At 48.7% G+C, this 67,174-nt stretch overlaps 3 protein-coding genes across 4 annotated transcripts in view; 1 reads left to right on the top strand and 2 right to left on the bottom strand.

The window, feature by feature from the left end:
• Positions 1-6,456: 6,456 nt before the first annotated feature.
• Positions 6,457-48,569, bottom strand: USP48 (ubiquitin specific peptidase 48). 2 transcript variants are annotated; one of them, XM_019541393.1, is made up of 27 exons: positions 48,399-48,569; positions 46,025-46,145; positions 45,038-45,194; positions 43,416-43,543; positions 41,751-41,875; positions 40,649-40,757; positions 39,254-39,387; positions 38,848-38,930; positions 37,893-38,072; positions 35,146-35,271; positions 32,163-32,312; positions 28,988-29,188; positions 27,310-27,424; positions 27,043-27,173; positions 25,207-25,278; positions 21,332-21,456; positions 21,035-21,157; positions 16,688-16,749; positions 16,034-16,144; positions 15,137-15,267; positions 14,724-14,830; positions 11,453-11,557; positions 10,648-10,803; positions 10,068-10,193; positions 9,206-9,254; positions 8,866-8,892; positions 6,457-8,772 (listed from the first exon to the last, which is right to left on the bottom strand). In XM_019541393.1, the coding sequence occupies exons 1-27, from the start codon at positions 48,530-48,532 to the stop codon at positions 8,750-8,752; spliced, it is 3,111 nt and encodes a 1,036-aa protein (XP_019396938.1). In that variant the 5' UTR covers positions 48,533-48,569; the 3' UTR covers positions 6,457-8,749. The 2 variants fall into 2 exon arrangements, with proteins under 2 accessions (XP_019396938.1, XP_019396939.1); XM_019541394.1 differs by having other exon boundaries at positions 35,146-35,268.
• Positions 48,570-52,246: 3,677 nt separating this feature from the next.
• Positions 52,247-56,127, top strand: LDLRAD2 (low density lipoprotein receptor class A domain containing 2). The gene is made up of 5 exons (XM_019541392.1): positions 52,247-52,735; positions 53,332-53,823; positions 54,217-54,366; positions 54,574-54,705; positions 55,454-56,127. The coding sequence occupies exons 1-5, from the start codon at positions 52,639-52,641 to the stop codon at positions 55,669-55,671; spliced, it is 1,089 nt and encodes a 362-aa protein (XP_019396937.1). The 5' UTR covers positions 52,247-52,638; the 3' UTR covers positions 55,672-56,127.
• Positions 56,128-56,565: 438 nt separating this feature from the next.
• HSPG2 (heparan sulfate proteoglycan 2) overlaps positions 56,566-67,174 on the bottom strand; it is an 85,774-nt gene continuing 75,165 nt past the window's right edge. The window contains 22 exon segments of the mRNA XM_019541720.1: positions 56,566-57,790; positions 58,201-58,304; positions 58,468-58,551; positions 58,730-58,800; positions 59,128-59,169; positions 59,799-59,877; positions 60,163-60,238; positions 60,467-60,523; positions 60,888-61,010; positions 61,692-61,863; positions 62,181-62,425; positions 63,017-63,238; positions 63,316-63,414; positions 63,611-63,719; positions 63,799-63,908; positions 64,135-64,234; positions 64,395-64,539; positions 64,747-64,831; positions 65,713-65,829; positions 66,314-66,461; positions 66,676-66,788; positions 66,876-67,142. Coding sequence (XP_019397265.1) covers positions 57,618-57,790; positions 58,201-58,304; positions 58,468-58,551; positions 58,730-58,800; positions 59,128-59,169; positions 59,799-59,877; positions 60,163-60,238; positions 60,467-60,523; positions 60,888-61,010; positions 61,692-61,863; positions 62,181-62,425; positions 63,017-63,238; positions 63,316-63,414; positions 63,611-63,719; positions 63,799-63,908; positions 64,135-64,234; positions 64,395-64,539; positions 64,747-64,831; positions 65,713-65,829; positions 66,314-66,461; positions 66,676-66,788; positions 66,876-67,142 — 2,741 coding nt within the window. The 3' untranslated portion in view covers positions 56,566-57,617.

The following is a 67,174-nucleotide window of genomic DNA, read 5'->3' as shown; positions in this document are numbered from 1 at the left end:
CGGGCCTCGGGCCTCGGTGCCGCGCCAGGGCCGCCAGCCCCGGGGGCGCCGGTGGCGCAGGACCGGAAAACGGAGGCAACCGAGCGAAGCCGGCGGCGCAGAGAAACGCGTGCATATTCATGGCGCGCCCCGAGCCAGCGCTGCGGCTCAGCCCGCGGGCTGGCTCTGGGTGCGCAAACCAGGGCCCGCGCTGGGCACCCTGCTGCGCGGGCTAGGCCCTTGGCACAGCCGCTGCCTTCCCTGCAGGGGAGACCAGGCCTGGCCCAGCGCAGGCCCCCCCGCCTGCCCCTCGCCCCCGGGCTCAGCACAGCTTCGAGGACACCCCCGTCCCGCGGAGCACCGGCTTCCCTCCGCTGGTGCCCACCCGCGCCGGCCGCTTCTGCTCCTGCCCCTGCCCTCGCCAGCTTCTGGCAGCCGCTCCGGGGCACCGGGTTTGGCTGGACAGGAATCGGCTGGGTTGTTTTTTTCTCCTGAGCGAGGTGTCTCTTTTCAGCTCAGGATCTTGTAAAATGGTGTCCTAAAAAGGCCGGAGCGTGGAGTCAAACGGGCACGGACCAGTTCCCTCCCAGGGTACCACCGAGGCACGTGGGCGTTAGCTTCTCCACCCTGTGACACGGGGACGTTGGTACAGGCAGCAACACGGAGCCCATCCCAAAGGCAGGCCGTGGTCCAGGGATGGTGCCCTCCCCAGAGCTGCCTTCTCGGGCCTGCCGCGGGCTCCAGGGCCCCCAGGCATCTGGCAGCAAATGCAGACAGTGCGGGGGGCTGTGCAGAGTGTGCAGGGAGCATCTGGCTCTGGGGGCACAAAGCCCCTCACCTCTGCCCAGCTGCAAGTTGGCACAGGGCCTATGTGGGCTTTCTCCATGTGGCACCCAGGGACCAGCTTCCCTGCCCCTCTCCCACCCACGCTCCCTGCAGGAGGGCAGGGCCCAGGCCCCGGCCGGGGCCCGAGGGGCAAGGCCTAAAGTACCAGGCCAGACCTGGCCTGGGCTACGAGGCTCTGGAAGGGTTAAGGGGACCTGCATGCCCCCCCCACGACAAGGCTCCCTGCGTCCAGCCCCCGAGGCGCCGCACGCGCGTGCTGCACCCGCCTGTCACATCGCATGGAGGAGCCGCGATGCCAGGGCCAGCGGTGGCGGACGTGGCTGCCTGTGCGGCCGTGGGAGCCGAGCCGAGCTGTCAGGGCAGCTGACGCGTGACAGGCAGCGGCGAGCGCTGGAGAGGCCAGGAGCCACCGCGGCAGCCCCCCCGCCCCCCACACCTGCCCTGCACTGCATGGGTCAGTGCCTCGGGGTCAAGCTGGCGCAGCCGGTGCCTCCCGCGGTGCAAGGGGCAGGCATCGGCTGGGGACGAGCTGCTGCCAGCAATACCAAGCAGGGTGGCGGGGGAGGACGTCAGGCACGGGGCAGAGGGAGTGAGCAGACAGGCCCCACACGGCAATGCTTCCCGGACCCCTGCGATGGGTCCCAGCACAAAAGGAGCTGGAGGATGAAGGATGCTGTCTGCAAACATGGGTCCATGCCCAGTGCAAAGGCAGGGTTTCCTCCCAGCCCCTCCATCCATCAGCCGTTTAGGAAACGGTGGCCGGCGGGCACAGGTGAGGGGCTTTGTGGGGGAGCTCGGGGGATGGGGGGGGCTCTGAGCTGCAGGGGTGGGGAGGGGGTCCAAAGGCAGAGCCCAGACTGCAGAGGCTGCTCAGGAAAGGCCTGGTTGGGCAGGAAGCCTGACTTCCCTTGCGGCCCCCCCAGGCCCTGGAGGCTGGCACGGAAGCTCAAGCTGGGCGACCTGGGTGCTAGCCTGGTTTCAGACCCCAGCCACGGCCTGAATACACCAGAAGACTGGCTCGCCCCGACCAGTCGGTCTCCCCAGGCTTCCGCCTGGAGACAAGGACGGCATGCAACGCGCTCAATCACCTTAATGCAGCAACACGGCTGCGGGTTCCTCTCGAGAGAAAAACATCAGTTTGTCACCATCTGTTTCTGGGCATTGACCCAACTTTGGGCGGGAGACTGGAGAGAAGCCGCTGGGAAAGGGGAGGAGGAAATACCTCGCTGCCTTGCGCCGCGGGTCTCCTCCATCGCGGTGGGTGGGGAGCAGGGAGCCACGCAGGAAGCCTGTGGAGGGAAGGGAGACAAGTTGTAATTATTGTGCTGCAAGGTGTTGGACAAGCGCAGTGCTACAACCTCGCCAGGAACCACTGGAGGACCTTCCCTTGAACAGCAAGGCGCTGTTTTTGGGGGCAGATTGGCGAACCCCACCGGCAGGAGGTAATGCCTGGCAGCCAGTCTAGTCTGTTGTTAATTCTCACCTTGGATGTGGTCTGATCCCTTGAGCTGCCCCTTGTGCTACTCAAGGGCGGGGGGTGTCAGACAGCTGCATGGGAGGGCAAGGAGCCCCTTCCTCTGGCAGAGCGAGGGGTCCTGAAGCCGACTCCCAGCACGTGACTGCAGGAGAGAGGGTTGCACTGCAGTGAGGGACCTGCCCAGACACTCAGCCGGGACCCAGAGGGACACCGAGCTGGGGGCAGGGCAAGGCAAGAGCCTCCGGGGATACGAAAAGTCCCAGGCAATGCTCCTAAGAGGAGAGGTGAAGGGGCAAGGAGCACTTCCTACACAGCTCATCAGTACTAACTGCAACCCCTTTGCAGCAAGAGCGCTGCTGTGGTTTTGCAAGGAGGAATCTCCCATGCTTTCCCCCAGGCCTAAGCCCATCGCGGGGGGACAGGGGATGCTTTCAGGAGACTTCTCCTGGGCCTGTTGCAGGACTTGCTCCCGGAGCTGGTTGGTAATGGTCTCCTTTCAACTCCCTTCCCTCCCACCCACGGCTTCCCAAGCTCAGTCCGGCATTCCTGCACCAGCTAAGCGACCCGACGTGCTGCATCACGAGCCGTGGGTCCTGGCAACGGGAAGATCAGCAACGCACAACACGCTCCCCGCAGAGCCGTATACGGTGTTTCTCAGGGCGAACGCCACTTTGAGCTAGCGGGGTGTTTGAAGGGCAGTTCGGCCCAGCCTGGGCAAGGTCAGAGGAGTTGGGGCTTATCAAGGTGGCTGATACAGCTGCACGGCTGAAGAGCCATCCAGGCCAGTGCAGGAAGTAGCAGGGAAAGAATACAAGACGGCTGCTGCTCAAAACTGCACTGAAATGAAGCATTAAAAACAAGGTCGCTGGGAGAAACCGGATCGCCAACCTGTTTCGCTGTCCAAATGTGTAGGTGGCCTGAGCCAAAGGGTGGGTTTGGTCAGGGAGCATGAGGAATGGCACCAGGTGGGAGTAACACACCCGCACATGATGAAGGATGAAGAGGAGCCCAGCCGCAGTCCCAGGGCGAGGACGGGGATGGCCAGGGCTGGCGCTGGAGTTAGATGGAGCACTGCAGTGTTTCTGGAAGCACAGAGAAATCCCGCCAGCAGGCCAAAGTTATGCGGCTGGAAGAGCCTACACTTTGGGGCGTCTTTGCTGTCTTTCCCAGCACACACCATCCCTCTGCCTGCTAAAGGAAAAGGCCAAATCCCTACTCTGAGATGAGACACTCTGAAGAGTTGCTTGGGGCGTAGCTAGAAAACAGCAGCCACCTCCGTTAGGCTCCAGGATCTGGGCTCTGTCTCAGCTACCCCGCAGCGCCGCTCCTGCGAAATGCGCCTCTCCTCCTCCAAGAGCAAGAGACCGCAGCACAAGCTGCAGGAAAGCAGGGACCAAGAACCTCTAGGAAACGCTGGCATCCTACTCGTGGCACTGCTGCCAGAACAGCTAGTGCCAAGCGGGCGGGAGCAAAGTGCGTCACGGCCCTGGCAGCAGTCTGTGTCTGTGCAAAGCGGCATCAAAGGTGGCTGCCAACAACGTGCAGGGCCTGGCGCCAACAGAGCACAGACCACGGCTCGTCCGCAAACACGAGCCTGGGCCCTGGGGAACGGGTGCGGGTAGACGGCTCCCCTAAGCGAACGCTCTACCTTCCAGCCTGGGTTTTCATATTGCCACCCAGGTCCCACAAATTGAACTCAGCCTGCCTCCAAGCATCTGTGTGGACTCCAGCCTGGCAGAGGAGCTGCTACACATGGCGGTTCTCTCTCCAACGGTGAGAGCCAGCGGAACGACGGAAGTAATGCAGGCTCCCTCCCATGCTAACCTGACCCACAGGACTAGGCTTGTGATGTGGGCACCCGGCCGCCGGGAAATGAATGGAAGCGACCAATACATGTCAGGCAGGCATCCTGGCAGCCAGATCTCATGACCGCCGTTCTCCCCATCAAAGCCATCCTTTTGCTTGTGGCCTCATTTAAGACCCGACTGGGATGCCGATGCAGGGCAGCATCCAGCCGCTTCTCCAGACAATCGTTCCAGACCCTCAGCGCTCATCTGGTTCTGAAGGCTCGTGGTCTGCTCGAGAGCGCTCATCTCTGCTGCTCTCAAACCAGGGGTAACAGCTGGGTAGGAAGCCGTGGGTGTGCAAAGGAAGAGGCATGAGGATGCCAGGTGCCACAGCTGGAAGAAGCATTTGTGTCTGCTATCTCCTTCCTCAGGGATCCCGTAATGGTGCACGGCGGCTTCAGGACCTGGCTGCATGGAAGAGGGAGATCCAGCCAGCAGGAGGGTAGTGACCAAGATACCCAGGGAGGGAGATGAGATGCCATGCTATGCTATGCTATAAAAATCACAAGGGTGGAGTGGGTAGAGGGCGCAGAAGAACAAGCTAGCTCAGGACACGCTGAGCTCCCCCACAGAGAAAAAATGGTGAGGACTCCAGCTCCTTTTACAGCAGGGCACTCGAGAGCAGGGAGAGTGCTACAAGACAGGACTAGCAAGGATTTGAATAGGAAAGAAGAGATGTGAACTGCCCCTTCTGAAAGGCCAGGACTGGCATGGCATACTCTATTTGTTTAAAAGGGATGTATAGGTTTACCCCAGATAAGAACTTAAGCCCTCCCTCCTTATGACCAGAGCCTCAGTAAAATAAATGGTCTGTTGGTCGATGCTGCATTCACTGCTTGTATGTTAAAAACAGGCAGGTGAGGGCCTGAGCTACAGCTGGCTGGGAGGTGGGATCTGCCTTTAAAAGGTCTTCCTAGGTCCCACAGGAGAGCCCCAGCTCTACCTTTCACTCTACAGAGCCTTCACCCATTAACAGGAGCAATCCCTCCAGTGTCTTGCAGCTACAGGACACAAGTCCAGCTGCTGCTTCCACACCAAGTCTGTTGCTGTGGAGGGCTCAGCTCCTCACTGCACACCAGGAGCAGGAAGTGGTGTCTTTGGAGATTTAGATATAGCCTGTGAAGCACTGTCATGGGATAAGACTAGGAGGAGAAACACAGTCCTGAGCTGCAGGGCTGAGAGATGAGGCAGGAGATCCTTACCGGAGGCACAAGAGATCTGAGGACGAGAAATGGTCCCTCTACCTCCACAGCTATCTCGTCTTACCCGGAGCGCCAGACCGATCTGGAAGGTCACGTAGGCCACATGCTCTAAGCTACAGCTGTCTCGACTGAAGTGGGCTTTGTTACGGTCATGTGTTAAGTGCTGCCTGCACTTGATATAGAAACACCTCTGTCTTGAAGGACAATTACTGCAGCAGAGTTATTTTTGCTTCTGCAGGGGAATAGTTGCCAAATTGTACGCCACACAAAGGAGTCTTCTTGAACCATGAAGGCCCAGTTCTCTACATACTGAAGAAGAGATCACCCAGTCTAAGGCTGCTGGTTTGTTGAATGTTTATTCCGTCTAGGACTTCAATTTCTGTCCAAACACCTACGTATTCTGCTATAGTCTAATTTGCTGAACTGGGTATTCCCGCCCCCCTTCAATTGCTGAGAATGGCTCTTCTTCCTCTGCTTCACAGGTAAAGCTTGTCATTCCCACATCACATTTTCAGGACATTAGTCTGATCTGTCTGTCTGAGGCCCCTGATGGGAGGCAGTCATGCAGCACAGGCGAACCCTGACTCAACTGTGAGCATTATTTCAGACTCCTTCAGCCTCGCTCCTTGCACCACGGTGAAGTATATTACTAAGCACTACAGGAATGCTTCTGCAGCTGAGGGAGTAACAGACCTTACTCCCCCCATCTATCCCTGTACGATGCCATTAGGCAAAAGAATTGCGTCCACCTGTATTTATCTGAACAAGGTCTTTCAATTTAAATTGCCATCCTGGCTGTTAGCTCGAGAACAAGAAGACACGTCAATAAGAAAAATCAATTAGGATTACACGTACAGGTTTACAGGTAGAGTGTTTTTCTACCAGCAGATGTTGTTCTGTGACCCCGTAAGTACTCCACTGCCCGTAGGAACCCTGAGTTTTTACTTGACTACAAAATTAAAACCATTTATTCTTCTGCCACCCGACCACTGGCTCTGTTTCGGGGCATGCTCAACCCGAGGACAGTTAAAGGGTCAGAATGACGTAATTCTCAAGAGCGTTAGGAAAACAAGACATAAAATGTCACACAAGATATCCAAACCAATCAAAGTAAAAAAAATGCTTTATGCAGTGTGTTAAGAGCAGATAGACCATGTGTATGCACTTTAATAAGGCTTCCACAGCTCAAATGACAATTTCAGTCCAATGTTTGCAAATACAGACAAAACAGTAAATGTGCCTTTGATCACATCTTGTACCTGCTTCCTCTGCACAGTTGTAAAATACAGCAATGCCAAGGCCATAAGGTACATCTACACGTTACCTCTGTATAACCGCATCTACGTGTACATCATGGTTTGCAATTCTTCCCTGTGAAGTTTAGAGATTTAGTTTTGCAATGTTTTAATCTCAAGGAAGAGCCCTAGTAACAAATCATAAAATAACAGCAAATTGAAAAAAATATCAAGTTTCCAGGGGCTATGTACATGAGTGCGTGCTTCAGTCTAGAAAGTAGAATAAAATCTCTGGCAGGCAAACAAATTTGTTTGCAAGGGAAGGAGAGTTGCTTAATCAAGCACTAACAACAGCATACTGAAGTTTTACTGAAGTCTTTACCTTGGGAAAGAATAAACTGCTCAGCTGCACTGCTATACCTCTCGAAGATCCAGCCCTCTTACTGGATTCAAACCCATACCTTGAGGTCCAAAGTCAAGCCAGAGGCAAATCTTAGCTTGAAGCTGCCCTTTTCAAATCATTTCAAAGCCATTATCAGTGGCTTTCCAGCTGCTCCACGTAGCACACTTTATGTCAATTGTTTTGCAACTCACTGGTCCACACTTGCTGCCGGAACTCCCCGGCACCCTTCCCCAAAATGATTCAGGAAGAGCAGGAGGGGAGACCAATATAATATAGACAGATGAAAACAACAGAGAGAAAGGACAAAGACTCATAGTTTTATGACAGGCAGCCAAAATTACTGTGATAAAAGGTACATTTTAAAAAGACCGCCATCAAGATTACCAGGTCCATATTTTCATATCCCTCCCCCCAACCCCTCCACTCCTGTCCCCCTTGCCTGCAAAGCTTCTGCTTTTTTAATATGCTACTTTTGCTCAAACAGTCCTTAAAAAAAAAAAAAAAAAATTCCGATAACAGCCCAAACCTCAGAATCGTTGTCAAGAGCCAGTTCACAACCTCAGTTAAGACTCTCTTGCTAAGGGAAGACATTTAAGTCTATGCAGGTACCAGGAAATCTCTAACTTGATTATGAAAAAGGCCTTCACAGTGCCCTTTTCAGTGTCTGAGTGGTACGCTACTTCCTGCTAATAATATTTAACAGGACCAGGAAGAGAGCCTCTCTGAGAATTACAGAAGATGTATCAAAAGTGTTAGCGCTTTCCTGAAAAGGGAATGACAACAGAAAGAAAGTCTTGTTACATTAAAAAAACCCCCAAAAAACAAACAAAAAAAACCACGTTACCCAAACATGACCCCCCAACCACTTTGGTAGCTCTGATTCAGATATTCTAGCAAAGATCAGTTCAAGGTTCCCAAACTGATCTGTCGAGTGTAAAGGATTTCTGGCTCTTGGCAGTAGCATACTGGAGAAAGATGTTATCAAAAGTTGTTAAAATAGTCAACATTTCTAAAAACACATTTCACAGAGAAAGACCATGTGATTATTAAAGTTAGGATCGTACTGTTTGGAAGTGAAACTGCAAAAGGATGAGTGCGTGATAACAAAGTCTCCAGAGACAGTGGAAGGGGGAAATCTCCCAGCCCCTTGATCTCTGCGTCTAAGAATCACTGATGGAAGGCTTTCATCGGCGGGCCACAGCTTACATCTTGGGGTACATATGAAGTTTGAAAAAGCTAGACATTCCTCACAATTAACAATTTCTTTACTTCCATGCTGTACTGAAAGAGTAATAGTGGATCAAAGACAGGATATCTGTAAGCAGGTTTTTGTCTAAAGACTTACTTTAGGACAGATCAAGATGTTTCTGATCTACTATATTACAATTCCATTATGGAAAGATGACTGTGGTATGAAATCTGAGCAAGGAAATACAATAAAATGCCACTCCCTTCCTCAGCTAGAAAGTTCTGTCTGTAAACACAATATACTGTTACTGCTACTAAACTTTGCAACCTTACTTTGCTTTATTAAATATAAAATTTGAGACGCTCTCTTGAAGTCAGGATGTCCTTCAGTGCAATCTGCTTTGACATAAGGCATTTTGGGGCAGTCATTTCAGAATTGGTTTCTGCCTTCTGGAAGAGTCAAGCAACTGTTGAGTCCTATATATCCACCTTTGCTTTTAATGCCCTACCATGTCAAAATCCTCTTCTCTTCTTGTCATTTCTCTGCTGCCAGCGGGTATAAAAAAAAACCTTTAGTGTCCGAGAAGACCAGTCCCTGGAAGCAAACAAAAAAAATACACACTTTTAAGATGAAATAAATGTAGGCTCATAGGTTTAAACAAAGGGGTGAAAAGAATAAATGCCTTACCTTTAAATCCTTCTTCAGGCATACAAACTGAAAGGAAAAAGGAAAATGTATTAGACGCCTCCAGTGACATGCCTTCCAGAAGAATCAGGTGTCTGATTTACAGCATATTTCAAGCTGTCAACTGAACATTCAGCTGACGGCTATGGGAAGATCTTCAACACTGCCATCTCTAGTCCGTCTCTCCCACCTTTCTTGTATGACTTGAACTCTACAAATCAGCCTCTCTCTCTTTCAACATTTCCCGTTCCAAGCTCAGCTCGGCTCCGTATGGCCATAATTTGTGTTTAAACCACTGAGCAGAAACACTGTTTCTAGAACATAGTTATGAGTTCCTCTTTACCTTGCATAACATCATCCATTGCTGCATAATCTGCGATGGGTTCATCAGCCTATAAAACAAACCGAACACTGAACCAAAAAAAATAAAATAAAATTGGCATGATCATGAAAAGCTATAAGGTCCTAGTAGCTGAGGGAAGGAATCTAGCTGCTGTGCATCTGAACAGATCGGAGAGGAACGCAAACAAGATCTGCTTCCAGAGCAGGGTTGTTTTAGGGCAGTGAGTGATAAGAAAAGAAAGCTGGAAAAATTTGTTGTGGTTTAGAACCATATGCTTCCATCTTGCTGACATCGTTTAAGCATCTCTCAAAATCCCTTCCTGAACTGGCACCTCCAAATTACTTAAGTGGCACATTTATAAGGGGGCATCAGAGCAGAGGGATGAAGATACTTAATCTGGAATGCTAATATATTGGTTGTTTTTTTGGCCATCTGCTGCCTGTTAAACTGACAAGCACACAGCTTCACAGCAACACTTGCTAGGGCATTAATTAGGCTTGACCAGACATAAGTGATCTTTAAAGAAACAACATTTTTCCCCTCAAGATCAAGAAGTTAAGTAGGAGAATCTATTAATGAGGTTACATGGTTTAGTGCTCATAAGAAAAAGCGTGAAGACTGAACTGCAAAACCTGGATTTTGACAGCTCTGCTCACGAATCTGGTGCAGGAGATTCTAAATGCACCAAACACATGCATCATCAGTGTAAAACTCAGTTAGGCTTTGCGAAGTTACAGCACTTAAAAGACAACATGAGCATAGGAATTACGACTGCACATTTCCAGACTCAAGCGCCCTTACATCGTTTCTGTTTCCAGACAGCATTTCCTCCCAGCAGCCCCCACCCCACTTCGCAATTTACCTTCAATAAGATGACTGACTCTGGAATGACTCCAAGGTTGCCAAGCGTTGCAGTGTCATCACTGAGTATCTTTCCATTGATTGATAAATTCTGGTCAAATGGAGCAACTGAAAATGCGTGCATGATCTGTGCCAACACAATAAAACTTACCAGTTTTGGGCAAACGAAAAATATACAACAGACCTACACAAATACCAAATGTAAGAGAGAAAACCATGTTCCTTCCCCTGCCACACTGAACTGAAAGCTGCTACCGTGTCATGGCAGGATCCAGCCCTTCCAGGCTGTCAACAAGTGAGCAATGCTTTTCAAGAATCAACTTGTACACTGCCTCCGATGCCAAAACTGTGGCAGCTCTGCTGTGTTTAGGACTTTTCCGTCCATGGTAGGAGGCGGCAAGATCTGGTTGTGAATTGGTCCTGTAGCTTAGCTCTTTCTTAATCTTAACATGATTTTAGATCTTCCTACATTACAGACACAAGAGCAAGTCATTTTTGCTTGACTATTTAACTCCTTGCCATTAGCATAGCCACGATAACAAAGGACCGTGTCTTTAGGAACCAAAGGAAGTTTACCTCACCTGTATTTTCAGCTCCTTCAGCGTCTGATTTGCAGAAACAAGCAGGGCCTTTTCCCCTCTGACTTTCCTGTGTCGTGTACTCCGTCTGATGCCTTGCTTCTGGTAAGTGACATAATTCTGGTGGGATACTTTCTGCCGCTTGGTACCACCATTAGTCTAGAGACAAAGTTGAGATACAGGAAATTTTGTCTTGAATTCGTTAAGGCAGCTTCTCCCGTTCTTTCGTACAGACAGCAGTGAACAAAGTAATTTCCTCAAGGGATGCTGAAAGCACTGCGGTGGATGTTGGATGAACTGACACACGCGGGCATCACAGAGAGGTTGCAAGGACTGTAAGACATCCACTTGTAAAGCGAGCAGCGTATGGAATATTTAGTGTTCTTTTACAGGAACATTATATTGCTGGCTTACTCGTGATGTTGGTGTAAACTGCCGCCACCTGACATTAAGTATATAAACTTTACATTTCCTACTGTACATTTTCTATTTCTGAACCTTATTAAAATATATATGTGAAACAGAAATACTTAAGTGTTGGCTGCAGGTTTGTTAAAAACACTGGGCAAGAAAAATTAGTTTCTAAAATAGGAAGGCATGAAAACCAGTTACAAAATCTTTGCTGTTAAGAGTGCGACAAGAATGTGCTTAGAAGTAAGCGAGGTGATATTTCTTGTTCCAACTAGTAACGGTAAATGGAAAGGACTCCCATATGGCTTCAAAGATTGTGTAAGTTCAGATGCGGGTTCCTCAGCACCAATGGGCAAAGTCTAAACATTACAAACTCCACAGCTTTTCAGATCTCTACCTGGTTAAAATCTGGGTCCTGTTCCCCTTCTGGTTTGTTTTCTTCCCTTTCCTCTTCAGCTTCCGAACTGCTCACATTCAGCTCTGGGGCAGCCTCCTTCATTACCTGAAGTTACAAAACCACATGCTACAGAGCAGTCCCAACAGTTAGAAAACCTCAAGTTGACTACGACAAGCTGCCTCCACAGTGTTTTTAAGGGTGCTGCTTTAATAACATGCAACAGCACATAAGGACAGGAGGGATCAACCCCACAGGCAGTGTAAAGGTCGATTCCCGGCAGGTGTTTGGGCTACTTCGGTCTTGGACACAGCGGACTGTACGAGAGAGAGGCCAGTGTTACATGTCTTCAGTTGGGGTTTGGGTGCTGGCTAAAGTACAAGATCTACGGCAGGGCGCTGGTGCTTCCTGTGCCTCAGGACCCATTTCCCTCTACAGACAAATGGTGGTCACCGGGAGCCACAGCTGAATTCTTTCCCCTTCAACCAAGAGCTCCTCCGCCTAAATCTAAGTGTGCCATGAAAGCCATAATAAAGAGACACTAATATGCTCTGAATCACACACTTGGGTCATGCCTTTAGCAGATTGGCAAAGGTGCTCCTTAGGGTTATTTTATTGATCTGGCGTTCATTTGTAAGTATACTGTGAATAAATAATTTAAATAATTCTCCTCATTCTGATCTATAATTGCTAAGTTACTTTATAGTGAACACTTGCATTAGGCTAACATATATATATATGTCTGTACTACCCCTGTGCTCCGCACCATCTGAGGCTGGAATTTTTCTAGCGTTACATAGTATATCTCCAGCCTCAATACCCGATTCTCAGTTTTGAAAGCTTTTTAAAAGTAGGTTCAATTAAAAAGACACCACTATAGTCACTGCACTGCAGCACCTGAAACCTATTAAGGCTCCCTCTCCTTTACAGGATATAAATCAATGGCTAGAAAATGAAAAGATAAGCTGTTCATCATCTCCCCTAATTTCATTAATAACTGATAAATGATTATAATGTTAGCCAAAGTTGTGAATTACAGAGAGGCAGGTACTTATGGCCACCTTGAACTGCAGGTACTTGGGTGAACAAGGGAGAAAACACTAATTGACTTGCCAAGCAAATAAATCTGTTAAAAAAAGTCATTAGTTCAAATAGCCACCATTCAGCAAACAGTTTAGAGGAGGGAAGACTAAGAGGGGATTTGATAGCAGCCTTCAATGCCCTGCAGGGCGGCTGCAAAGAGGATGGAGCTGGGCTGTTCTCAGTGGTGACAGATGACAGAGTAAGGAGCAATGGGCTCAAGCTGCAGCAAGGAAAGGTTAGATATTGGAGAAACTCTCACTAGGAAGACAGTAAAACACTGGAACAGACTACCCAGAGAAGTTGTGGACTCTCCACCCTTGGAGTTTTTTAGACCTGGCTAGACAAAGCCCTGGCTGGGATGACGTAGTTGGGGCTGGTCCTGCTTTGATAAGGGGTTGGACTAGATGTGACCTCCTGAGGACTTTCCAACCCTCATTTTCTGCGAGTCTATGAAATTCTCTCTGCCAGGAAGCATGTAATGCTTGGTGCTATACCACCAATGAATAAGCATTCACGGAGAGTAACAATATATTGGTACCAATGATATTTTGACTGATGACGTGCAGGGTCGTTTAAATGTTTCCTTATCCCGGCTGACTTCAAAGAGCCCGGTCAGGAACAATCAGCAATATGCTTTGCATACATGCCGACTCCAGTCTCGTACTCCAATTCTGCTCATCTCAGCACCAGAGACAGAGATAGAATTCCATGCCCCAAAACCCCGGCCTCGAGATTGGTGCCAACAACTTTTGAACGCTCACAACCCTATTAACTCTTGTACTTATTTGAAACTAGATTCTACAAGGAGCAGCTTGCTCCACTTTTCAACAGAAGTCAAAGGCGTTCACCATGCTTTAGGAGCTAGTCCAGCAACCAGGATCTGGCTCTCCCCAATAAGAAAGCAATTCTTATGGCTCTATTTACACCTCCCTAGAATGGATAGCAGACTTGTTAAAAACTATGCTTCTCATAGCATTAAATATTTCAACCACCTTCTCCAGAGACCCAGCTTGCGTCCCACATAAACTAATTAGGAAGGGTCAATAAAATTTGCCTGCTTTAGGGGCTATAAAAAAAAAAATCCAACAGCTCCTACAACTCACTGCCTGAACATATTACACTGTGCAGTCACAGTACAAGATGTCTGAGCTCCCCACCCTCCTGGTAGCCAGCTGTTTACCCTTCAAAGCACTTATGCATCTTCTGAATCCTGAAACATCAGCACTCCAGACCTGAACATTACAATGGAGCAGGGTTACAGTTAGCCACAACTGGCATGCTGATGAGCATCAGTGAATTGTGTTTTTCTATTCATTACGCCCTTCAGAAATCCTGTGACCTTCCCACATTCACATGTCATCTTACTGTAATCAGCTGTTTCTTTTTTTTTTTTAACATCTTATCTGAGCTTTCTTCTCCGTCTTGGTTAATCGCCAACAATTATTATGAAAATTAAGACTGGAACCTTTTCAGTATGTGAAAAGCAAAATTTGGGATAATTATTTACCTTTGAAAATGTACTTCACTTGTATCAAAATTTAGAAAAGCATCTTAGCTCATATTGTGCTGCATGACGTTTGTTTTTATTTCAGTGCAGGAAACAAGGGTAAATTTACAGATGGTAAGTAGCCAATGTAAAAGGAACATCTAAGTAAAGTATGGGAGTCTGATGATTACACATAATTATAAAAAAAAAAGACACAAAAATGTGTTCAATAAACAAACAGAGCAGGAAGCTCCTAACTTAACATCTGGCGATGTAAAGGAAAAACCAAAAGAATTGACTTTTGCAAAAGAAAGCTTTCAAAAGGAGACATGCTTTCAAAATTGTCACAATGAACGTTTTACAATTTGTCATTTTTGGTGAATGTGAACCAGGAACGTAAAGAGTTATAATAGCTTCCAAAAGGCAGGCAAGGGGATTCTTTCACTCCTATGTAATATTAAAAGTTACTGGCACCAGAGAGAAATCATTAGCACTTGCTACTGAGAGCTTCATTCACAAAACAGAGACCCCAAAACAAAGTTAAATCATTTCTCAGAACAGCCTTGGACAACGCCCTGCCACCACACATTCTTATTCGATAGATTTCTATTTAGCTGTATAGACTACTAAATATACGAAATCAATACAGTCTCCTTTTAATGAAATTCAGTAAAGGCTGGCAGTGGCCACAAAAAGGATCAGTACCTTTTTATTATCCACCACTTTATGTATATAAATGGTGGCTTGGGTGTACTCACGCAGATCCCTCTGCTGTTGGCATAACAACCCTTCTCTGCATTCTGGACACAATTCTGCAAGGATAAAAAAGGAAAAAGAGTGTGGTTAAATACCTACAGTTCTTTTGATGACATGGAAAAAAATACAGCTATATTCAGTATCTTTCATGATAATTTAAATCTAGAGTGACTCAAACTGGGGGCACATTCTGGAAAGTGCATTTACGCTGCAGCTGTGTTACTGGAAAATGGAAGTTACCTTTTCTTCATTCCCTTAAAGCTTGACTATTAATGCCAAAGTGACAATTCCTTCCCTCACCCCACAGGAATCAGTGCCACCTGGGGAAAGAACCATTAGCAAAGATGACAAGACTCACTTACTAGGCTCAGAATCATAAAGTGCGCTCTCAGGGTTTGTGTCATCAGCAAGTGTCCTGATGATTTTGATTACATGATCCACAACAAATAGCTTTTGTATCATCTCCCACTCGCTGGGCCATATTAGAGCTATACTGTGCAAAGAAACACAACATGCTTCATGACATAGAAAAGCCAAGCCACACCTTCAATCTTGTAGTTTAATTGTCAATAAGAGATGGTGCAAACTGGGCTAGGCTCTAGATTTCAGAACCTTTAAACAGTTAACTGTTTTCTTTTAAAGAGCAAAAAATACAAATCAACACTAGGCCTCGCTAAGAGGATAAAGAAGCCTTACTAGGTTACTATTTCATGTAAGAGTCCCTATAGAACCTAAAGCAAAGCTATGGAGGAAGGAAGGGTTGAGACAGAAAGAAAGACTAAGCACAGAGGTGGAAGCTTTGTGCAGCTGAAAATAGCAACGTCACAGAGCATGGGATTTGTTGACTATATCCAGTATTCTGAAGATGGAAAGTAAATTCGAGGAAAGCTCAAGCCCATTCTACTCTGAAGATGACAAAGTGAATTCTCAAGCATCAAATAACAGGTCTTGCTTACTAAAGGAAAGCTTACTTTCTAACAGCGAGATCTACTATGCCAGCCTGATTTCTTTTTACAGCATGCATCTTGCCTCATTCTGGCACTTAATACTGGATGCCATCTTGAAGAGTAACATAGCTCTTATTCGGTTTCCATATCAATTTGATTTTAAAAAGCGATGTTCTCCCAGGCAAACATATTGTGATCACAGAGATTGATTGACGATGCTAGCTGTACGAGGTACTTGATCAGTACATTTCTTAGGATGTAGGAGGGAAGAAAACACTGGACAAGTCAGACGAGTGAACAGAAGAAACTCACAGTTTAGAATCTTCTTTGGTCATGGAAGCGTATGTGAACATAAGGCCCCCATGTGGACAGAGGAGAGCACTGTTTCCCACGGACGATACAGGACTGCATCTTGTAGGCCTCCTGCTCCAAACACGAGACGGGGGAAAAAATGTAAGCAGTTTGCAAAGTCAGAGAGAAAGTTTCATTCATAAGAAAGGATAAGAGAGAAGGTGTGAGATCAAGTATTTGCCTGTTTACAGAAAAATATACACAAAGATTAAACCGTTGTATCAGTATTGTGCATTGTTAAGTTACTCAATCTTCAGAATATTTCCAATCTCAGACCACTGAAAGTCCATGGAAACAGGAACGTTATGCCCTCTGACCAGGATATTGTTTTATTTATAAGAAACAAACCTTACCAGTTTACCATACGCTAACCATCTGGTTAAGACAAAATAATGTGGTTTTCTTTCAAGTGATCACAACGGATAGAAGCTCAAGGATTTGGTGAAAAAAAAGGTTTCCTTATTTTCACAAGTGCAGAGTGTATATACCCATATGCCAGCTATTTTAGCACAATTCTACATTGCACCATATAAAAGTTACCACCCAAAGGTCAAAAAACTGGCATGCATCTCTATGAAAGAATAAAGAGAAGATTTTAAATAGGAACTGATTTACCTAACAAATTTCCTCCATTCTTCTACAAAAAACTGTGAAACAATGTAAAGTTCATCTGTCTCCTGGGAAAAAAAAAGAAAAAAGACCCAATTTAAACTACTGTGACAGTAGAGAAGTGACATCTATTCAGTTCTGCCTCTGTTTTATCTTTGCCTTTTAAAGATCTTAACATTCTTTACAATGACAACTTCATTCAAGCGTGACTTTGAAAGCTTAGTTAAATCAGCTGAGATCATGTACCAAGCACTTACGTTGCTGTTCTTACATTCATTACAAAAGTAAATTAAGTTTGGAATGCAAGTACCTTCAATTCCCCGCATGGAACACTTACTTGCCCAATTGCCCAAAATGCATTTATTTACACACACACACATGCATGCATGCTCCACGCTGCGTACTTGAAAAAGATTCTGTTGGTCAGCAGTACTCATTGGTTGTTGCTCTGTGCCTTAAGTGCCCTTCAACCACCAGTGGACACACAGTACACACGTTGCCCCTTAACAGAGTCCTGACACTGTGAGGCACCATAGCAGTGGGGCTGGGAGGAGAATCATGATACATATCTATAATGGACAATGCAACTTGAAATGCAATTACTCTGGGGTAACTGGTCATTTCTTTTTCAAGTGACTGGCTGTTATACAGAGCCCAGCATTGGTGGTGACTCACAGTGATCCAAGTCCTACAAGGCACGTGTAAATAATGACCATACAGCAGCTCTGCCAAAGTTTCCCAGATCTGGACACCTCCAAAACCACAGAAGTATTAAGCAAACTCATGCATCGGTGACCTTGAAGTTATCCTATCAGTGCTCAGGATGGGAACATTTCTCAGGCAGGCAACAGAAAGTTGACAGTGTTTTAACGGAGCGAGCTTTAAATCTTAATCATGGTTTTACCTTAACTGACCTATTTGCACAATGTTTGATGCTGGCTAGCATCCAGTTAAAGTCTCTCAAACACATCAGCCTTCAGAGGTAAGTGGCCACTTCTGCAAGGCACTTTGTGAACACCCGCAATGCTGTCAATGGGCCAAATGGTAACGCCTTGATAATGACAGCTTCCCACGAGAAGCCTCAGCTATCTTCCATGGGTGAGTGAACTGCAAGGGGGAGGAGGTCAAGGGCCACATAGCAATTGTTCAGATCTAGAGAGATTACAGAAGCTACCATCAGCATCCAGCACTCAAGCTTCCACAGTTGCTGTTTAACCATCTTGGGTCCAGAACAGGTTTCTCAGCTTCTTTTTGGGAGTCAGAGAAGATTAAAAACACCCTCTCTCTGAATTCCTGAGGAACTTCTTTCACTGCTTTGGGGGTGGGGAGGTATAAAGGAACGGAGCCTCCTGATTTCACGTGCTTGGGTAAGAAGGGTCTGAAGCTTAATGGAATGATCTCCACTCCACTATTTCCTGCTGGTCAGCAGTCCTGGTGTGCCAGAACTCATGGCGATGATTCCCAAATAGGACTGGCATGACTGGAAGATAGATACAGGCATCTGAAAGCTGCCCTGAACAAGTCAGTCAAATATTCTGTTGAAGGGTGCTGATGGGAACCATGGCGAGGGATCCACATGAGCACCTTGTAGATTTCTGCATTTTCTTAGGCAGTTCAAGTTCCCTACAATGCGGGCAGAGCTGCCTGAAAAGGTGTCCAGGCAATGAGCTCACTCCTGGACTTACAGGCGTTTGTTGCCCAGTGGAAGTCTGTTCACAAATTTCCTCATAATCCCAATTACTGCAATCATATTTTAAAATCAACAAGACCGGTTAACTGACCACTCATTGGAAGGCTCAATAAGAAAGATTTTTTTTCATGCAAATAAGCACAATTCTTTTAGGTTCTACAGAATGAAGGTGCCAAGTGAATGTATCCTTTGCCACATCCATTAGTCTGCTGCTACAACTACCAGAAAGCTAGGCATGCAAGGAGTATAAATTGTTCAAATCCCTGAAGCCAGGCTTGACAGTATCGGTCTGCCATAGTACTGGATGTTGGAATGAGAGAGGCAGATGTCTGCCAAAGCAGCTTGGCAAGATTTAAGAGTCGGTCATTAATCAGCACTGCAAGATGTCGAGGAACCAAAGTGCAGAGGGTGCCCAGAAGTTTGCACAATTTTTCTTGAATGTCTCAACTGGAATCTCAAATGCCAATTCTTTTTAAGTGGTCTGGTAATCATCTATGGGTAATTAGGATGCGAGCTAGAACTGACTGATCTTTTGTTTCTTCACTGATCTTTTGTGATTCTTCACTTGAGAAGTCAAGTCAGATGGGAAAAGCACATCCAGGGCATGTGGTAAATTCCCCTTTGGGGGTTTTAAAGAAAGGGATCCACACTGGGATACTAATGTGGGGTTGGCAGTAGGCATAAAGGACAGGCACAAAGAAAGGTTCGGGGTGACCGCTACCCCTACCAGAGCTGATGTTTATGATGGTAAGAATCAGTACTAAGATCACTTCCAGGAGGTAACTGGGCCTAAATGACTTAACTCAAGGTCTTCACTGGCAAAACCTCCCTGTGGAGGGAACTGAACGCTCATAAAGCAGGGAAGCTGTACCAGTTGGTGTGGTGGGAACACCCACAAAAATGTGTCCTGACCAGCTTGTTAACCAGTTATAGGACAGTTGCCAGCAGACCTAGCTTCATCACTGCAAATCTTGTGAGGTCCCTTCCAGCCTCTAACTTCTATGGTTCTATGAAAAGTGGAGACCATCATGTCTTTCAATATCAAGTATGTCTACATTGACAGTAAGCAAGGAGCTCTTACTGGCACCAGTACAGACAGATGCTTGCAATACCAGCACCCAGAGGTCAGGACAGCATGATTTCAGTGGTGCCAAAAATAATGGTCCTGAGACAAAGGTGAGCAGTGCTCAAATGGATGCCAAAGGAGCCTTATACTACTTTTCACGTCAGAAATACAGGAGCATTTATAGCTGCAGGAAGGACCCGTGGGGAGAAACTTTTGATGGTGGCTCTATAACCATGATGCTCACTCTAGCTCAGTGCCTAATGTCTGACTACACAAGGAGGGCGAGTCTTTCACCAAACGGCCTTCAATGATATGGAAAGAGAAGATGCAGGAGGTGCCATTTGCCCATAGGTGCTCACAGACGCCTGTCCTTGTCTTCCCATAATCAAACAGAGGAATGCATCGATTTCTTTAAAAGAAACATTTTGTAGAGAGATTTCTCAGGGTGCCGGACTCCTTCTGTAAAATGGTTTATAGATGGCACACCCCTCAGTAATATGCCCTTCTCAGACAAAACCACCAACTGGAACTCCCATCATTACATGCAAAGCAGGTTTTGAAGTGTGGAGACTAGTTATTTTTATGGTAGAAAGCTTTCCTGGCATAACCATACTAGAAAAGCACGTATTGTGAAGGAAACTACTAGGCTACTCCAGCTCCCCTGAGCAACATAAGCTGAAAGAGTTGCTGGGCAGTTTTGATGCATGTACAATATTCTGTCAACAAAAGCCTCTATGTCAGTAGAAATTACACTTCAACAGCCTACTAACTGACAGAGTTATATCAGCAAAAGCTTTCTAAAAAAGTAAGCACAGTCTCATGTGCAGATGTAGCAAAAAAGTACCATATCAAGAGTGCCATATCAGGCAAAATAAAATGGATTTTCTGACAAAAGGCTGAGATATTAAAAAGCCAATAGTAACCTACTCTCTGGCAATTAAAGTTGCATACGTGAGGAAAAAGCCAGACAGTGCATGGACTTGGACACTGCAAGAAGGAAGCGATGGGCAGTTGGGGGTGGCTCCGTGCTTTGTGCCCTTTGTTGGAGAGACAAAGACATTCAGGGAGCAGATGCTGTCCCAAAAGACATTGCTGACCAGTATCATCCATCTCATGTGTGCTGGGCAGAGGCACACTAGCAGCAGGAGATGCAAGGACAAATAACCCAAAGCAAACATCTCTAGCAAACCACAGCAAGACTTACGCCAGCCAGTGCTTTACAAGAAGATCAAGAGGTAGTAACTACAGAGGGCCACACACACAGAAGGTACTTTAGAAAGTGTCATCTGAAATAATACCTGCCATTCTTTTTTTTGTTCAAAACACTGTTTTAAGATGCACATATAAATATTGATAAAGATAACTTGCCGTCGTCTTTCATCTAGAGGGAACATCTCAATTTAGCTTTGATTCTTTAAGTCACATTATTCAATGAAGCATACAATGTGTCTGTATGGTCTAATACCGCGTCCAAGGTTTACACAAGCACATTTCTCTCTCCAGCATTTCAATTCCACATTTTCTCATCAACATTGATAACACAATACACCTTTTCCCAGCTTTGACAGATTTCTATAACCTTCCCCAGACTCTGTACCTGAGGCCAGCTACCAAGACACGGTCTGCATTTGTCATGAAACAGGTTCTGGAGGGAAGCTTTCTGTTCACTTGCCATCATTTTATGTAAAGCTTCATTTTCCTCTCCTTCTCTTTCCAGAATCTGTGTAAAACAAAGAGTTTCTCTAGTCCTTTCTGTTTACTTTCAAAATCATTATTGAAAAAGTAAAAGATTTTTAAATCTGTATATTTTAAGCAAGGGTAGCATCAGCAAAGTTAGAGATGCAACCATATGTGAGCTATTAAAAAGCTTAAAAGTTACCAGGTACTCAAATACCTTGCACTGGGAACAGCATTCTTTGTTATTTGGGAATTCAGGGGCCTTTGGAAAATACTGCTTGAGTTTTTTCCAGGCTTCTTTAGAAACAACCCTTCTTTCATTTTCTGAAATGCACAGGTCACCTGGATGTGGGGGGGGGGGAGCAGGGGTGGTGGTAGAAAAGAAATCAAGAGAACATTTTGGTTCTGGACATGCTCAGCAGGAGTTTTGCAGCACCAAAGATTTAAGAGATTACTTTATATAATTGCAGACGTAGATGTTTATGCCCATATCATATGATGCTGATGTCAGCACTAGAGAGTGAAAAAATAGACCATAACCAATACAGAAGAGTCACCTTCAACCTCTATTTCCACCCCCCTCCAATGAATAAGTCTCCTTCTGAAGGGTAGGGTTTTAGTGCCTGCTTACAGCCATAGCACATCTTAACAATTACAACCAGGTATTTTAACAGCTAGACGAAGGCATTCTTAAATTTCCTGTTTATATTTTAAAAGGTCAAATGATCTTAATCTTTATAAGAGCATGCACTTGTGTTGCAGATACAAATACCACAAGAGGAGGAACAGCAGAAACGCACAGATGAGCAGGGAAGGCTGTGAAGGGCAGGAACAGCAAGAGAGAGCATGCAATACATATACACAAAGGCTAATATTGCACATTAAAGAAGTGGCTCAAAGGCACAGATCACCCAAATCTTTGTTTATTCCCAACAGAAACACCTGAAAAATAAAAGTCACCATGATTTATTTACAGCTCAGGCATCCAAAATTCAACGTTCTGGCCAAGACGTTCTCCCCACTCATCCTCTAACTGCTTTTGTGATAGCATCGCTGCATTTAAACACCACATGGGTATAGGAACTGTTTAGTGTATGAGAAGTTCTTCAGGATATTCAAGCAGGCAGGATCCACAGAAGATTCCTTTGTTAATAATGCCCGTCTTGAAAAAGTGCAGTATACAAACTGTGCACAGCACACTGAATGCCATTTGTAGTTTAAGACCGTCAGTTCAGCCCCTTTACGGGAGACAGTATAACTGTATACAGCTAAGTGGAATTCATTTCGTGGGCCAAAACCGTGAGAGACGTACCAAATACTGCTCAGACAACTCCAATTACTCGCACAGTATCATTTATACATGCAAGCAATGTTCCAGAAGCTGGCAGCTGAAATCTGAGAAATCAGGAAAATAATGGCTTAACAGGAAGTATTTATGGAAGTTTATTTTGATAGCAGCAATGTCAAAAAGGTCACTCATGTGGCACAGGCCCTGGATGTACGTATCCTAAGATTCACTGTATGGCAGGAAAATATTTCATGGATGAAAAGTGACTGCATTGCTGAGAGACTGAATGAGCCATTAAGTTGTGCGCCGTTTCTTGCTGTGTGCTACACCCAGCACTAAGTTCCACCTGTGTAACTGCTGCTCTGAAGCCAAAAGCCATCCATGCAAGTAGAAGGGGAAAGGTAAAAACGGTGCTGCACAAACACAATGAGAACAATGGTAATCTGAAAACAGAAAACAACTCAGTGCTGTCAAGCTGGAAGGCACAAAGAGCTACATGGGAGGAAAAAAAGCGATGCTCAAAATGTATCACAGTGTATGTTACCAACGATGACAAGGAAACAAGGTACTGAAAACTTACAAAACGTGGACCAGGGTTTATCAGAGGACCAGGTACTTTGAATTTAATTCTCTCAATTTCTATAACCTGAAGGGGGCTCAGATTAGCCACTGGATACAGAAACAACTCAGAAGGAAAACTCCCTGCTTGGATTTCTTCAGTATTAGGAGAAGTCTGCAATTCCACTGACCTGTCATCTCTCATTCTGGCAAATCTTGAACTTCTGCCAATTCCCCAAACCAAAAATAGCAACACGCTGTTCCTGGCTTTGTTGCAAATAAATGAAGATCAGATTGGATTATTTTGAAATAGCATTTAATGAAAAACTTGCTGAATTTGACCAATGATTAGCCTAGGTTCCCCATATGGGGGAAGGCAGGACTGGGAGGCTTTCCAGAAACCAAGAGGGACATGAAAATAAGATCATACAAATAAGTATGCTGACAAGGTTTGATTAATGAAAAGAGATGATAGTCTATAATAAAGCTATAGAGGGAGTGAGGTGGAAAATCAGATCAGATGTGCAGAGTACAAATACTCTACCATCTGGAAGGTGAAAGCTCTAACCACTGTTTCCCCTCCCATCATCTCTGGGGAGAGATGGATTCTGGGCACGAACATCAAAGATGTCCTAACTTGGTAATCAGAGAAAATTATCCAATGGGGTCAGGAAACTACTGGAGAGGGAGCACTTACAGCAATTCTCCAAATGGAAGATGAAAAAGGTTTTTAACATATGCATGTAAGAAGATGGGAAAGGCAACTTCATAAGGGAAAGCCAGCATATTTTTTGGATGTGAGCCAGACCTCACAGATCAAGCACTGGTCCTTGCAGATAGCACCATTAAGGCTGTAGTTTGCTTTACTGCAAAATCAAGGCTCTATTACAGGGAATGTAGATTTGCTGATACACTTCAGCGGAATATTTTCAATGCATAAGAGGAAGATGGTATTTTATAAAAGTAATTTCAGGTTAACTCAGAATGAAGAAATCTGAATTTGAGGGCCTGGATTTTTAACGTCAATTACCTCTGTATGACCAAGTCAAAGATCGATTTATACAGAAATTAGTAATTTGCTGGGATAGTATTTTCAAATGCTCATTTTCATGGTGTTTTTGTCTGCCTACACCAGAAATATAAAACTGCCAAGTACAACAGAAAGATTTATTTAGTGATACCAGTCTTATGGCACTGCCAGCCGCCATACAAAAATCCCACTGGAAAAAATATGTAATAATGACAAAAGGTTTTAAACATTCTACTTGAGGACGTGGCTCTAGCTATCCAAGGCATACATCTTTTATTAGCTTTAATGGTGAAGAGTGCATTGTTAATCCACATTCAGTTTGTTTTTAACTGAAAATAACGTAGCCCTAGATGACATGCATTGCAGTGTCCCAAACTGACAGATCATGCCTCCAATAAAGCAGCAGTTACAATCTATCACAATATTGCCAATAATCTACATACTGAAAATAAGACTAGAAATTTCAGCATAAGTTGCAGCCAGCTAACCATCACTTAATGCAACAAAACGACCAATACTATGTCACCAGCATAATGAAAGGGATGCCAAACACCCTGTAGTTTGGTAACAACCTATATACTGAGGAGGCCTAAATACTTATTGGATAGGAAAATGCTTCTTACGTGTTTTTGCAATCACCTGTACCCATGCAGAGTCTCAGTTGAGAGGGTTGCCATTTTATTTACAAGAGGGAAAAGGAATGGATATTATCACTGATAACTACAGTTACTTTTATCCAAAAATATGAAAGCAGTTTCACAGATTTCAGGGTTTTTTGTTTTAATAGTCACAATTGTTAGGAATGCCTTTGGGCTTTTTTTCTACTCAAAAGACAGCATGTGCTGCAGAAGAGACTCTCTTCACATTATACAGAACTATCAGTTCAGTAGCAAATTCAGAAGGAAGAACACCGACTTAATTGGTGACAATTCTCTGTAGCACCTACATTGTCTCTGGAGGTTTCCATCCAAATATATCTTTGTTTCCCAAACTTGTGTGATCTGAGTCAAACTCATGGCATTCTTAGAAAAAAAGTTCAAATGGTATTATCTACTTAAGGAAAACGCAAGGTAAAACAGATTTAAGTAGAATTCATCCGTGATTAATCCAGCTGGTCTTGAGCTTGACTGAAGAAACACAGAAAATTACCTACTATTTAGAGACCAATTAGAATACTTTGCATATAATTACTCCTACCTCCCACAGATGCACTTACCATGCGGACAAACAATGTCTTCATTAAAATTTAACTCCTCTTCCTCCTCTCTTTTGTCTTCATTGGATTCATCTGACCAAAAGAAAAAAGTACACTGCACAGAAGTTCTCTGTAGAAGAGTATGGTTCTTACAAAACTGTGCTATTATTCTCCCATCTGCAAATTGCTGCAAAATTCTAACATGAAAGGAAACTTCAAAAGCACTATGCTATTACATTTATTAGGCCAGTTCTCAAGGGGCAGTACAGGGCTGTGTCCTACAATATATTATACATTCAAATGCTTTGAAGATCATGGAGTACTAGATCACCTCTACAAGACCCCAGATACAGAAAGCATTTTTTGCTGCTCATCTCTCTCAGATGAGAGTGAATGGAAAAAAATAATCACCAGTGGTAACAGCTGAGAAAATAAAGCCTTGTGGACAAAATGTTAGTGGGCTCTCCACCTTGAGAAGTATGATCTAAACCAGTCCTCTCGCACCACTAAGGCAGCTTCATGTGAATGAGGCCAAAACCTACTCGGACTGGAAGAGCTGTTGCGAGGAAGGGACAGAAATACGCTTTTTTTGTTTGGAAAATACTTGTAACCTTAAGACTGATGCCAGAAATAAGTAAAAACATGTTTTTACTGAGGGAAAGGTAGAGTGGTTACTATTTATTTTCATGACGTCAGCAGAAGAGAATAAGGCGGATTGGACGTATCCACAATTATTAATTAAGTTATAAATCGCAGGGCTAACTTTTATCTTATGTTTCAAGTGGATTTACACAGGTGTAAACGAAAAAAGGAGTTTGGGCTGATGAATGTTTACCATCAGTGTCAATGTGTAGGCAGGAAAGTTCGGCTCCTGCTATTCATGCTTGAGCAGTTCCTTAGGGATCCTTTTACGCCTTAAAAGCCTTCTAAGGACCAGCACGCACTGAGTCACTGGAACATGATGCTAGATGAATTTCCCAAGGGCCTGGATACTCAGACAAGGGCCCACATACATTTATAGAGGCTAGTTATGAGCCTTCGGTTTATAAAACGAAGAGCTGACATCTTTCACTGCAGTGTTGCAAATACAGCAGTATAGTGAGCAACGAACTGTAAAAACCTAAATAATGAGCACATGTCCTAGTAAATAATTCAACCTTTAACCCCTTGAGCATTATTTTATGCTACTGTGAAAACAACTTCAATTTAAGACCAGAAAAATAACAAAACGATTTCCCGAGGGATATTTAAATTGGGACCCAATCATCAACGCAGAAAAATATCCTTTAAAATTTATTACCAAAAAAACCACATGATCAACCAAATTCTATTAGTGTTGCCAGTTTTTGAAATTTGTTGTGTGATAATTTGATGCTGATCCTAAGACCTCAGGTTCTGAAAACATCCGATTAGGGTGAGAAATCTCAACTTTCGTTTTTAACAAGTTCCTCCGTTCTCCAGCCTTGCAGGCTAAAACCCAGAAGACAAATAAATAATTTGAGAACCCCAAGTTTTTATTTTTTGAAGGGTAGGCCGACGTCATGTTTTCTGGGCACCTGGTTTTAGCAATACGCTTCTGTTTTTTACAGGACACGCTCAGTTCTTTACTGGAGCCTTGCAAAACAAATTTCACTTCTTATCCATTGTAATTTTTTGTAGCAAACATTTTTTTTCGTTATTTGTTAGGATAAAGTTTGGAAACTCTGCCCAGACTTCTGTAATTTTTTACTGTTTTGTAGGAACACTTTCGGTTACTGCTCCTTTTTAGATATCGAAACTTACCTAATGTTTTTGAAAACTCTGAACTATAATTTCACTACTGGCTATTTTGCTTGGATTTTACAGTGTTAAAATTACCTTTGTTTTGGGTGTCTCCATTCATTTTGCCATTACTGTGTTCTGTATCATCATCTTGCTCATTCAGCTGTTCCAAAGCCAACTGACGCCAGCTGCGCAAGGATGCCTTTCCCACCCAAAATCCATCATTGCTGCATAGAAATAAGAAGCATTCACAATACAAACCATGAATTATTTTCATTGCATCAGGATCAAAATGAGAGTTATTAAAATCCTATTTAAAATGATTGGCCTTAATGATGGCTGAAGGCCCCAGACCTCACATACCCCTTTACTGTAATTTTCAGCAAATTTGTAACAGTTTTGTAGTCTTCATTTAACTGATTTTTCAGTCGTAGTATTCGACATCTCTCAACCACACAGTCCTTGCACAGGGCTTTCACTGGAGAAACAAAGAACACTTTGTGTTATGAGCATTGCTACCACTCAGTTCGAAACAAAGCCAACAGTCCAGACATCATTATTTGAAACGTTCTGTCCATCGAGTGACATCCACATAGCATCCAAGTGACATTTTCCAATACCTATGATTTTAGACAGAAATAAGATTCCATGGCAACAGCTGGACTAGGCCAAATTTAGAACCCAATAAATAATTGTAGGAGGCTCAACGCGAGGCAGGATTCGTTCATGTAGCAACAAAACATCCCATCACTTCAGTTTCACAAGTCTGTATTTCCTCATGATCTGCAAGAATAGCAGCTCACAAGTAGAGTAACAGGTCTCAAAAACACCAGTACATGCAGAAACAGGGTTTAAAAGATGGAGCAGTTCAGACATACGAGCGCAGCTGCACCATTCACAAGAACACACCTGCCACAGGGTGGAGAAGGTGGGAATTTTATTGGCATTATGAATGCCTGTTTCCCTACCCTTCTGTGTACTGTGACCCAGGGGTGTCGAGTGTGGTTTCCACTCTGGGCTGTGGAAATGGCATGTGGCCAAGTGGAAAGTGACTAGGAAGGTGTTATCTGTTGTTCAATGTCTTTTTGATATAAATGGAAGCCCCAGGGATTGAATATTAACTTCTAACTACCAGGAAGCAACAAGCTTGGAACAACAGTATGAATGGAGTTTCCTACACCCAGCAGACAGAGGAAGAGAGAGATAACATGGATAACCAAGAGCATATGGTACGTTGGACTGGTTATTCTTGCAGATAATATTAACTCTACCTAAAGCTTATCTTACCCATTTCAGGCTAAAAGAATCTGCCTGCTATATTCCAACTGATTAAGACAATGGATTATTTTAGAAAGGCTGCTGGTGTGGCTGCAGTTTCTGCAGGTTGCTTACTGCCCTATAAAGGCAAGTCCCATACAGAAGTTGAGTTAATTTGCGCTGGCTGCAAGGGCTATGAAGAAAAACTGCGGTGGCGTAACCTGAAGGCCTAGTCTGGAAGCTGAAGCAGCCATGGGACTTCCCTTACACAGAAGTTATGCCTGGGATATTCAGGGAGACTGCGTAAAGCCTGAGGGCTCGAGTAAAACTCTACATCCATGACAGCCACACAATCGCTCTCTCTCTACATAAGACACTGATATTTTTTCCTATTTTAGAAAAGGATGTTTCATTAAGAGAAAACAAATAGCTTGAACTCTTTCCTATCCCACCGCCTTGTTTAAAGCTACTCGGCATAAAACTGCTTCAAGGCACAGAGCAGAATCTAGGTTTGAAACAGATCTGCCATTAAACGTTCTCCAATCAGACTAAATATATTTGTTTGAATGCTAATGTAATTAAGCAGTGACCTCAAAAACAATTCTCCAGAAATACACAGGCAGCACATCTATTATGGTGAGAGAGAAAGCTTCATTTTAATGACAAAGGACGGCCCAGAGTTAAGCTATATGTTTATTATAACATAATAAAATGTAAATGAAAAAAAAAAAAGGGGGGGTGACCTCAAAGCATCCTGTCTTCAGAGACCATGGTCTCAGCTTACCAGTCAGCCTGGGGCCCCCTCCATATCTCCTGTAGAAGAAGTCAGCAACATACTCAGATATTCTCTTCATAATGGATATTTTATCTGGGTGCAGTTTTCCATGTGAACATAGGCATGCAGCGTTATCTATGGGTTTGGGAGGGGTAGATTCATCCAGCCATTTCTGTAGCCAATCAAGAGAGATAAACTCATATGGGGATCCTGGAAAAAAGTGAACAGAAACAAACCCATGATACTGCACATGCTTTTTAATAAACTGCTTTTTTAAAGTATTTTTACCTTAAAAAAATGTAATTGTTATAAACAGAGGACCCCCCCCACCCCAGTAACTTGACTAGGTTCGAACTATGAAAATTTTGCAAATGTCTATCTAGTTCGTGTTCAGTTCTGGCAGATTTATATCACTCACTCTAAATAGCAGGTATGTGAAATGAGATAAGGGGAAAAAATGAATTAACTACAGGTCAACTTATTATTTTAAATAGGTAACTTGTCCAATAAAGGCAGAACGTGTTTTCAAGCAGCAAAAACCTTTTGGATACAGTAGCTTATTTTTAGAACATTATCAATAGTCTCCTGCTCTCAGCTCAAAAAACTGAGTTTAAATCACAAGCTATTCACAAACAACCAGGACACAGGCTCTGTATCAAAAGTGTACGCTGGGAAATGCCACTGACTTAAAAATCTCCCAGTAATGAGATGGTTTTGTTTTGCTTGCTAAACCCCAAATGCAGAGATTTGATTTTGAAGGTTGGTGGGTAGGTTTGAGATGGATTAATAGCTACACTTTACAAGAAATGAATGGCTTTATATAAATAGTTAAGACAAATATCTTGATGCAAATGTGCAACCCAAAAGAGCACGGCCATGTTGGTAAATAAGGCATCTTATATTTCCATTGGCTTTTCCTGTAATAAAATGCAGCTGAGAGAAGCAAGCTGATCTCAGATGTTTCTCTCCCTTTTCAATTAGCAGTAATCATCTTTAGGTTCCAAGGTAGGTTTAATTACAAACTAAGAACATGAACTGATTGTGGGAACAAAGCAAATTTCCTTCTGTGCATCAAGTCTAGCCCCTACTGGAAAGATAACGATTGGTATTTATAAAAAGATCACTGGAAAATTAACAGGATGGCCAGGAAATTAAAATGCACTGGGCTGATGTGTCAAGGACAATTCTGAAATTTGGGTGAAAAAGATGCTGCTGATATTAATCTGATCAATACAACTCATGAAATTAGAAAAAAAAAATCCATAAAGTTTCATACAGAGGGATAACAGCAAAGCTTGAGAAAAATCTGTACTATAATCAGCACTGGCTTTTCATAAACTTAGGCCTTAAATGGGTCTGGTTTTCCCCCAGTCAGTAGCTTCTACATATTAGGCAATGATATTATTCTCATAATTGTTTCCCTGTGCAAGGCTATAAGATTTGCTTTTCATTGACTGCATTTACATTGAATGTGGCCATAGCCTCCCAAGGTTTTAATTATATTCAAACTTTCTGCTAACCTTTCACAATGAATTATCACACGGTTAAAAAAAAAAAAATTTAGAACCTGCCATAACGAGAGTTATTCATGTCATCATTGTCAGAGGCACATTATTCCTATTGTGCTTACAAAAGTGAAACAGCATCATTTTTTGTTCCCATTTCCCAAAGCTGAATCACAGCACACTGCTGTCGATGCTGACAAACCTAGATTTCACTACAACTGTTCAACAATACATCTGGAGAATACAATCAACAGAGGGAATATAAAATGCCTATCTTGCCATTAGTCTGAAGCACAAATACCAAAGTTTCCAAATCCTAGAGCTTACAACTAAGTGTCCAAATGGAAATGCGCAGCTATTTAGAGAAGCTGAGCTCCCAGCGACTTGGAGTTGTGGGTGTTCAGCACTCTGGAAGAGAAGTCCAGCCTTTTCTACTAGACACTTTACTTGGACTTGGGTCCTCAAATCTGAAGAGTCTGGCCAAAGCATATTGCAAACTAAACTGAACTATCACAAGAGCCTATTTTTGCTTCTTAAGAGATTTATAACTTTAAGTGATTTTTTCCAATTGTTTTTAGAAGCGGCATGCACTTGAGAGAAATATTCTGTATGTAAAATAGCCACAGCAAGACCTGTACCCTTACACGTAAGACAACCAAGGGAAGAAAATGATGCTTCAAAATCCTAGTGCTTAACTATGTTAAAAAAGTAGGGTGAAAAAAAAATGGGTACAAGATTAAGAGGCAGCCAGTGAGCACTTGCTCATAGGACAGTACAGCTGAGATACAGAGGGCTTATATGAGTGGAATGACTAGTAGAAGTCTTACAGATAAAAGATCGCCTACATGGGCGTTCCCAAGTGCCTGTCAGACATGAATATCTTTCTGGCAGAAGGTTGAGTGAACCTGCGCCCTTGCAGGTTCATTTAGCACTTTCGCGGAGAAGAGAAGTAGAGACTCACAACTGGCTAAGTTATTCTGGTTTCAATGCAGCTAATCAATAGTGAGTCAAGTCGTGGACAGGACAACAGAAAATGGAAACAGTATATGAAAGAGGCTAGCAGACATCACTGAAAGGGAGGGGAAAATATATCAATAACGAGAAAAATAGCTGCAGTGGCCATTAAAATGAAGAACAGGAAAAAGAAAGAGAGAGGAGGTTGGGAAATGTAAAGTCACCATGAAGAAAACATTATAGGGCAAAAGCAGTACTGAGCATAGATGTCCCACTGCCCTCTTAGCTAATGTGCCCTTCCCTCATCAGGAGGCATGCAATTACACCCAACAGCTTGCAGTGAAACATTCAGACCATGAGACCACATCTTATGATGCATAATATGGTTCTAGTGCTGTTTGTTTCTACAGCCCAGCTGGGAAAAAAAAAAAAAAAAGATTAGCTTTATGGACTTTTGGGGAAACCTCAAATACAATTTAAATGCTTGCGAAATGGACCCTCTGCATCTTGTTTCCTTCAAAATCTATAGTTCTTCATGATACTTTGCTATTACAAATACCAGAATATGAAAAGTTAAGAGGAAAAAAAGAGACCAAATTTATGACAACTACTGAATGCAACTATATGTAAAGGGGAACAAGAATTAAAGCAGTGGTTTAGTTACAAAAGACTGCTAATCTTAAACACATATCTACTACAAAATGCTACCAGAATATCTTACAGACCAGCTTCAGCAGGTAACCTTTTGTAGAGCTCCTTCACCTCTTCATGTTTGATTTTGCCTCTGGCCACGCTCTGTTTTCGCATCTCTGCCATTTCGTTACACCACTCCTCAAACTTGCAGTTATCCCGTTCTACCAGCTCCTGCAGAAAAGCTAGCAAGAAAGAAAAACAGCAGAAATACTAACTACCCCCAATTCACTGTCTCATGGAAAAAGACAGCCAACATGAATGTCAATTATACCAATTATCCCCGCAAGCAGCTTTTAAGCTGACATCACCCCTAAGCAAGTTTCCCCACACAGACACTGGAATCCACAGCCTTTCAGAAACCCAACGCGCCCCAATATTCTGCTTTAATATTTACATTTCAGTGCTTTTGCCAACACAGGTGATTAAATGTAAAGCAGCCATGGGACACAAATGTTTTAATACTGTCCAAGAGAAAAATTTACTCCGGGGGAGTGACACTTGCAGGGTTTTAGAAAGCAGGCAATAAAACCTATGCTGCATAACAAAAAAGCATGCTATTACATATTAATAGTTAAACTCGGGCAGCAACAGTTCTACTACAGCCCTAGCAATGAAGGCTGGCAGACCATGAGTCCATAAAGCTCCTTTAAAACTGTTTCGGGAATGTCCCTGCTACTTTCCAAGACCCGTGGTTCCATTTTCTTGCCTCCTACTCTCTGCAGTATCACTCAGCTCTACTAGATATTCCTCTTGGCTCCTCTGGAATAGCTGTTCTTCTTACCAACATGCAGGAATAAGAGCCTTCAGCCCCAGAAGTACATCTGAATTTTTTAGTGCCACCTACCACAGCACACAGTACCATGGATACTTGAATATACAGTATCTTAATGATCCAATTTCTCTGTTTTTTAGAAGGTGAGAGCAGAAAACTCTCAAGAATTAAGAGATCAGGCAGAGTAATGAAAAATACGTGAGGACTGGCAGTAACAGGCTTACACAAAACCAGTTCATGAACCATTTAAATGGTAGGAAGAGACAAGGAAAGAAAAGGCAGCAGCCTATTTCCTCACAGTGATAGAAAAGGAAGTACAAAGTATTCCCTACTTGAAATGTTTTGCTACTTAGGAAAGGTTAAAAACATTTCAAAAGTATACTGGTTTAATTCCTTCATATAGGCATACCATCATGACAGATGCATCACTAAAATCTAATACAATGTTCTGAATTTTAATTTTGCCTACAAGAATATTACAGGTTTTGAAAGAGTGCTTAGTTCTCAAAATCAGCCCGACCCTTTTATTTTAAAAGCTAACAGTTAGCCGAGTTCCAAGTTGTAGTCCCAGATCTATCAGTAGCATTCTGTTCAAATTCAAGTCGCTTCCCTTGGATACTCTTATAAGGTGGGTTAAACATTAAAAGAGTGATCACCACCTTCTGGCTTAAGATAGCTGCAAAAGACACATCTAAACATGTTTCTGCTCAACACAGAGGCAGATGCAAGGCTCCACAGGAATCTGAACCAGCTATGCAGAAGAGCTGCTTCACTGCGCACTGTTTTAGGAGTACTCTGCGTGCAGGGATTGAGCTTAGAAAGGGACTGAGGAAAAGTGACACGGTGTCAGTCAGCATTGGTTCAGCCTTAGGAGAAGCTGAGAGAAACTTCTGCACTGGGGGGCTGGTTGGAAGACACTTGGTGCTTTGAGCAAGGAACACACAAAAGAACAACTTCACCATTAATTTCTTCTTCTAAGTGAAATACTCTGCAAGGCTCTGGACCTGAGATAGCTTCTAGAATCAGAAGGAAGAACACCATCTTAGTTTTCCTTTTCTGTAAAAGAGGGATATTGCCTCTATACTTACTGCTGTAGAAATATTAATTAGCATACAACCCTTTGAACAGAGCACTATACAAATGTTAAGTATTATTCAATCCAAAGGTCAAATGAATTTCCACCTCCCCCTAACTATAAGACAAATCACGAACACGTTAGCAAAAAGTCTCTGAATCGTCTGCACCCTTATTTTTATTCTCTTTATACACAGTAGGGAGGAACATGTATTTGTGAGAAGCAGCATGCCATTGTAAAAGGCACACAAGGCAAATAAGTAACTGAGAAATGCCAGGACTACCCACCTTCAGCACAACACACATGACACTGACATCTTGAAATGACTGCTATTCAAGCTTTGGGCGTCATTTTTAAAACCAGTTTAATTATTCAAATGTAAATCTGGCAGGGGACACTAATTATTCAATCCCTATTCTGAGTGATGAGTTGAACATTTTGTGATCACGTACGCCAACTCACAAAAAGGTGAGATTACTTCAACGACAAAAAAATTCCTTCGCTCTTTCTGCTTCATGAGCACAAGTGGCAATTTCAATGCAACAGGGCCAGGGAGTGCTTACAGCTATGAAATTTCAGCGACCCAAAGAGAAACTACTGCCTCAGCAACAGACTCTTATTCCTGGTAGATGCTGAAACGGGATTATTTCTGGTCTTCTAAATGATTTTCTTAAAGAAAACAAGCAAAAGTCAACTCATGGGGCAAACCTCTGGTAACAGGACAGCTGAGTTTCCAGAAGACAGGAAGACGGAAGAGACAGAAGACAAAGTTACAAAAGAATTAAAATATAAAACACATTTTATTCAGCTCTTCTTTCTTTCTTATATTTTACTAGGAAATGCTTTCTTAGTAGAAGAATACATTGAAAAACCAACATATATGTTTAGCAGGTCAAGTAACAGTGATTCTACCATTTAACATCTCACTCCACCTTGTGTCAGGAATGACTGAACTAGTCCCCAGTGTCTGCAGGCTACAGTCAGGGGCCTATAAAGTGGTAACAGGTCACTGAGTCATTTAAGGCAAGTTTTTGGTTGAGTGGACACAGGTTGTTACAAAAAGCATTTAAGGTGAACTGCTGATTTCCTCTGGAACTGGACAGAGCAAACTAAAATGATTTAGCTGTAAGAAAACGGTCTGAAAGGCCAGAAGAATGATTCCACCCACCTGGTACTTCAACTGTCGGAGATTTTTCCCGGGTTTGCAGCCTGTACACCAACATGTAAGCATTTCGAGAGCAATGAGTCCCTTTCCCGCACTTGGGTTTACGAGTCTGAGATTTAGAAGGCTCTGCTGTGGCACAGAAGGCAAAATGTAATAAGTATGCATTCTACTGTATTTATTTTCCCTTAACAGGGTGAATCCAGAGACAAGGTATCTCATCTAAATTCATCCCCCCCAGCATGTATTCACTACCTCCAAGTATGCTAAACCTCTTCTCCAATGGAAGACGGGCAGCTGAGCACGGGTACTGCAAGTGCACTCTCATCCATGCAGATTCCCTTATACCAAGTAATGTTTCAATGCTCGGGGTAAAGAAAATGTTTAAATGCCACTCTATCTATAAGGGAAATGTGTTCCTTCCCACTGTGTGACAAAACCTGTAGGCATCAAGCTGCAGGGTAGGAAATGCGTTATTTCAAACGGCTGATTCCAAGTGCTAGCTTGGAATGTACTTGAGACCGGGCGGGGGGGTGTAGAAAAACGTGACCATATGCCACCAACTCATGTTTTTGAGCTTGTCATTCTACATTCACCTGCAGCCTATGAGACAATGGAACATTTTCAGTGCATCTAAATTTCCAGCATTACAAGCTAATTTAAGTAACAAGAAAAAAGGAAAAACAGCTTCAGCTCAAATTCAGTGGAGGATATGAAGATTTCATTTCTATCATTTATGCACGTAGAATTCTTGAGGAACTCAGACGCTATCACAAAGCCCATCTTGTTGTGAATTTAGGTGCTTAGACCAGAGGTTAGCGAGCAACCCAATGGCCGGCAGAGCTGGGGGGGCTTCTGCTATATTTCAGAGGCCAGAGGGCAAGGAGAAGTCATAGTGGTGGCACTGCAGGAGAGAGTGATAACTCTGGCATTTGCAGTGGTCTGGGCTGTGTTAGAAGTAGCCTGCACTTGTAGCTAAGCTGTGTGAAAGCAGCCTGTCACTCCATAATCTTGCCATCCCATAACCTAGACAGATCTCAGCACCACCTTCCTTCCCAGTTTCTACAAGCACTTAAAAAAATCTGTCCTGCCTGCTGCATCAGAGTTCAAGCACACTGCCTCCCTGCAGCAGATAAAAAGCAGAGCCTTTTCACCGCAACCTGCTTATATACCAAACTTTTTTCCACTGCTGAGTGTGCAATAGCCTCCGCCCTTGGAGGAGAAAAAGAACCCTGACCAGAGATTTTGGCAGAAGCTGATAAATAATTTTAAATCTTGATGAATAATATTTTTAATTGTAACTGCTTGAGGCCCCAAGCTCAGAGACTTAAACTATGCTTTAAGTTAAGAATGCAAATACTTCCTTTGCCTTCAGTAAACAATGCACGCTTAATTTTAAGCCCATGCTTGAGCCTTTGCAACACCAAGACCTATCTTGTTTTATAGTTTCAAATTGTTGTCTCTTTTTTCTGCAAGTGATCTCCTGGCTTGTTCAGGGAGTGAACAGGAAAGGTCAGAGAACAAAGTATCTGTGTTTCAGCGGGTTTACTTCTGCACCTTACATTGATTCCTGTCTAATCAGGTTCATCACTGTTGAGGGTCAGGTGGATCACTCAGCCACTAGCAGGACACCATCACTGCTCTGGCTCTGGCAGGGCTTTGCATACAAGCTCGTCATCAGGTTCTGCAAGAGGATGTTTACCAGTAGCAGCAGCAAAGCTGCAAATGAAGAGGCAGCAGACAGATGTATGGAGAGAAAGTGGTGAGAAACAGGAGCAAGGTTTAAATGTGCTTGGCAAAACTCTCAGGAAACCTTTATAAAACCAAATGTGGGAGAAGGTTAAAAAAATTGAAGGATTTTTTTGTTTGTTTGTTTGTTTTAATTCAGGGCATCAGAATGTGACTTTAGGTTAGTCAATGCTTGGAAATGTTTTGAGAATTTTTTTTCCTACTTGCCTCTTAGTTGAGAAATATCTAAGTTTTACTTTCCTGCTTTTTATTAAAGGATTGAAATGGGGATTCTTAAATACTTTCCTTAGTACTCTGTTAGAGCATTTATTTGGATCTCTGCACCTATGACGTGTTGAGTGTTGACTCATTAGTGTTACTCAGGCATGTCTGTATTTGCATATTCAAATGATGAGACTATTGATAGTCATACATCCAATAAATGCATTGTGGGGTAAGGCAGCTGCAGCTGAAGTCTCAGCCTAAGCTTTACAGCAAACATCATGAAATCAAGATCCAGCATTGCCCAGGTAATATGAAAACAGGGGGTGTTTTCTCTTGGATTAAGGGAGAAAGGCTGAGCAGGATGTAGAAGAAAATCAAAATAGCACAAATAAAAGCTTACTTTTAGCTCTCTAGAAACCATATAAAAAAAACTTGCTTTCCATTAATAAAACCCCATTTGGTGCACTAGTTCAGGCAAATAGTTTGTTCAAGTTTTACTCCGATGTGGAAGTTAATCATTTTAAACCAATTCATTTCTAGGCAAAAGCTTGCTATTTGCCACGTTATAACTGAGAAGAGAACTGCAGTCAAAAAAGACTGTACAAGACAAACATTCCAATGGGGCTCAGGGATTAAAACTGCTGCAGGTAAGGAAACTGCAGTTTTGTTAGTTACCCATAAAATGCAGCTCTGTTATTACCAATTGTTCATACATGCATCAGGGCAACTGATTTAGCTTCCAAGTTTTTGGTGAAAAAAAGAGTTATTTTAAAAGGGCACTCACAACTTAAAGGTTTTACCTAGATCTTCCTCAATCCCCAATTGCAATTTCTTCCCCTCCATCTTTTCTATGTCTTCATCATTAAACTTGTACCATTCACCAGTCTGTGGGTCCTTCACATGAGCAATGTAATGACCAGAGTATGCACTCACTCCTCTGTGGATAAGGACTGCACTGAGTTCATAGACATAGACGCCATCTGAAAGAGAACAAGCAGTTCTTTTATTTTCCAGGGACCATACAAATCATTTGTCTGAAAACTTTTAAGAACTAAAAAAGTCCTTCCTAACACAAAAGAGCATAAGTGATTTTTCTCTTCTCTAGGTTTTGACCTTGAACAAGAGAGAAGCAGAGGCCAAGCAGGACTCTATACTTTATCTTGCAAATCTAGTAACCAAAGAGTTTCACCTAATAGTCAGAAATTAAGAAATGTTTATAGAAGTTGCTAACCACTGCTGGCAGTTCAACATGGGACCAAACACTGCTTAAGCTTCCATTTTAAGCAAAGATATTGATAAAAAGAGCTAGAAATGTTTTAAGCTGAAAACAAGCAATCACTTCTACTGGTAAAAACTTATCTGAAATTTTTCCTGTAGAAAAGTAGCTTGGGAGCTGAAGTGTACATGTATTCCAGCCCTTGGATGGAGAACTACAAAGGTGAGCTCTCCAGCCACAGGGCACTAGAGGGCTGAACCTTGGGACAAACCTGCCCTTAGGGGAGCCCATTACTTGAGAAGCCTGCCCCCTTCCCAGGCAGGGGAGAAGACAAGCTGTCAGTAGGGTCCCGTACCACCCCACCCCCAGGTTTTAAATAGCTTTGTGTGCAGCCCATCTGAGCTGCTTGTGGAGCGATTTAAAGCTGGAGGTAAATGGGGCTGGGGGTAGTCTCCTTGATTCCAGGTCCCAACTCCCTGATTTTTAAATTGCCACATATAGATGCATGGGTAAAAGTTAGTATTTTTCACACAACTCACTTCGCTGTTCCATAAAAGGCTCCATGTCAAGCAGTTCAGAGAATCCAATGTAAGTATTCAGCTTTTTCTTATGGCCAGTTTGCCTGTTCAAAAAAAATCAAACCACAAAACATTCAACAATACATGCTCAATGCAACAAAAGAGAGACTAAACATGCAGAAAGATGTTTTCCAAAAAATCTGTACATCTCTATTATAAGTTAATAATATGGATTTCTTGATGTTCATTTATCATTCCAAAGGGCACAAAAGCTCAAACTCAAAGCACTTAATTCAGACTTGAATAGCACCCAAAGTGGAAGCAAATGTAGAACAGGCAATTTTAAATATTTGGGCAACCCAATACGCCTCCCTCTCCACGACCCCCCTCCCCCCACACACACACTTTTACAACCCAGGTCATTTACCTGTCAAACACAAAACGCATCAGCTGCAAGTTGAGAGTGCATGGAAGACTAAGCAGCCTGATCTTCCTTGTGGCATTTTGCTTACTCTGACAAGTTTCACAGAAATAGCGATTGTCCCCTTCTAGTTTTTCTTCCTGACCAGGAGGCAAAAAAAGAAAAAGGTTGATTCTTCCACTCTACTCTGGAGCTTGAGATTCAAAGCCATATACAGACACCAAATGAAGACAGCTCTCTTTATATCCATATAATCAGTATCCCAAGATATGGCAGGGATAATAGAAGACATTGCATAAAATACAGAAAACACTGGGCTAACCACACTTCAAAATTTCAGAGCTGTTAAGAGACTAGTGACAGTTTAAGAAACCACAAGTCTGTCAAACTACAGTAAGCCTTTGCTGCAATAATTGGGCAGTTTATAATCCAAAGGTCAGGTTTTCCCTTTACTGAACTGAGATGGATAACTTAGTCTGCATCAAGGAGGCTGTAGAAAGTTCTGTTTTAATGAGGTTACGTAGTTAGTTAACAGAAAGGCTATAGCTTCCATTTACTTGAAACTCTGCCCATGTGAATGAATGCAATTTCTGCCTGCTGGACCAAACTAGCTTCAGTGGGGATTCACAGGAATTGGCATCCATGTGTAGAGTTGGGAAGAAACCGTAAACTGCTAAGCATGAAGCCCTGCCTTTTAATTTTTTGAGACAAACAAACCTCCAACCCCAAACTTATTGTTGCTAAGTGGGGATACTATAATCTTGCAGTGTGGGTGTACCCCAATGCATCTACTGGACGCATACTGGAATGTGTTCTCTTTTAATTGGAATTTACCTTTTATGGCAACTTGTTTCACAACTGACTTGTCTCCAGAGCATGTCACCCCGAGTCCTGATCTGTGTGACTTACTGCATGCAACAAGCTGAACTAGTTAGTAACTCTGCTCTAAAATATTTTAATAACACAACTTGAACCCTGAATACCTACAACATGAGACCCAGTCACTTTATAAAAGTGCAGCTAAAATTTTTTTAGGTGCTGCTGCAGCTATGCCTGGGTGTCTAACAATACTATAGTTAAAGTGCATATATTCTGCTGCTGCTATGAGAAAGATGTGCACTAACAAGGGAAACAGCAAAGGAAAGCGTCACACAAAGCTTTACCAGATACATAGTAAGCTGAGAAGGATTCCCCTAATGTTCAGTATACCACTCTCAATAATAATTATATCCTGATGGAAGCACCTCTTTTAATACTGATATTTTGCAGTTATTTAGTGGCCACTCCCACAGTCTTTTCCCACTGATTTCATTATGAATTCTCCCTGATTTCAGAACACCTTGACAGGCAAGCAAACTAATGCTTTGTTTTATAGCATCAACAAAAAGAATAACTTTTTACCTTAAGAAATTCTGTGATGCAGTCTGTCAATTGCTTGTGCCCTTGGATATTTAATTCCAGTTCATAAAACTTGGATACAAGTTTGGACTCCCTGCCACACTGGTTACAGCTAGAACAGAAAAAAAAGAAGGAAAAAAAAAAAATCGATTAATTCAAAAGTTATCATTGGAGCTGAGGTTCTGGGCACAGATCACTGACTCTGAGGTATGTGCAGCTCCAAATTTCTATGTCCTGCTGCTCTTGGCCATGCCAAGATTTGATCTGTGGACTAAAGAACCTATGCAGCAACACAGCGGCCTCCAGAGTAAGTGCAGAAATGTCTTTTTGCACCTCATATTTACACTGTTACATTCCAAATACAAATGAACAATTCTCATGGGGGATCAGTGTGGGCATCCAGGCAGCTACAGATCATTTTCAGGACTTGGGAATTTAAGTTATATTAAGTGAGACCAGAGGAAGGGCACAGAGAGACAGCCAAGCTCTGGGTCCCTCTCAACCATACAGTTGACCAAATAAAACGTATTACCCATAAGAATTCTTTTTTCATGGTCCTCCAGCTGGGCTGCCTCCTAACCCAGAAAGAGCATAGACCCATCCATTAGCAGCCACGCTAATTAGCACAGAGAAGAGGCAACTGGCTCTGTCACTCAGCAATGATGACGGGTCTACCTGAAGCCCCACGAGGACACAGCCACATTACTTCCAGTTTTGGAGATAACCAACATAGAGCACCATGGTGTGAGAGAGGAAGTAGATCTGCCAGGCAGATGTGGCTTGTAACCACCTTTTCATTTGAACATGAGGAATTAAAGAAAGAAATAGACAAGCTGCAAAATTCTATAAATTATATAGGACGTGCATATGGAGTCCTATTTTTCCATAAACTCAAGACTTCAGAATCACTGAAACCTCTTGTTTAAAGAACTCAGCAAATAATGCACTTGCCTTTCTGTTATAGATTTAGAAAGGTTCCTTCCCACTCGCTCTCTCCTCTCCAAAAATATTTAATGTTTGTAGGAAGTTTCTTCTACGTGGCCAGAGGAACAGGAAAACATGCTGAGCAAGACAGCACAGCTGGAGAAATACGCAGCTTACTTACACGGTGACATATGCATACTCTCCGCAAAACTGCTTCTGGACGATATTTCGAACATCTGGATTTTTCTGTTTAGACAAAGTATCTTCCAGCAGTGACATAAAGAGCTTGGAAAACTCCTGGGCATCCTAGAACACACACCAGCATTTGGTAACAGTGGAGTCACTTCTGAGTTACAGTCACAGCCTAGTTCTCCAATTTACTTGAAATGTTATGTTGATAACCAAAACCCACACCCAGAATTATACAGATGCTAAAGTGCACATGGAATAGAAAAATGCAAGGTAACAAGACAAAGGAAAAGACAAACTGGACTCGAAGGAGTGCACGACGCAGCATGAGAACAGCAGCATGAGTTCGATGGGTATAGTAGTAGTAGCTACACTGCAATTTCCAGGATTTTGTTAAAAGGATGGTAGCTCATTAACCACATAAATCTGATTATTTTCACTTCTCAACTTCACATTGTGAATCAGGTCCACCCCCCTCCTGCTCCCCACTAAGAATACTGAAACAAACATTTCTATACCCAATATGATTATAGCATTGTGACTGACAGACTTTTAAAGAGTGTTACTTATCTTGTATAAACAGCACACATTAGTTTAGAGAGGATTAATCATCCTTTGCTAGGGAACGGTTTGTCATAATAATCACTCATGTTTCACACTGTCCCTTCTTCTGAGACCCATTCCAACACTGTGTTCCAGCGTCTCAGAAAATAACATTATTTGTGCTTACATGATAGATCTAGCCAAGAGAGCAGCAAACAAGACAAAAATGATATGACTGCCATCAGTTGTTTCATCTTCTGTAGACACAGACCTTCAGATGGTGTAAAACAGTATAGCTCCACAGATGCTACTGAGCTACACTGATTTACGCTTGTTGAATACTCAACAGGCTTTTATTCATTGCCCCCCTTCTGTTTTGCCATCTTCCTGGCTAAACAATTCTCCTCCTCCAACTTAAGTGAGTCCTGCAATAGCAGCTACCTATTTGCCACCTTTCACTGAAACCTGAAGCTTCAGGCTTGTAGGAGGCCTGCCTTCTTCATCTCGCTTTCCTTATTCCTCTTGCCTCCTGTCACTCATACAGATTCTCAGCTGGTTTCCTCCCAAGTGACCCCATCCCATCTCCTGGCATCCACTGAATCTCTTTTATACCCTTCTTTATTCTTCCCATTAGCCTCATTCTCCTAACTCTTCCCTCACCACGCACACAAGCTTCAGTCTCTCCAACCCATGACCTCACCTGCCTCCCTGCTTACTGCCGCTTCTTAAACTCACTGAACATGCTGTTTACGACTGCTGTCTGGAGTTTTTTTCCAGTTCTGTTCTACAGCTTCTCCAGTTCAGCATTAGCAGTTTGCTCTTGCTCTCTGCTCCCAAGTCTCTGGTGCAGTGGTGCCCCACCTTCTCTTACCCTTGGGAACACAATACGGAGCATGTGCTGCAGCCACCATCATATTCTGACCTCACTGTCAACATCAGCTCTAACTTTTTAACTTCCTGCAGCTGCAAGTGGGGTCCTAAGCTCAGAAGCAGGGCTCTTGGGTATGAGGAGGATATGATTAAATACGTTTTATGGACGTTATGGGATATTATTCCACCTTACTTAAAAAGCTGTTAGAAAAGAGAACTAGTCAAACATCAAACTCAAACCTACCTGTTGCTGTCCTGTATCCAAGCCTAGTGCTTTAACAAACCCAGAGGGATCAATGTATCGCCTTTTGCTGTTCTGTAACAATGCAAACAGGTACTGGAGATGCTCACAAATTGTCTGAGGTTCATAATCTATTGGGAGAGAGAAGCTCAAATTAGTAAGAAGCGACTGACCTGGTTTGCACCAAGAGACAAATGAGCGCCAAGCCAGAGACGTTTAATTTTATTTGGTTGTCAGTGAATGAAACTTTAATGGCACTTTAAGACCCGGAAAATAATGTGGGAAGACAAAATGCCACACACAAAGATGCTAGAACATGCAGCACTGACACTGTTAGAAACCACTATCAAGAGGAGAAGGTCAGGATGGCTCAAGCCATGTCAGAAGAATGGGAGGAGACTGTAGTCCCAAAAATATTTTGTATAGTGAGATCTGAGATGGCTCTAGACAGCAAGGTTACCCTTTATGGTGGTACCAAGATGTGGGCGTGAATTATATGAAGTTGCTCCACATCAATGTAGGAAGCTGGGAGGACTGCACAGAATCCTGTCTAATCTGGGGAAAACATGTGGCACTGGGTGCAGCTCAACATGAAGTGGCTTTGATCCAGAGGATGGAAGCAAAGCGAGAAAGAGGGGAGCAGTGTGCTGTAAACTAACCCCAGCTCAGACAACACATGGACCTGTGAAACTTGTAACAATCTGCGTCACTCTTGAATTGGGCTCATCAGCCACAAGTGGATTCATCAGGCCTCTGACTAGATCTCTTGCACATACACCACGATCCAGAGGATTGAGGCTTGCTTATTGGTAAATGAAACTTTGTTTCTAATCATATAAATGTATATTAAAGTCCCTGTTTACAGCTTCTATTATAAGCTGTCATACCAAAGTAATTAATTCAAGCTAAGTAACTTACTTAAGGAAAACAGTTTCATTTGCATACACTGTCGTATCCCCAAAAGCCAGCACTCAGTAACGGAAGCAGAATAAGGCTAGCAGCTTATTGTACATCCAGCAAAGATTACTACTGGTGTTTTACATACAATTTTGTTGCTTATTACAACTGACAACACAAGAAATAGCCAAGAATTCACTTTGAGAGAGAAATATCAGTTGCCATAAAAAAAAAAAAAAGCTAGTTTACGATAACCATTACCATACCTTGATCCGTAACGTACAAAACAAAAGGCTTTATGCTATTAAGGTATATTAACACTGTATACTGTATAGATTGCTGTATACACAGACTTATAGATTATACTCATGAGATGAGACTAATGGCTTTTCTAGTCTATTATTCTGGCACTGACAACAGCCAATGTCAGGCGCCTTTTCTACATGCAAATACTTGGCCATTTTTTGTGTTGTTCCAATTGTAGCTAACTGTAGCCCTTATGTGCAACCAATGCTTTCTCATTAAGATATATTTATATGAGGTAGCATCTGCCAAACTCCAGCCACTTAGTGCTAAGATAATTCCTTTACCCACACAAGAAGGATATTCTAAATGGTTAATCAGTTGAGCAAGGAAAGAAATTTTATCTGTTATGTGAACAGGGAGAGGTTAACAATGTTCTCTCGCAACAAAAAAGGGTTCAGAGAACGTTGCGATCTTCCACTGACCTTTGTCTTCTGGGATGCCCTCACCAGTCAAATATTCGCTGCAGGTGCTGGGGCACAAGTAAAGTGCCTGCCGAAGCTCCAAGTTAAGAAACCACATTTGCAAGAAAGTGTTCACGTAGCACGTGGCTCCAAGATTTGTTAAGCCTACGAATGCATTCTAGTGTAAAGAAGAAAGCACCAGTTATACTTATTCCTACACAGAATCATAGAAAAGTAGGGCTGGAAGGGACGTCAAGAGGTCATCTAATCCAGCCTCCTGCTCAACACAGGATCATCCCCATCCAAACCATCCCATACAACTGCATGTCTACTAACCTATCCCCAAAACTACATAGATTAATCCTGTCACACAAAACTCCAAGGCACAGTGTCCCAAAACACCAAAAGAAACATATTGGGGGAAAAAAATCCAGCTGTCACATGCTTGTACTCTGTTCTTGGTACTGAGCACCTGTAGCTTTATAGAGGACCTTCTCAAACTTTCTGCTCCCCAACTGCATGACAACAATGAACACAGTATACCATGCGTCTGTCATGCTGCTTCTCTAGGCATTATCTGAATGGATTTCTAACCCAACTGCCTCCTTTCAGACCTGACAAGCAAGACTGGGAAAGTAATACTTTAACTCAGTGGCTCCCAATCTGTGGTACACATACCACCAATGGTATGCAGACAACCTGTCAATGTCAAGGAAATTAAAAGGAGTGTTGTACAGTATATGCTGAGCCAGTGGCATTTGGTCTCGGATGAGAAATGAGAAAAGTGCAACTCAAATCTTTGAAAAGGGAGAGTTTCAGGTCTTGTTTGTGGTGGACAGCTGAAACTCCATAGCAAAGAATCATGCAACACTGTATCTATCCCCAGAGAGAAAACGTATACTTGCTTATCAGCCCTCCTCATGAGAACACTTCAGATCCTGTGTGTGCAGATTATTTGCTGGATTGGGGGTTATAGCTTATATAGGAAACAAAAAAAATCTCCTTTACCTTTTTCCTGCGTTCTGAATTTGGGTCATCAATATTGTGAAAGCTATTCTCATCAATTTCTCCCAGCCAAACATGTTCACCAATCCCAACCAAACAGTTTGGGTTTCCTCTGCAGTTTCTTCTACAAAAAAACCAAACACACTCATGAAAACAAACCCCGCTGTTTTAGATCATGCAAAAACAAAAACAAAACCCCCAAACCAGGAAGCAATAGCAAACTGTATTATTTTCATTAGCAAAACACAGGAAAACAGAACACGGGACCAAAAACACGCAGGTGTAACTTGAGAGTCTTTTTGGTGGGAACAAACACCTTTTACCTTCTAGCCCATAGATTTGGTTTACTGTCGAGTAGGCAGGAGACAGCATTTAGAGCCGTTTACCTCTGCACACTTCATCAACCACATGCATGTCACTAGAGAAGAGTATAAACCCTGCTTTCATCACTAAAAAAAATTAAAAATGTTTTGTTTAACAAATAACCTTATGTTTTTTAAAGGGATTTCTACAGCTCAACCCCCCTGCATGTCTGACAGAAATACAGAGGCTGGATCTTGAATCGGTTTGATTCCCAGAGGCAGGCTTTCATCACAAGGGAAAGGTTTGTTTTGTTTTACAAACAACTTACGCTTTTAAAGGGATGTCTACAGAGAGTAACCCCTACCCATCTGATACGGGAGTAAGTTAAGCTGGATCTTGAACAGGATCAATTCCCAGAGGCAGGTTTTCACCACACGAGGAACAGTCACTTTTGTTTTACAAAGTAAGCAAGTTTTTAAAGGGATCTCTACAGCAAATGCCCCTTCCGTATCTGGCAGAAATATACCAAAGCTGGATCTTGAACCTGTCCAATTCCCAGAAGCCTCCTTTCCTTACAAGAGAAACTTTCGTTTTGTTTTATGAGCCATGTAAGTTCTCAAAGGGATTTCTCCAGCTAATGCCCCTTATGTGACTGGCACAAAGAGACTGAGGCTGGATCTTGAACCAGATCGAGCCCCGGAGGCAGCTCCATTACATGAGAAACGTTCATTCGGTTTACAAACCAAGTACGTTTTTAAGGGGATTTCTATCGACAGCACCCCTTATAGGGGTACTGATGCTGGATCTTGAACCAGTTCAATACCCAGAGGTAGCTTTAATCTCTAGGGAAATTTTCATTTTGTTTTACAAACCGCGTCAGTTTTTTAAAGGAATTTCAACAGCGAACGTCCTTTACAGGTCTTGCAGAAACAGACGGAGGCTGGATCCTGAACCAGTTTGATTCCCAGAGGCAATTTTCATCACAGGAGAAACTTTTGTTCCATCTTACAAACCCTGCAAGTTTTAAAGAGGATTTCTATAGACAGCATCCCTTGCGCGACAGGCAGAAACGTACTGCAGCAGCTGGATCTCGAACCGGTTAGATTCCCAGAGGCAGCCTTTCGGAACAAGGGAAACTTTCATTTTGTTTTACAAACCACGTAAGTTTTTAAGGGATTTCTACAGCAAAACAGACAGAGGCTGGATCTCAAACGGGCTCGATCCCCAGAGGCAGACTTTTCACAAACAAGGTACGTTTTTAGAGGGATTTCTGCAGACAGTACCCCCATCTATCTGGCAGAAATAACCGCGGCTGGATCTTGAACCAGGTCTGTTCCCAGAGGCAGCTTTCGCCACAGGAGAAACATTTGTCCCATCTTACAAATCAGGTGCGAACTTGAAAAGGGGATTTGTATTGGCAGCACCACTAACGTGTCTGGCAGAAATGTCCCGACGCCAGATTTTGAACTGGTTTGGTTCCCAGAGGCAGCTTTCATCGCACGAGACATTTCCGATTTGTTTTACAGACGCCGCGATTGCTTTCGTGTTGGGCGTGAACGGACTGCAGCCGGTTCGATTCCCACAGGCCGCCCTTCCTCGCAGGAGGAGCGGTTGGTTGTTTCATCTCCTCAACCGGGTAAGTTTTTAAGGGGATTTCCACAGACAACACCCCCGTATCTGGCCAGACCAGATGGAGGCTGGCTCCTGAACCGACGCGGGTCCCAGCGGCAGCTTTCGTCGCAGGAGAAACTTAAGGCAAGTTTAAAAAGAGATTTTGACGCACAGTGACCCGATCTGATTCCCACAGGCAGCGCATCCCCCCAAAAAGGTCTGTTTTTTGGGGGTTTTTTAAAGTGATTTCTACAGACCCGGCAGAAACAACCCGACGCCTGACTGCGAGCCACTCCTCTCACCACACGGGTAACTTTTGCTCCGTTTTTACAAACGAGGTAAGTTTTAAAAGGGATTTAAATATTTTAAAGACACACGTCGACCCCCCCCCTTGCATATGTCGCGCCCCCCCTGCAGTCACAGCGCGGCGGCCCCAGCGCAGCCCCCCGGGCCGGGCCCGCACCTGCAGACGCCGCGGCGGCAGGGCTCCAGGCCGATGCGGTAGGCCGCCTCCACGTGCTCCTGCGCCACCTCTTCGGGCGGCACCGTCTCGGTCCAGCGCCAGGCCGCCTTCTCCAGCTGCAGCCGCGGCGCCATGGCGGGCCCGGGCCTGCTCGCCCACTGCGCCTGCGCCCTCGCGGGCGGCGCCGTCGGCGCGTGACATCAACGCGCCGCGCCAAGGGGCGCGGGGCGTGACGTACGTAGCGCGCGCCGCCACGCAGGGCGGAGGGGTGGGGCCGAGCGAGGCACCTCCCTCCTCCCCCCTCCCGCTCGGGAGGCGAAGGGGCGGGGCCACCGCCTATATAAAGGGGCAGAAGGGGCGGGGCTTGCTGAGGCCTAATGTGGGGGTCTGACCTGTGCCCTCTGGCATAGCTGAGCCTTGATGCTGACCTCTGACCCCTGCCATAGCTGAGCCCCGCCCCGTGCAAACCTCTGACCCCTGGCATAGCGGAGCTCCCAGTGCAAATCTCTGACCTCTGGCATATCTGAGCCCTAAATGCAGACCTTTGACCTCTGACCCCTGGAATACCTGAGCCCTCAGTGCAAATCTCTGACCTCTGACCCCTGGCCTAGCGGGGTCCCCCGTGCAGGCCTTTGAGGGCCTCTGACCCAGTCCCAAGGGTCACGGCCCCTCCGTGGTCCCCCCCACAAGTGTGGCCTCAAGGGCCATGGCAAAGCCACAGCCGCAGGCCTTGTGCTCCACCAAAGGTGCGTCGCGTGGGTCCCTTGCCGCATGGCGGCACCTGCCTTGCTGCCGCACGCCCAGGCAGGTGTGAAGCTGCCCTGCCTGTTGGTGTATCTAGTCGAGCAGGGGATGAAGCAATGAGAGCAATGGCAGGGAGGTCTTTTGCACACACACCCGCACGTGCACACTCTAGATGAAGCACAACTCTTGGGACACATCAATTCCCCTTCCCACCTCCATAAGTAGAGCCAAAGTTTGTCTGTTATGTGCTGAGCTGATAGAAGCCAGGTGGACACTTTGCTGGCGTCATGGCGCTTTGCGAGTTTTGGCTGGTACGAAAGCCCCCCGTGTCTTGGGGGCCGATGTGGACAACGTGGAGAGGGTCCGGAGGAGGCCACCTGCACGGTCCGGGGACAGCAGGGCAGACCCTACAATGAGAGACTGCGGGACCTGAACCTGTTCAGCCTTCACAAGAGAAGGCTGAGGGGGGACCTGGTGACTGTCTATAAACTCACTAGGGGGGACCAGAAGGGTTTGGGAGAGACCTTGTTTCCCCTGGCACCCCTGGCACAACAAGGAATAATGGATACAAGTTGTTGGAGAGGAGGTTTAGAATAGACACCCGTAAGAACGACTTCACAGTCAGGGCGGCTGGGATCTGGAACCAACTTCCTAGGGAAGTGGTGCAGGCTCCTACCCTGGGGGCCTTTAAGAAGAGGCTTGATGCCTACCTGGCCGGAGTCGTTTGAGCCCAGTTTTTCTCCTGCCCAGGCAGGGGGTCAGACTTGAAGATCTACACAGTTCCTTCGACCCCACTTCTATGATTCTATGATTTCAGCTGAGCAGTGATGATTTGCTGCTGGGCCCATGCTTCAAGCAGCAGCTGTTTGATGATGACCGTGACATATTGTCATATTACTTGGAGATGACCTAGCTGACATTTCACATTGGAAGCTTCTTTGTATTTGCACCAGAGACTTCAGTGTGATGTGTTTTATGAGCACATCTCGGACTGCCGTTGAATGATCTGACCTGCATACAGACAGTGCTATAACACCATACACGAGTCTGTACAGGGTGGCTGCTTTAAAACTAAGGTGTGCTTGCTATGGATGTGCAAAATTTCCGTCGTGTTAAAATCAGTGCGCTGTTTCAAGTCTTAAGCGTACAGCTTTCTGATCTCCTTCATGTATCAGGATTTGCTGTTCATTCTGCATTGTGTACACACAGCAATGCGGCATCTTTTTAGTCACCCTGATATTGATCCATATTTTTAAAAAATTGCCTTCAGTTTGGTTATTTATTTCTTTGACACATTCTGCAAGAAGACTTCAGGGAGCTGCATTAGGCCATAATAAATAAAAATTACCCATTAAAAATGGTCTTTTCTGGTGCTGCTCTGTGGTTAATTGTCATAGATCATCGAAGTGGATCTCAGGGCAGTTTGAACTGGCTCAGTTTGCTGAATATGAAGACTCCACTGGGTGACACATTGGTAATGTCTTGCAATGACTGAGTTTGAGGAAAAGATGCAGGTGTCTAGCCCGAGTTGGTAGGGTAAGGCTTTTGCTTCTGGCCCAGGAAGCAAAGGGCTTCACAACACATTCCTTGGAGAGAGTTTGAGAGAGCGAGTGCTAGGCAAGGATTGCTATTTAACCTGTCCACGGCAGCAGGCTCTGGAACCAGATGCTTTTACAACAGAGGTGGTAAAGGCAAGCTGCCAAGTCTGGATTTGCAAGAAAGAAGCAATTACTTGTCCAAAGAAGATGTCAGCCTGGAAAGCTTATTTCAACAAAAACTGGAAGCCAGCAAATTGACTGTAGCATGCATAAACGTCATTCTTAGAAGGCCTGACTATATTAGTCACCTGCTGAGCCAAAGCCAAACATGACTAGCAAGGAATATGCAGAGAAAATTCAAGCTATTTAGCCCAGGGACATAATCATCTCATGTGAGGCACTGGGTGTGTGATCCACCAGGTCACCCGTTTCATGTTTACCCACTTTTAACCATTTGGGTTTTTAACACACATTGATTTAAATTGGTTTTTCCATGCCGAGGTATGTTGTTTTTCAAATTAAAGTCGGTGCCCCCCCAGTTAAAACAACCCAGATCTTTGCTCTTTTTGGTAGATGTTTGGAGATAAAAACCATTCTCCATTATGCCAGCTGGACACACAGCTCAGATGTCCCAGAGACAGCAACTTGTTGCATTCAGGATTGGAAAGAAATGACTGGAGCCAAGTATCTGGTGCCTATCAGGTGCAGGGTCCATGCTAGCATATACATGCTGTTTTCTAGTAAACCATCATCCCAATTCAGGGGAGCTTGAACTCAGCTGTGGGCAGTCTGGAGCACTCACAGGCTATTTCAAAGTCATCCTCCGGTGGGGAATTTGTTCCCTAATTATTATGCAGACTGCTACTGGAAGAAGAGAGGTGAATGGGCCCGAGCAATGGAGGGGGGAGAAGAGGAGGGGAAAGTGGGATGAGGCAGCAAAGACACGGTCATGCTGAAAGGTCATCCCAGGCCGAACAACCTGTTGGGCCAGTGCGGTTAAGACGTGCTCCGTTCTGTGGCCAGCACCCCACATGGTTGGCATCACAGCTGCCGTTCCCTCTCCATCCTGCATCCATAGGGGAAGCCTCTGGCACCCTTTTGGAGCAGGGTTTGAACTCATGCCTCTGCAGCTTTGGCAAGATGCCTTAACAGCTCTGCCAATGCAGCTCAGCTAAGAGATGTGCAGGGGCCAAAACCTGTGACAGCAGCAAATGGCCCGCTTGCTGCAAAGTGGTCTCTCCCCAGTCTCGGCAGCCACTCCGATGGACACAACCCCCTTGTGTTTCTTGACTTCCCTTCCTCTGCTTTGTATTCAGCCGGGTGCTTTGGCGTGTGCTGCCCAGGTGCCTTAGGCGCTTGCTGAATGGGGGACCGAAGTGGTTTTCATCCGTTCCCAGTCAAACCCAAACCTCTTGTTGTTGGCCTGGAGCTCACAGCTCTTGGCCTCATGCCTCCCTTGGTTAAAGCTCTGGCACTTGTCTGCCCTGCAGCTGTGCCCTCCGTACCTCCTCCTCGCTGCACGGATCTGGGCCGTGCTGGGATGCTGTCACTAGCCTTTTAGCCTTGTGGATGCAAGTCCTGGGCAGCACATTGCATTGTCCTTCCCCCCCACCCCCTTCTTCCATCAAACTCCTGGAGTTTCCTTGGCAACCCCCTAACACAAATCCTGACCATAAAAAAGCAGGATGAAGCAAGGACAAAGGGCAAGCTCTGGGAGTCCTTGTGCCCAGACAGCAGCGAGAGAAAAAAAGGCCTCTTCCCTTTAATCAACACCCAGGGCTGCTGCCTTTTGCTGTCCCCTCTGTTCCCATGGCAGACCACACTAAAGGAGCCCCCAGCCTGGTTTGCTCACAGAAAGCCGGGAGGCTGCCGCGCTCCTCAGTCTCCCAGCTGTTGCCATCCCAGACGGCGCGACTTGCTCTCACTCCGGACTTTGGGATTTGCACCAGTGGAAAGCGATGGCGAAGAGCAGCCCGAGGCACTGCCTGCGCCTGCTGTCCGGGTGGCTGGTGCTGTTCAGCTTTGTGGTGGTGGAGGTCTCATCCATCGAGACAGGTACTGCGGGCTTTCCAGGATGCTTCCTTTGCTCTCACGTCGCGGCCAGAGTTCAAAACCTGTAGGTTGTTTCCACCAGAAGCTTGCTGGAAGTTGAGGGTACTTTTAGGGTATTTTTCCAGCACCCTTCATTCATATGGGTGCCTAAAGGGGGTGAATAGGATATGGACTGAATGGAGAAGTTACTGCTTTGCTGCACCAAAAGGTAGCATGCTTCACATGGGGAAAGAGGAGACAACATAGCTATGCGTGGCAGTGGTCACATGTACCGGCCTCGCTGTGTGCCAGCAGTGGTTTTCCAGCTCAGGATTTGCTTTAGGCCCATGCTTTTCTGCTTGTGCCTTCTCTGCCCCCGAATGCATACAAGTGAAACCAAGGCTCAGGGAGAGTGTGACAGTGGGGGACTCATGGGGGGCATTGGTCCATCAGCTCCCGTGCTGAGGCTGTTGCAGTGGCCTGGATGGGGGGAAATAAAAGGCAAGCGACCCCAATCTTTGTTCCTGCCCAAAGCCGGAAGGCAGGGCCCGGCCAGTGGAGGTGCTGGGCCTGGACTACCCAGCACTGGATAGTGACCCCCATGGGCTCTTCCTCCACAGTGAGCCTGGTGGATTTCTGTGGCCAGACGCTCCAGGACCACGGCATGATTATCACCTCTCACCGGGACTCGCGGCGCTATTACTTCGTGGCCGTGGGCACTGATTGCCACCTGGTCATGCAGGCCGCGGCCCCCCGCGACAAGGTGCAGTTCCAGTTCCGGTTCTTCCTGGTGTACAGCCTGCTGCGCCTGCCCCTGCCCGGTGGCCCCGCACCCAGCACCACCGCCACCCTGCCACCCCTGGGCAGCCCCAGGCCACCGCAGACCCCGCCGGGGGGCGACCGGGAGCCGCCCGACCCCTGCCATGCCGGCTCCTACGTGCAGTTCTACGACGGCCGGGGACGGGCGGCCGAGCCCCTGGGGCGCCCGCTGTGTGGGAAGAGCATCCCTCGGCCTGTCCTGTCCACCGGGAACTTCCTGACGCTGCGCCTGGTGACGCGGGGCCAGCAGCCACGCGTGGACTTTGTGGGCGACTTCACGTCCTTCCGGCTGGGTAAGGGGCCTCGGCCGTGTCTGGGCAGAGCTCCCCACCGGCAGCGTGGGCTAGTAGTTAGGCTGCGAGTCAGGACTCCTGGGCTCTGTCCTCATCTCGGCCAAGAGGGTCCACAACGAGGGAGCGGAGGCCGGGACACCTGGGTCTATCGTGGGGCGGGTGCCAGGACACACGGGCTCTACCTCCAAGCCTGGGAGAGGAACGAGTCCCAGCAGTTAGAGCAGAAAGCTGGAAGTTGAGATGCCTGGGATGTGCTTTTGGCTGGGGGAAAAGGTAGTGGGGGAGAACAGTCAGGACTCCTGGGTCCCATTCCTAGCCTCACGTGTCCATGGGAGGTGGGGTCCTGCCCCGGGCGAGGGCAACCAGGGTGCATTGCTGCCATGCCTGTTGCAGGCTTCAACATGTCGGGGTGCGGGCAGGAGCCCTATTTCCCCTGCCGCAATGGCAAGTGCATCCCCCAGAGCCTGGTGTGCGACAGCGCCGGTGTTGACAACTGCGGGGATGGCTCCGACCAGGCTGCCCGCCCCCCGGCCAGCTGCAAAGGTCTGTGCAGACTGCGGGCACCGTGGGAGGGTGCAGGGGCTGAAGTGTGGGCCCGATCCTGTGGGCGTGCTAAAGGCGGGGGGATGAGGCAATGGCTTGATGCTGGGCAGGGCTTGGCTCAGCCAGGGGAGGGTGAGCACGGCCTGGGTGCACATGGGCTGTGAAGCAGGGGTGCAGCTGCGACTTTTCTCCCTCTGCCCGCCCCAGGTGCTGCCCCCACCGCAGCACCTCTCCAGACTGCCGGGGCCCTGGCAGCCAGCTCCGCTTCCAGCTGTGGGAGGCCAGAGAAGAGCCAGTCCCCACCCCGGGACACCAACCTCCAGGAGGACGCTGCTGCAGGTACCTCTCGTGGGGGGCAGCCTGCCCCCGGCGCCAGGCCGCACGGGTGCAGAGCAGGGGGTAGAGGTCTGCAGAGCCCCCAGCACCCATGCAGGTGCTCAGCAGATGGTTTTTCCTGCCAGCAGCTAATCGTAGAAGCATAGACTATGAGGGTGGGAAGGGAGCTCAGGAGGGCACATCCAGTCCAACCCCTGCTCCAAGCAGGACCAGCCCCAAAACTTCCAAGGAAGGAGATGCCACCGCCTCTCTGGGCACCTCACTGTTCCTGTGCTTTACTACCCACCCTAATATCCGACCTGAACTTGCTGCGACAGGAGGCCGTTGCTCCTTGTTTCAGTCACGTCCAGCCTGTGCCACTCCTCTGCTCTGTATCCCTGGTGCCCTCCTTGGGTCACAGCCCCAAAATGCACTCTGGCACCTCTGGGACAATGCCCTCCTCCAGGCAGCACTTCATGCTCCCCCCCTTCAAATAACCCGACCTTGAGGTTAAACAGACCCAAGCCGAAACAAACCCAGCGCCGAGCTTCCTGCACAGTGCTCCCGCCTTCCTTCTGGGTCTGGCCCAACTGAGCCCTAGCGTCAGGCTGTGGCTTGTAAGATGCTTTTTCCTCCCCTTCCCTTGCTCAGGCTGCCTGTGGGCACCTTCCTCTCTGCAAGGCATCTCCTCCAGGCCCCAGAGGCTGCTCCCTGGGGCTGGGGGTGATGGAGACCCCTGGCCTCCGGGTGACCGTACCCCCTTCCCCTGCAGGTGGGCGGCTGGCTCTGCCGGCCCTCTCGGCGCTGCTGGGGGCTGCTGCGGGCTCTGGTCTCCTGCTCTGGTGCTGCTGCAGCCCCGGCTGGCTCATCTGGAGACTCGGCGCCTGCCGCTTCCTGCCCGGATGCAACTCAGCCTGCGCCGCCTGCCAGCTCTGCCCGCGTAGCTGCGCCCGCCGTGGCAAGGTGGCCCCACGCCACCTGCCTGCCTGACTCCTCTGCAGCCGGGCCCTGCCCTTCGGCCCCTCTCCGCAGGGCGTGAGCCCTGCTGGGGCTGGGGACACCAGGCATCGCCCTCAGCGCTTGCCACCCTCACACCCTCTCTGGCCGGCATGTGCTCTTTTCCCATCACACTCCCAGAGCCCGTGGTTCCCTGCTCCATCCCACACTGCCCCCCGGCCGCTGTACCACCGGGCTGGCAGGGCTGCGGTGCCAATGAGGGGCTCCGGTGTGGGGTCTCGGGTGAGCTGCCTCCTGCCACAGGGCCCTGGGGAAGGAGGGAGCCGGACCCCACCCCGGACTGTCTCCCTCAGCAAGCAGGATCCTTGGCCAGCAGTGGGGACATGACCAGGGCTGGGCGCCTGTGGTGAATAAAGCAGCTGTGTCCAAAGTGTGTTTGCAAAGCAGACCCCGCGGTGCAGCAGGGAAGCCGTCACCCAGCAGCCACGTTTCCAGCATGCCGGGACAGGGACAGCATCCGCGAGTCGTGGGGCCAAGCCTGGGGGTCCCAAGGCAGCCAAGCAGGGCACCCTCGCTTCGTGCCCTGGGGGCAGAGCGGCCCCTGGACTGGGTCACGCAGCACCAGGGAGGGGCGAGGTCCCGAGGAGTAGTGGCAGCTCCGCACCCCCACGGGGTCCCAGCCAGCACTGGGGCAAGGGCTGAAGGGCAGGCGGCGTGGGGGGCTTGTCTCCTAGCTGGATGCCCCCAGCTGGGCCGGGGTGCAAGGAGCCCACGGGATGGGCACTGCGGGGGGTGGAGTGCTGGGCAGCCCCAAAGCTGGGGGTGGGAGCTATGAGGCCGACACCTGGGGCAGAAGTCAGTCCCCCGTCCCGGTGCCTCCAATGCTGATGGTGGAAGCAGAGGCGGTGCAGGTCTGCGAGACGACGCTCGGTTGTTACTTGTCGTTTAATAGGAAGCCAACGAGACAGCATGGCCGGGTGCGACCTGAGCAGAGCGGGCCCCCAGCCCCCCATCCCCGCGGGGCCGTTTGTGCCAGGCATGGCTCGGCTCGGCTCGCACGGGCGGGAGCCCAGCACCTTCCCGGCCCCTTGGCGCACCCCAAAGCCGAGGCTGCGTTGCTGGCGTCTGGTCTCCAGGTTTCCCCGCATCACATCTCTTCTGCCCACGGGCCAGGGTCTCCCCACCGCTTTGTCGGCTGGGCCATGTCTCATCATTGCAAGTCACTTGGAGGCACGAAGGAGCCTCCCGGGGGCACGAGGTTCCCGGGCCCGGGCTGTGCTGGGAAGCTGAGCCCGCGGCACGTGCTTCCGAACGAAGGGGAGGTCTGGAGGCGGCCGGAGCCAGAGGAGGCTCTGGGGAGGAGTGGTGGGGATTGTCCTGGATCCAGGAAGGCACGAAGGTGAGTGTGCAGTGCCCTGAGCCTGGCGTGTCTTTGGGCTGTGCTGGCCGGAGTGGGGCCAAGGGATGTCGGATGTCTCTGCCCAGCGCCTGTGCCCCCGGGAGGGGTGTGCTGCAGAAGCCTCCTTCCCTGCCTGCTGCCCCTGCCCCAGGTTGGCGTGGAGCTGTCCAAGCTGCCAGGATTTGGCCTTCGTCCCCTGACACTGGACAGTCCAGGGGGTCCCGTTATGCTCCTGTGGCAGCCCGGTGATGGCATGCAGCAAAGCCAGCTGGCCCCTGCTCCCTCCTGCGTGCCACAGAGCAAGAGGGGGCAGGGGGAGGCTTCTCCATCCATGGGGCCCAGCCGTGGCCGAGTCGGTGGCCAGAGGCTCTGCGGGGCCCAGTGCGCCTGGGGCACCGGGTGCTCGAGGGCGGCGGTGATGAACACGGCCCCCTCCCCTGCTGGGGATTTGGTTTTTTTTTTTGGTAGCAGCAAAGCACCATTTTCCTCTTTGTTTCTTTACAAAAAAAATTCATCAGCATCAAAATAATAAGAACAGGCATCTGTGGGGGGCCGTGGCCGGGGGAGTGGCAGGCCAGGCCTACGAGGGGCACTCCCGGGTGTTGGTGCCGGCCTCCACGTGGTGCTGCAAGTCGATGGGCTGTGGTGGCTGCTGGCCCGGCCTCTCGTTCATCAGCACCAGGTTCTTGATGCAGCCCGTGATGCCCGAGGTGAACTTGCCCGTGGTGAGGGTCTGCACGGCCGGAGCACCTCCTGCGGGCAATGGGGGGCAGTCAGCCCGCAGGGCTGGGCACAGGGGGGGAAACTGAGGCACCCCGAGGGGAAGGGATAGGGACACGCACTCACACATGCACATGCACAAGCATACACACTCACACAAACACAAACATGCATGCACATACACAAATGTGTGCATACACACACGCCTACACACGCTGATCCATTGGGTCCCTTCCGACTCTATAATCTATGAATCTATGTACACACGCTCACACAAACGCTCATGCACACACATACAAATACATACATAGGCACCCACATACATACACGCACATGCACAGACACACACACAAGCACACAAATATGTACACACACACACACATACACATGCACACAAACAGGTGTTGTGTGCCCTGCTCCCCATGCAGCCGCCCCGGCCTCACCGATGTATACGTTGCCCTTGGTGTTCACCATGATGTTGTTGCCGGGAGACTCTCCGCTCACCGGCTCCTCTCCGTCCACCTGCAGCGAGCCCTGCCGCCCTTCCCTGCAAGGGGGGAAAGGGGAGCCCTGAGACCCTGGGCATAGTGGGGGAAGAGGTGGTGCCTTCCCCTGACCCTGTGCCAGGCAGCTGAGGTCTGGCACCAAGCTCTCCGGGCACCCAGCTCCTGGCACATCCCGGCGGCCTGAGTCCCGTGCTAGTCCCTTACCGCATGGCCGTCACTTTGTGCCACTCGCCATCATTGATGGGGTCATCAGAGACGATGCTGGCCTCGCCGCTACCCAGCTGGTAGCTGCAGGGAGACACCGGGAGGGTTAGCGTGGCCCATGGGGCTGCTCCTGCCAGAGCCAGGGCGGAGGGGAGTCAGGATATGGAGTGAAGCTGGGGGCTTTGCTGGGGCAGCCTCGGGGGCTGGGGCCTGAGTGGGTCCCTGGAGATGGGCGCAGAGTGGAGGTCAGGGCACTGCTCACCTGAACACCAGGTGCCCGTCTTTGAGGCCAAGGCTGATGAAGTCCTTGGCTTTGCCGCTCTCCCCTTCCTCCTGCCGGTGAGAGAAGCATGCTGAGATTGCTCTGACCCTGGCCTGGTGCCACCTCCCCCCGCCCCGTGCCCGTGACAGTCAGGCTCAGAGCACGTGCGTGTGTATGCACACATGCATGCAGGAGCGGATCCCACGAGCGCGCAGGGGAAGGAGCCACCCTCAGCCAGCAGCAGGTACTGGATGTACTTGTGGCATCTGGTCTGGGGGCTGAGAGAGGAGTGGGGCACCATGCCGGGACAGTGGCACGTGGCATGGTCCCCGGTGCAGTCCTGTGCTGCCCCTTGCCTGCAGCCTGAGCCAGCCAGCCTGGCACGGCTCGGTAAATACCTCGCTAGTAGCATGCAGATCGAAAGCAGGCTCCCCGGCTACCTGGAGAAGAAATGGGCACAGGGCAGTTATGCAGCCACAGCATCAAAGCTGGAGTGGGGAGGACGGAGCGGCGCGGGGGGCATGTTAGTCCAGGCCAGAGCCAGGCAGCAGAGGTAGGCTTCATGCAGGCAGAGGCCAGTGGGACACGTGGCAGCTCTCCTGCCCCAGCCTGGCCATGCAATGCGGGAGGGAGCAGCCCGCGCAGGCAGTCCCATGTGTGCAGGGGCCCTGCTCATGGTCCAGCCTCGCTGCGGCAGACACCAATAGCCTGCTCCATGTGCACGATGCTGCTGCTTTTCTATGCCAGCCGGGCTCCAGGCAAGCAGTACCCCCACCCCCTAAGCCCCTCCAAAGCCAGCTCTGCACCCTTGAGAGCCCTGTTTTAGCAGGGAAGTCCTTGCCTGCATCCACCAACCTGCCTTGCCCCCCTGCTCACTGGCTCCTAATGCCAGACTCATGCCCCAGCTCTCCCTCAGCTCCCTTGTGCTGGCAAAGCCAGTCCCAGCTGCTGGGGCAGGCCAAGCCTTTCTGGCTCCTGTCTCGGCCCCGCTGCAGAGGGTGCTGGCTCCCGGCACCAGCACATGGCACTGAGCCTGCCCCAGCGCCGTGTCAGGGCCCCATGGACTCACCACACCCTGCCAGAGGACCACGCCGTTGGGAGAGGTGGTGCGCACTTCCAGCTCAATGGTCTCCGGTGCCTCAGGGCGGCTGCAACGAAACAAGGCTGCGATTAGATGTTGCCGGGTGCGGGAGAGACCCCAGGTCCCAGAGCCATGCTCCCCACGCCTGCTGCAGAGAGCCTCACCCTCCCCAGATGCCACCCGCTCCTGGGCTGGGACCCCGCAGCCCGGCTCTGCCTGGGGCTCCCTGGCCTCTGCTCGCTGGACGGGGGGAACCCTTCCTGCACCCGCGCCCATCGTGGCTGGCCAAGGAAGCCAGACTGCAATGCAGGGAGCACCTCTCCTCCTCCCCAGGCTCCTGGTGCCCACTCACCTCCTGGGGAACAGGTGTCTGGGAAGCGCAAGGTAGCCACCATCATAGAAATAGGCTCCATACTGGCCCGGGGCATCTGCAGGAGGAGAGGAGGTGGTCAGGGGGTGCAGGGCAGGCGGCGTGGGTGGGCACAGCAGTAGGTTTGGGATGGCAGGCCAGGGGAATCCAGGGGAGTGGGATGGGGGCTGCTGCTGGGGCCAGGCACGTGGGTGGGATCTGCAGGATGCCAGCTCCAGGCACTTGACCATGGGGCTTAGAGAAGGGGGAGGCCAGGCTCTGTGCCATGGGAAGGCGGGTACTGTACCGTTGCCCCCACTGCCCTCGGGGAGCCACTCCTGGTCCAGCTTCTGCAGCGCCAGGCCTGCAAGGGCAAGGGACGGAGACGTGCGTTAGGGATGGTGTGGGCACGGCATGGTCATCCTGGGGGGCCCCTGGGCACAGGGTGGGGTGGCGGAGCAGGGGCCCTTGCCTGTGGGTGCCCTTCCTCATGGGGCTCACTGCTAGCCGATGAGCCGCCCCCCAGCCCCAGCCTGTAAGACACGGTCCCCTCAGCCACACCTCCCCTGACAGCCCCTACCTAGGTGCCTACTGCACCCAACGCCCCAGACACCCTCTCCCACCTGCTCCAGCTCCTGCAGTCCTCTGGGGCTGAGTCCGCCCCAGTGAACACCCCTGGGCACTGCCCCCCACCTCACTGCCCACAGCCCTTGTGCCCTGGCGCCTACTCTGCTCGCAGTACGTCCCCACGAAGCCGTCTGGGCATAGGCATCGGCTCGCCTTGCACGTCCCACCGTTCAGGCAGGGGTTGCCCAGCAGGCACGGGTCGTCGGCCAGCTCGCAGCGGTCACCTGTGAGGAAAGGCTGGCTGAGCCCCGGGTCACTGTGCCGGCTCGCAAAACATGTACATGTACGCACAGGTATATGCACAAACCACGCATGTGCACCTACATATAGGCACATGCACAACTGGACACACATGCATGCATACATGTATGCACAAGTGTATGCATACAGGCATGCACAGACACACCCACACACATACACGTATGAACAAAATTTGCATACATGCATGCACACCCATGCGCACACACGCACACAAGTGTATGTATACAGACACCCACATACATACATGTATCCCCCCGACACACATACGCACAAGTCTATGCATACAGGCAAGCACACACCCATGCACACACCCATGCACAAATATATGCATACAGGCATGGACACATACATACATGCATGCATGCACATACAGATGCATGCACACATACACATAACGTGCACGCACACACACACACACACACACACATGCAGGCACACACTGCCTCTGCAGCATGCCCCCAGCCTGGGGCGCGTCCAGCCCTGCTGGCACCAAGCCCCTGCCATGGGGCAGTCACACCCTGACCAGGTCTCAGAGCAGTGGTCTACAAGGGGGGCCCCAACCCAGCCCCCGCAGCTGGGAGGGCCCCAAGCTGCTCTGGTGATGCCGGCACAGCCTGCCGCGCGCACCCGGGTCCCACGCTCACCGTGGAAGCCGTCCTGGCACAGGCACTGGAACTCGTACTCGCCGGTGGGCAGGCACTTGGCGCCGTGCAGGCAGGGCCGGCGGTCGCAGGGCGAACTGTCGTAGCACTGCGCCACACTCCGGCTCTCCTGGAAGCTGTACGAGATGTCCACCCTCTTCCCGTTGATGGACACCTGTGGGGCAGGGGTGCCACGTCACCCACACCTGGGCCTGAGCCAGACAGACCGCAGGTCCCTTGGCCTGTCCAGGGCCAGGGCCCAGGACTGGGGCAAGAACCCATGTACCAGGCTCCCAGCCCTGGCCGGGAGGAGAGGGACCTGCCCCATCGGGCACCAAATGCCCACGTCCATGCTGGAAGTGGAACCCAGGAGTCTGCGTTCCCCACAGCCACCCCACTCCCCGCCCAGAGCCGGTGCCGACCCCAAGAGTCTGGGGCCCCCGCTGTCCCCGCAGAGCGCCCGTCCCTCGGGGGGCAGGGGGCCAGCCTCACCTCGCCCACACAGCCGTGGAAGTGGGCGCTGATATTGGCGGCCACAGGCAGCACCACAGATGGGTCCACCCCACCCAGGAACATGGGCGTGCGCAGGTTGAGGCCTTGGCTCTTGCCCGGTGACGACCGCTTCACCGGCCGGCCACCGTCCACCACGAGGGTGCCATCCTTACTGCTGCGCTCTGCCGAGACCCGGTGCCAGCGGCCCAGGGCGAGGGGCTCCATGCTCTGCAGCACGGCCATGCCTACAAGAGAGAGTGCACGGGGAGACGGTTTTTTTTTTTTTTTTTTTTCTGTTTTTTTTGCACCGGTCCTGGAAGCACTGCCATACCAGGTCAATGCATGGAGTGGATGGAGCACGCTCCGGTTCCACCACCCAATACCAAAAAGAATCTGCCTGGGGAGCTCGCCTACGTGGTCACGCTGCTTCCCCTGCCAGGTAAGTATGCCTGGCTCAGGCCTGCCAGAGCCCTGGCACCTCACGGCAGCTGGCACGCTCAGGGCCATGTGCTCCCTGCACTGTGGCCACCAAGGAGGGACCTGTGAGCGGGCATCCAGGGGCACTGTGTGCCAGGGAGAAATGGAGCCAGATCCATGCCAGGGGGCATGGAGGGCTAGCTCCTTCTCCCTTCTGCCCCAATCTGCAGCAGGACACTGGACCTCATGGACCTGGGGTCTGACCCATCTGGGGCAGTTTTTATGAGGGTGCTACCGAGCTACACAGCATTCCCCGCTCCAGACAGCAGGTGTGATGGGCATGCTGGGTCTGGGCACCTGGGGCACGAAGCTCTTGTTGGCTGGTATGCACCGTCCCAGCTGTGCGGGCTGAGCCCTACCTGAGCCCAGCTCGTAGAGAAACTGCAGGCGCCCGGCAGCCATGGCGAGCGAGACGAAGTCTTCCACGGGGCCGCCCTTGCCTGCGCTGAAGAAGATGAGGCCATCGGGCGACAGCGGCTTGAACTCGGCATCCACCCGCAGCTCGTAGTGGATGTTGGTGAGGGGCGGGTACGAGATGAAGGCGTCGCGCCCGTTGAAGAAGGGGGCGGTCACCATGACCCCTGCGGGCACGGGGAAGGAGGGTGGTTACCTGAGTGGCCCGCTCCGCCCCGGCTGCCCGCACCGGCCCCGCACGCACCTTCCATGCACTTCTCGCCTGTCTTGCCCAGGTGGCAGCGGCAGGTGTAGCCCTGCCCATCCGCTCGGTTAATGCAGGTGGCGTCCGGTCCGCAGGCCTCTGCGGGGGGAGACGGTGCCATTTATTATCAAGCTGCTGCTCTGGGCGTGGGGTTGACTTTGGGCTGTCCCATGGGAGGGGATCCTGCAGCCCAGGCTGGAGGCAATTCTCCACCCAGCCCCAAGCCCAGGCTGGAGACCTGGCCCCCGGCAGGGCTCGGTACAGCGGTGGAGCAGGGGTTGCCCGGCGGGGGTACCTGGGTGGCAGTGCAGGGCCTGCGAGTGCTCGCAGTTGCTGCCAGTGAAGCCCTGCGGGCAGTGGCAGACGTAGCTGCTGCTCTCCGAGTCCCTGCAGACACCGCCGTTCTGGGAAGGGCCGAGCAGAGGGTTAGAGGGTCTGCCTGGGGGGCACGGTCCCCACCGCCCCCGTGCCGGCGCACGTTACCTGGCATGGCTGGTCCCTGCAGGTGGGGCAGCTGGTGACGCCGTGAGCTGGCAGGTCCAGGTCCCTGAAGATCACCTCTTCGCCCTGGATCAGCAGCTGGCGCACGCAGCCTGCGAAGAGGGCAAACGGGGCTGGTGAGAGGCCCGGGGGCACCTCAAATGCATGCAGGTAGCGGGGCAGGGAGTGCGGGGGCCACGAACATGTGAGTGGTGCTCGGCAGGGCAATGCACAACCTCTCCCAGAGACATGCTGCCCTCACATGCATGCAGGCACACACAGGCTCGGCTGGGCCCTAGCATGTGGGCACCAGGGCTGGGCTGCACGGGGAACACTCACCGATGAAACCGCTGCTGAGGCCGGTCTTGGCGACGGCGGCGTAGCTGGGATACCCGCCCAGGTACAGCTCCTCGTTCAGATCCAGCCCCTGGAACTTGCCCTGCGCGTACGAAGAGGGTCGGGGCTGTGGCCTGAGGACCCTCCATGTCCCACTCGAGTTGCAGCAGCAATGCCAGCCTGCCCCTGGGTCCCCGCTTCCCTGTGGGGCTCGGCTCCAGGCCTGCTGGGCATCTTGGGGCAGTGCCAGGCCCCCTGCTCACCTGCGAGGTGCCGTTGACGGGTGGGTGGTCGTCCAGCACGAGGGAGCCCTGGGTGAGGTTGCGGTACAGCCGCACCGTGTGGAACTCCCCCAGCCGGATCGGCGTCGGGTGCCGGATCGTGGCCATGCCCGAGCCGGCATCGAACCTGCAATTTCAAGCCTGTCAGGGCTGTGGAGGCCAGCGGGGACGTTCTCCCTCCTTTGCCTCGCCCCCACGCTCAGAGCCCAGCCCTGCGTGCACCAGGACCCCCCAGACAGCACCAGGAAGCAGGGTTTGGAGGAGCCCCGTGCCAGTCGGGGGGCTCCGCGGGCCCAGGCCTTGCCCGTGGTGCGGGGACACGGCCAGGTCTCACCTGAATTCTGGCCGGCCGCCCACCAGGCCGAAGGACACGAAGTCGGCACCGGTGCTCTTCTTCTGCCCGTTGTACAGCAGCATCCCTGCAAGAGCAGAGGGGTGAGCCTGGCGGCAGTGCCACGGCCAGGCACGGGCCTGGGGGCAGGTGGCAGCTACAAGCACCCTGGTCCCTGGGACCTGCAGGAGCCCTGGCTCCTGGGCCAGCCTGGGACCCACGCATGGCTCTCTGCAGCCGGGGCCAGAGGAGCCGCTCCACCCGTACAGCAGTAGTAGGCTTCTATCTTCTACCAGCGCAGGCAGACACACACCACACTCAGCCAGGTCTCCCCAAGCAGACCCAGCCCGCTGCTTCTGCCCACCCCCAGGCAGCGCTGATTAGGAGGCGACCCCCAGGCCAGCAGCCCGATGGCACGGCCCGGGCACCCCGTGCCTCGGCGTGATGTCACTGCTTGTGACATCACGGGACGGAGTTAAGCACAGCAAGACAGGGATGGCCCCAGCTGCAAGGAGTTAGGCATCCTGGCCCGTGCTGAGGCCTCGCTGGTCCTGGGCACTTGGTTAGTCTGGGCTGGGCTGGTGGATTTAACGCGACCCGATGGGGTGCACGGGGCGTGGGCACACCCCTCCCCGAGCCAGCCCCCCGGGCAGCGGGGAAGAGGCGGCAGGCAGAGCTTACCTGAGTACAGAATGAGAGCTGGAGGGGAGAGGGGTATGGACAGAACAGATGGAGGAGGACAGACAGGCAGAGAGAGACAGAGTGGGGGGCCAAGACGGAGAGAAAGGAGGAAAATCAGAATGGGTGAGTGAGAAACACGGGCTTGATCCGCCTGTCTCTGAGAGGGGACGCTGCCACGGGCGGGGGGAGCTTGTGAGATGGGGGCTCAGAGGAGCCAGGGGCTCTCCCTCCCTCCTGGGGCACAGGCTGGTGGCCTGGACCCGTGCTGGGCAGAGGGTCTCCGCTTACCATCGGCGATGTCCGGCCGGAAGGTGATTTGGATCTCAAACTTCTTGTAGGCGTCCTTGATGGTGGGCAGGGGCAGGTAGGACTGGGGGCTCTGCGTGAAGTAGGGCACCACCCGCTCTGCAATTGGGGGGAGACAGTGAGCTGCAGCTAGGGCTGGTGCCCGTCGGGTTTGGGGCCCCGTTGCACAGGGCAGCTCTGTGCCCGGGGACCACGAGGACTCGTTACCTCCATGCCAACCTCCCCTGTCCCTGCCATGCAGACCAATGCGCTGGCCTGGCCACGGCCGCACTAGCAGGGGCAGGATGGAGATGGACCCGGCTGTGAGCAGTTCCCCGGGAACAGCCACGCTGCAGCCGGCGGAGCGGGGAGAGCACGGCCACAGCTGCCAGCACCACGCTGGGTCCTCAGCACCTCCCGGAGTAGCTCCCGTGGCTGCACCCCACGGGCCTCAGCCGGCTTGGCAGCGACCTTGCTGTCCTTGGCTGGGAGGGCAGCATCCGCTGCGTGTGTGGGAGCACGGCTGGGGAGGGGTGCGGAGGAGGGGGCAAGGGCCGTGTCCCAGTCGGCGCCAGGGGCTCACGCGTCGCCCCAGCGCACTCACCTTGGACCTTGAGCATGGAGATGGCCGTCACCTTCCCCTGCCGGTTGGAGGCTGTGCAGATGTAGACCCCCGCGTCTTCCGGCTTGACGGAGGGGATGGTCAAGATATTGTTCTCCAGCTGGACGCCTTCGGGGAGGTCTCCCTGCAGCTGAAACCCAACACCGGAGCAGGAAACTGTCACCACCCCAGAACCACTGATGGCGGTCCCCATGGACAAGGCGAAGGCTGTCACTGTGTCTCTACAAACCCAACTCCTTCTACCCTCCATCTCTCCCCTACCCCCCTGCCCCTGTGCCCAGCCCGTGCCATCTGGCCTGGGGACAAACCCTGCTGGCACCTCCTCTGGGAGGCTGTGCACTTACCTTGGTCCACTTGATCTCTGGGATGGGGAAGCCAGTAGCCAGGCAGGGGAACACGGCTGTGGACCCCACGGCCACCTCCTTCATCTCCGGCTGGGCGGCAATCTGGGGGACAGCTGCAGGGAGGGAATGGCGCTCTTCAGGCCTTGTGGGGCAAGCAATCGTGCACCCCCTCACCGCATCGCCAGGGCCTCTCTGCTTACACTGGACGTGGAGGATGACATGAGACTGCACGGTGCCCACGTCGTTGGTGGCAGTGCAGCGGTACTGCCCTGCGTCCGACTGCTCCACCCGCTCGATCTTCACCGTCCCGCCGCTGACGGCGATGTCGGGGCGCAGGCGGCCGCCCACCTTGCTCCAGGTGACGTGTGGCTTGGGGTCCCCAGTGGCCAGGCACTCGAACTCCACCGTGCTGCCCATCAGCACCGTCTGCACCAAGGTGCGGATGTTGATCATCACCTTGGGCAGCGCTGCGGGGGAGAAGGCAGAGCGGTGAGCGGGC

This window comes from Crocodylus porosus, unplaced genomic scaffold (genome assembly GCF_001723895.1).
Source record: "Crocodylus porosus isolate Cpor-Errol unplaced genomic scaffold, CroPor_comp1, whole genome shotgun sequence".
Taxonomy (NCBI): Eukaryota; Metazoa; Chordata; order Crocodylia; family Crocodylidae; genus Crocodylus; species Crocodylus porosus.
This window is presented reverse-complemented; position numbering and strand designations above follow the sequence as displayed.

Bases quoted from the DNA above. Each gene is read 5' to 3' on its own strand.
- LDLRAD2 (XM_019541392.1), top strand. From the start codon at position 52,639: ATGGCGAAGAGCAGCCCGAGGCACTGCCTGCGCCTGCTGTCCGGGTGG. The intron at 52,736-53,331 runs GTACTGCGGGCT...CTTCCTCCACAG, and splicing joins GGTCTCATCCATCGAGACAG to TGAGCCTGGTGGATTTCTGT. The intron at 54,706-55,453 runs GTACCTCTCGTG...CTTCCCCTGCAG, and splicing joins CCAGGAGGACGCTGCTGCAG to GTGGGCGGCTGGCTCTGCCG.
- USP48 (XM_019541393.1), bottom strand. From the start codon at position 48,532: ATGGCGCCGCGGCTGCAGCTGGAGAAGGCGGCCTGGCGCTGGACCGAG. The intron at 45,195-46,024 runs GTAAAGGAGATT...TCTTTACACTAG, and splicing joins ATTCAGAACGCAGGAAAAAG to AATGCATTCGTAGGCTTAAC. The intron at 35,272-37,892 runs GTAAAACCTTTA...TCTGTGCCACAG, and splicing joins GGGGATTGAGGAAGATCTAG to CAGAGCCTTCTAAATCTCAG.